Consider the following 64,903-nt stretch of genomic DNA (forward strand, 5'->3'; position numbering starts at 1 on the left):
GGGGGGGGGGAGTCAAGTGGGTTAATAGTTTTGTAATTAGCAGTTGACAAGTCATGACTTGATGACAGATGACAAGTCATGACTTGTCATCTGATCAACATCAGATGACAAGTCGCGTGGTGCAAGATAAGCCTTTACGGAAACGGTGCTGTTCTTTAGATAATACAGGGTGTCACAAAAGAAAATTTACAGGATCTTTTTTACCGCTAAGATGAACTAGGCATCGCCGAACGCTCATTCTCCGCCCAAAGGTAGCGCTAGAGGTCACAACCAGATGCCAAAGTTTCAGCCCGATCCGATAACTTAATCAAAAGGTATAACTGATTTTTTTGAAAATTTCAATGGGAAAATGGCGGCCGACGGAGTTTTCGAATACATGGGGCTCTATGGGCGCCAGAAACCGAAAACGGGCAAAAATGGGCTCCATTTTCCCATTGAAATTTTCAGAAAGTCACTTATAACTGTTGATTAAGTTATCGGACCGGGCTGAAACTTTGGCATCTGGTTGTGACCTTTAACTCTACCTTTGGGCGGAGAATGAGCGTGCGGCGATGCCTATTTATTTTTGCGGTAAAAAAGAGCGTGTAAATTTTCTTGTGACACGTCATATGATTTATTATTTTAGTATATAAAATATGTTCTATGACCTTGCATGAGATGGAGGCTGATAAAATAGGCCCTTAGTTTTTGACATCTTTCTTAGAACCACCTTTGTGAATAGGAACTATATGAGGCGGTCTTCCAGTCGTTTGGCAAGAGACCCACAGATAGCTCATTGAACCGCTGTGACCTAGATATGGCTTCCCCAAACTCGTCTTTGTCTTCATGGTGGGTTATCTTCTGCTCCGAAGTCGACACAAAGAAACCACCTTCCCTCTCCGCTCGGCCAGAAGGAAGAGAGAGTGCGTACCAGAACCATTTACTCTCGAACCGATCTTTCTACAAAAGGTCCGTTGTTCCGAGTCAATCTTCTTCTACGCCCGCTTCCAGTGCTAGAGAACAATTAAGTACTACGAATGTGTGCTGCCTAGCCAGGGCTGGGCAGAAATACTCCAAAAAGTATTCGGGAATACAAATACTGAGATACAAGTGTTTTAAGGCTCAAACACAGATAGTGAGATACATTTGTCACTTATGCTACGGGATATCCCTGAGATACTTTTGCAGAAACAGCGAGAAAGTATTCCGGAATACAGATACTTAAAGGAATACATGTGTTCCCGAACGGTGCTACGTGGGGAGGGTGTAAGTCTGCGGGGACTGCGAGTGGTAATTTATGCTCGTTCTCCTTTTGTGCCAATTTATGCATTATCCCTTGCCTCGAACTCTTTATTTACCGCTGAAGCCGCTAAAAAAACATAACATCCTAGTTGAACCATATAGGCTCCTTGCACTGACGTCACATCGCACACATTTGAACACCAAGTAAAAGGAGGAGAGAGAAGTAGCTTTTGTAAGAATTTTGAGTAACAGGTTAATCTTCTATAATCTTCAAGGGGGGAGAATAGCGACGCCTGTGCAAATCCGGGAGGCACAAAGGAAGATCCTGATAAGAGGGGAGCTCCTTCTTCCCCTCTTCTCTGGAGGGCATCGGAAATGACGTCTTGTGCAAGGAGCCTATAGTAACAACGGTAATGACTGCGTATCATGCTTCACAAAAGGCGTCTGCCCGAAATTAGCCCTGTTTTGCCGTGAGGCCGCGTCTCAAATTGTCGTCTTCTATGCAGACAACAGGATAGGACCTCTTGGTGAATATGTGCTGCCACCTAGACACGCGACTGGGGTCGAGGCTAAGTGGCGAGAAAACAACGCGCGCGCGAGGCCTCTCCCACCCGTTGCACTCCCAAAACGTCAGCTACATCCTGTTGATCCATTGAGACGCTGTGACCTAGATACGGCTCCCCCAAACTAGCCTTTGTCCCCATCGTGCGTAATCTTCCGCCTTGAAGTCGACACAACAAAACCATCTTCCCTCTCCGCTCGGCCAGAAGGAAGAGAGAGAGGGTACTGGAACCAGTTACTCTCGTACCGATGTTGAAGGGCTTTGCGAGAGGAGCTGATTTTGTTATTCTTGCAAGTAGCCTTCTTTAAACCAGTTTTTTTTTTATGTTTTTGACTGAGTTGGGATTATGTTATGAATACATTCGTATTCATCTAGGTAGATAAAGTCTATAATTCTACGTCTGAGTATGCCTCTATGACAGAGGAGTGCATCGGTGGTGATTTAGATTTATCTAATTAGCCGCTTGTACGTCACCCTAAGTTTTTCGGCAGTTCAAGTCAACCTCATTTGGTTGTTTCTTTCACTTAAAATACCCTTAGTAGACCCTAAACATGAAACATGGAACAATGCTGGTTGAAGCGCAAAGAGGGCGGGACGGGGTATTGAATGCGGGGTTTTCAAAACGTGGGTCTAATGACCCGAGGCTTTTGCAACAAGGATTCTGCACGCGAGGCAATCGTGCTACACCCGAAAAAAACATTTAGAACACCTAGCAAATCGAAATCAATTTACTCAAAATCCTCTTTTTCTTTTGTACCAAGATATAATAGTGGTTTATTAGAAAGTATAATATATAGACGCTTTCAGGCAGCTGTGCACGGGCGCCGCCAAAACCAACCTTCAATTTTTGTTCTTATTCCGTTCGCTTTACTTCACTACCACAGCAGGCCAGGTTATTGCCATTTTAGGTGTTACTGTGTCCTGCACAGCATAGGCCTTTGTGGGGACTCAACGCCCGCTTCAGTGGCTCGGCAAGACAAGAGAAGCTCGGCTATGGCGGCTCAATCTGGCGCGTGTTTAAAGCACCCATAGTATTTTGTTTATATGGCTGCGACTAAAGTTTGAACCTTGTCAGATGTGCATTGTAAAATGGCAAGCCTTGTTGCGCCAGTAATACTTCTTACTCTGCATTACCACCTAGTATGCAGTAGTATGCAGAAGAGCATAATAAGTGGCAAGAATGTTTGTTAGTCTGCATTACGCATTCGTGTTCTACGCAGCAACTGCAACAACATTTCCATTTGGCATAAAAATATAGCTGCGTTAAGAGTACCACTACAGAGGGAGGAGATTCCAAGAAACATTTGTTTACAAGTCCAGAAGCAATTCCATGAAATGGCATCTAATGAAATTTTGTCCACTATCAAACAAAGCCAGAACCCACATGCTATTAATGGACCTTTTGTAGAAATATTGGTTGATTTGGTACCCTCGCTCTTTTTTCCTTCTGGCCGAGCAGAGAGGGAAGATGGTTTCTTTGCATCAACTTCGGGGTCGAAGATAACCCATGATGGGAACAAAGGCAAAGTTTGGGGGGAGGGGAAGGGAGGGGCGCCGTATATAGGTCACAGCAACTCAATGGGTAAACATGACATAGCTGACGTTTTGACTATCGAACGGGTGGAAGAGGCCTCACGCGCAGGTTGTTTTCTAGTCACTTAGTCTCAAACCAAGTCGCATGCCTCGCTGGCAGCACATGTTTGGAAAGAGGTGGATTGTCATTCCTCACAGAAACTTGGAACAGAACTCGTTCCCACAAAGCAGCTGCCCTGCCTAACATTGACCTTTACATTTATAAACGAGAAAAAAAAAGAAGAGAAAATAAGAATAATATTTTTTATTCAGAAGTCCAAATGTTTAATGTAGAAGACAAGTTGCGCACTGCAGACTGCATGCAAGTAACAACACGACCTTACGGATGACACCAAAACAAGATCCCCAAAGAATTTAAACCAATAGCAGAACGCGATCGATTATAAATGCACTTCGCTTCACAAATAGCACTGTCATGCAACACTCTTCTAGAATACTTTGCTTGCATTGGAAATTCTGACATCCGAAGGCGGCAGTTCAAGGTGTATTGAAGTAACTGGGTCTTGTATCGATCACACTGCGACAGAGACGTGATGGTACAAAATTACCTAGTGGCCCACAATTCTAGAAAACCTTTTTTAAGGTCCATTTACTGCCTTCTGCAAAAATAAAGATTCAAATTAAAAGTGGACACATCGATGCAGATCCACAAAATGCACAACTCTCCAAAATTACATATTGCTAGACTTGGCTATAAAAATTCACTCACTTCTGTAGTCTTAAGAAACTTACTTCTTCCACAGGAGGACAAGCATGACTCAGTGCAAAAGCCTCAAGATTAAGAAAGGCAAAATGAGGTCATGTAGAAAGAGATCATAGAGTGTCAACAAGCATTTTGCACAAGGACCTACAAAAGACAAAGTAACTTTGCTGAGAGACCTAGCCAAACAAGCTAGGCCTCTTACCTAAATAGCAGAGGCTATTTCAGTACCTCGGCAATAACCTTAGTGTGAAGAGAAAGAACACATCCCATGACATTTTATTGAAGACCAAAACCAGCATCATTGAGCCATTGTTTGGAAGGAAAGAAGGAAGGATGCAAGTTTGCTAAAGTCTTCGTTGAATCTCGACGTAACAGTTTACGAAACAAAATCGAGTTGAACTGTGGGACTTGATTAGAAAAAGTGCCAGCTGAACATTTCACAGGTACTCTTATCATTCTTAAGGGCTACTTCCTGCACATGGTTGCATCTATCTGCGTGACGGTCGGTGACACCATCATGATCTTCCGCCGATACATTGGGTTCTTCTCAATGGGGTTGTTGGCTAAGTAGACTGTTGCCAGTTTGGGGAAGTGCTTCAGAACTTCAATCTCCTCGAAACTCTCGATCTGATTGTCGTTGAACTGCAAGGCAACGTGGCAATGCAAGATCCAATAAAAAAATGATCCCTCTGAACATAGCAGTCGGTGATCCTAGTCGCAATGGTAAGACTTCAAAAACCAACAGTATCATTTTGGTAATAGCTTGCCCAGAAATAGGCTTCGGTAAAATACAAGCAAAGTACATAAAAAAATATAAAAAAGATGACAAGAAGATAAGAGATGATAAGAAGATAAGAGATCAATTTTTATGATAAACAAAATCTTGAAGCTCATAGTACGTTATTGAAGGGAAACCAAGAAGGGGCCTAACTGGAGTAGTTCTGTCACTGAATCGTAAAGACATGAAGAGCGAACAAAGGACGCAGAAGACCAGTGGTCGGCAACCTTTCGGCGCAGCGGGCCGAGTCACTGTGAAGCTAAGTTGGAACGGGCCGGACAGCAAGCAGCGGGAAAGGGAGGGGGGGGGGGGGGGTTAAAATTAAAAAAAAAAGAACACTTGCACGATCTCACACTGACGTACATAAATCGAAAATGAACAGTATCTTTATTTCACGACACACGACATGATATTTAACATTTCCACGAAAACCTAGAGACCCCTCTCAGCGAGACTTCTGGTGTTAAACTGCGCTCGCCAAACTACGGACATCCACATTCAAGCTACTAACTGCGAGTCGCAAAACATTGTGGAGGTTCTCGTCAGTCATTCGTGAAAGCCGGCAACGGGCAGCGAATTAGACAACTTTATATTTGTTTCCTTCTTTTTTAGCTGACCGCGCTGGGGGAGGGTGGGGGGCGTTGAAGGTTAAGGGGCCGCATGATACTGCCTCGCGGGCTGGATTTGGCCCGTGGGCCGCTGGTTGCCGACCACTGCAGAAGACCATTGAAGTTGAAGTGGACACTTCATATTTTTATGGGCAAGTAAACTGCACTGCAGAAGCCAGGTACGTATGGTTTAAATCCCTGTCCCTGCTGGTTTCGATGTGGACTGTACCACTGTGTGGTTGCATGGAACATCGATACGGAGAGTATGGAACCATTACTGCCAGGTCTCAAGGGCTAATTGGCCTTAATTTTTACGAACATTGAGGACATCCAATATTTTTGAAACAACTTCTTTTGAAGTATTACAGACAATGAGTTTCCATTGAACTGTAATTGTACCTCTATGGACACATTTCTGTAACAGCCATAGCCAACTGTTACAGAACTCAATATAAATCAGCTGATAGAACACACTGCTATAAAAAGAAGTTTCCACAGATGAACAGCTACAGACTTGCTGTATACAGCAGAGCAGGAAGCCTTGCCCTTGCTCATTCATGGCGACAGATCTCAGCAGCAAGCCTTACTGCGTGGGCTCGAGGGAAGGGTTTTGGCCACGTGTCAAATGCAATCCAATCGAAAAGAGGAGGGAGAGGTCACAATAAAGAGATGGGTTGGTGAGGAGGAAAGTTTTCTTTCCATGCCCGGACAATAGACTGCACTACCTTCAATATAGAGGGACCTTAATTACTACCTCTTGTTGGGAGTTTCACATTTGCGCGATTGTGGATGAGGGAAGCAAACATTCTGCGTCGGTCTTTGCCCGCCTAGCACCCTGCCACTTTGCTCAATGCCTACCAGCTCCATTTCCCGTTCTTCAACTGCAAAAGGATGAGCGGGGCCAATAGATAAGAAAAGCTTACCCAGAACTCTTCGATGTTGACTAGGTGGTCAATGTTCTTCAGGTGCTTGATCCTGTTGGCTGCTAGGTCTAACGTCTCCAGCTTTGTCTGCAATGCAGGTGGGAGCGGCGTTCATACAAAAGACGCTGTAGGGTACAGCTCGTTGCATGGTACAAAGTTCGATGCAGGCCTGGGCCTGGCCTGCAAATCTGGTACTTCACTGACCCGTCAAGTTCAGCACTCCGCAAGATTAAGTTATAATTTATATTTAGGCAACCTACAAGATGCATGCACTAGGTTATCTATCCAAGTAAGGAAAGGGATATACGAGGAGCCTTTGAACTCTACAAGCCGAACCCTTTTGATTCAACATTGAAAAAATTCTATACTGTACTTCCACCCCTATTCTCCCAAGTATAAGCAATAGACAGTAATTTTCATTACCTCTATATCCAAAGCTCATCACTTTACTCTTGACCTGACACTGAATATAGTGGCCGTGAACTGACCAGAATGGCAATGCAGTCTTAGACGGATCAAATATTTTCTGGCATGAAAACCCCAAGAACTTTGACTTAGGAATGGCCTCAAGGTGATAACAAAAATCAAGTCTAATATTCAGTCAGGAAAAACCATGCAATCAGTGTGAGACACACCTTCTTGAAATGAAAGAAAGCTTGCTGTATATGGCAAAATCAGACCTTATTCTTCTCTTTGTCCTTCAAAACCACCTATCACATTCACAAAAAAGAAAAAAAAAAGAAAAAACTTAAAAAATTGGGAGCTCCCGATTCACATTTCTAGGAAAATAGGAGAAGATAGGAGTTAGTAGACCCACTTCAACTTCTGGGTATAAAAACTGCTGGCAGCCTGCAACACTGCAAACCCAGATTAATAAATGAGAGACCTGGGTAGAAAACTCAAGTTTATTTTAGCACTTTTTATTTTGTTCTTGCTCATATTCTTCTTCTCAGATATTCTACTTTTGCAAGTAAAAAAACACAAACTGAAATTCGGACAAAAGAGGTTTGAAAAATGTGCTTGACTTCTGGTAGCTCGAAAAATCGCAAGTTTACTAGAATGTCGGCCATCTCTGAGAAACTGTGGCTCGGGACAGCAGCGTTTTCTATCCATTTCCAATTTAACTTGCGATAAACAACACAAAATACCGCTGCGTTTGGAACTACCCAGGCAAGCACAAATTTCAAGAAAGGCAACAAGTGATTTCATCTCAAACCGCGCAAGAAACAATAAGGGTCTTTAAATATTTCTGGAAAAAATAAATGGTGGTGCAAAATGTGTGACTAGAACAAAACTGCAAACTAGAACTAGGGAAATTTTTTTTGTTCTCGAGTTTTGGGATTTGAAAGGGTAGAAGGTAGGTCTTGCGATTTTTGCAGTTTTCACTAGTGACACATTTTGGAGTCCCGCAACATTTAGATACTCCTCTTCACAACAATTATAATTTTTTTACTGCTTTAATACTTTATATAGAAAGATTAAAGTCCACTAAAGCCTGCTTTTTTATTTTATAAAATAAAGAATTTTGAATCTTTCACTCCTGACAATAATGGGCCAAGTCTGAATCAAGCTAGTTTTCGATGTACACTTATTTAAGGCACAAGAAACATATCAGATAAAAGCTTGTATCTAATATTTAAAAATTAAAATATTGTTAAATTAAATATGGTCTATATAAAAAAAACACTGTAAACATGACAAGAAAAGCTAGAACAAAATTCAACATTACTTTAAGGAAATACAGTTGAACCTTGATTTTATGAAATCCGATTTTACAAATTTCACGATTTAAGAAATCAGATTTCCTGCACAGCCTATGCCCAAAATATGACTTTCTTGATTTTAAGAAGTAGTGGGTCCTGGTGACTTCGTTAAATCAAGGTTCAACTATACATATTTTAAATTTTTTTCTAACTTTTTTATATGAAAAGCTTCATACATGCTCTTATAAATGCAATAAAATTTCTTTTGGCATATGTAATTCCGTAATATTAAGCAGTGCGTTTGAAAATACATATTTGTAGCTCCATTCTACGACGCAAATCTGCCATTTCGCTTTTCACTTAAATGTTAGTTATTTTTGTAAAATAATAATAGCTTTTATTGGTCCTCAAGTCCCCACACAGTTTGGCAAAACTTATACATTGATAGTATAATAGGGTAAGTTGTTCTTTTGCACGTTCAGATTGCTTTCTTAGTAAACTATAGAAATCAAAACTGTCTTAAATCCTGTTTAAGCGTTGTCATATGAGATTAACAAACATATATAGGATTACGACGAAAATAATCCCTGGAGAAAAGGAACAAGAGGGACAAAGGACAAACACAAATCTCCAAACACAGCTAGGTGACTGGTGAGCAACCGAAAAAATCCGTCTGGTCCGGGTATCGAACCCGGGAGCTCTCCATTACAGCTGGAGCGCTCTACCAACTGAGCTAACCAGGGGTTAGACGTCAGTAGAGCAAACGGGTTTTATCAGCGGCCACCAGTCTAACACCAACAAGGGTGAAGCTTGCAATTTAAGGTTATGAGAGGTCCCGGGTTTGATACCCGGACCAGGCGGATTTTTTCGGTTACTCACCAGTCACCTAGCTGTGTTTGGAGATTCCTGTTTGTCCTTTGTCCCTCTTGTTCCCCTGCTCCAGGGATTATTTTCGTCATTCTTGTCCAGCTCGCTTGTACCATTGCATTTAATTGCATTATAAATATATAGGATTGATTTCGTGGAAAACTGGAGTGTCGTCCCTCCATTATCAACTCACTGAGTGCCTCCTGTAGCCCATCATAATGATTTCAGCTCACAAAGCTCATGGTACAAGTAATGGAACACTGGCCCTGTTCCAGCACCCAAAACGTCTCACACTCACATGCGTATCTTTGCTGACTTCTTTTGGTGTTGGCACAAGTACACTATCCCCCTTTCCTCCAACCTCACGTACGTCATTCTAGAGCAGTCATCCTCATGATAGAAAGCGCCATACGACAGCTTCCTTCCTTAGCAGAATCCCTTTCCCTCCCCTCCCCCACCCCCTCTGGGAAAATGGAATCTCTCACGACTTCTGCCAATCCAGAAGGGATCCCGAAATATCGGTGATAGAAGGCCAGAGCTAGAAAAACGTTTTGTGGGGGTGGCAATAGTTTTGAGGTCCAACGGTGCAACAGCAACCGAGGCCATATTGCATCAGACTAGAATAAAGCATCGTGCTACAAAGTTAGCTAAGCTGAAAAATGGTAACTTTAAAACAAAGTAACATGCTACACCTCGGACTTCAGTTAAGGAGAGTTTGGTCAGTTTAGACCCGAATAGATTCTTTTCAAAAGCCCATAAAGCAGCATTGGCGGATGGCATTTTCTGGGCACGAAGCGCCTAACTGGATCCGAGACCTCGCCGTACGCTGACGCAGCCCTCAAAATGCGCCGTACGCTGACGCAGCCCAATATGTGACCAAAGTACTGTATATATGCGTGTAATGGCCGCACTTGTGTAAAAGCTGCACTCCTAACTTAAAAAAGAAAAGCAGAAAAGAATATATTTAAATATTACCCGTGTATAGGCCGCACCTACAATTTAAAAATGGCTAGAAGCACCATGTAGTTCGTAGTGTAAAAGCAGATGGCGCCCACCCGGCTGCGGCAGCCAACAACATTGAGGCACCCGATCCTGTCTGTTTGCGCCTCTTGCTTTATCTCGAACCCAACGCAGTGCATTTCTTTGTGTTTGCGAGTACCCTCAGTTTCCTGCTGTCATCCACTTCAGGCTTTTGGATGGGCAGGTACGCGAGTTACACAGCCGGCTTTAAACTCAAAGTTGTTACCTTTGCTCAAGACAACGGGTGAAGGTTCGGTGTCGAGGACAAATCTGTGCGCCGGTGGTGCTCTGAAGAAGATGAACTAAGGAAGACCAAGACAACAAAGCGCACTTTCCGAGGCAAGCAAAGCCTGTTTTCCGAAGTTAAAAGATTTGGTCCTTCAATTCGTAACGAGCACCTGGAGCAATGGTTACGCGGTTTCGACAGAGATGCTGCGAATGAAAGCGCTCCACATTGCACGGAGCAAGGAGATACCAGCGACTTTGTTCAAAGCCAAACTACGGACGTCTTCTTAACGAAAAAACGGATTTAGAAAAAAAAAATTTTTGTTTTTCTCCATGCAATGGAGAAAAACTTCTGGTTATCGCATGAATTAATAAAAAAGTTACCTGTGGCCGTTACACGCATATGTACGGTATGTGCCAAAACAATGACCGACTCGGATAATTAGCGTAGCAGCTACTAGAGGGTGCCCACTTTTGAAAAGGGTCTATTGGGTAACACTAGAGCCACTGGCAGCTTTAGCTGCCGGAGTAGAGCCAGGCTTTTTCCCTTGCTACTTCTTGGTCCCCATAGCAACCAACAGAGATGAGCATCGATGGCATACCAGAGTGATCTACTACTTTCACTTCTAAGGCAGCGCAAAGCTAAAATTGTCAATGGGTGTCCCTGCAAGCGTCGAGCATACTGCGAGTGAGGCACACATAACTTCGGATACTTCCGTGCCACTATGCCAACCATGCTTTGATGTGGCTTTAATTCACTTTTAAAAGTATAGGTGGAAATATAGAGTAAGCCATACTGATAAAGAAACCATCAGGCGTCGCCAACAGCATGGTTACCATCAGGGATGGGCAGAAATACTCCAAAAAGTATTCAGGAGTATGAATACAGAGATAAGCATATTTTAAGGCCCAAAATACGGATACTGAGATATATCTGTTTTTTATGCAACAGAATATCCCCGAGGTACTTCTGCAAAACCGGCGAGAAAGTATTCAGGAATACAGATACTTATAGAAATGCATTTGTTCTTCTAAGTCTCCCATAGTGTAGGCAGATTGAACAGGACAATTATTTTTCTTCACTTAACTCCTTTACAGTGTTCTCCCTGCTGAATTGGAAAGAGTGGACAGCTTTGTGAGAGGAGCTGATTTTGTTATTCTTGCCCATAAGCTTTTTTTAAACCAGACTTATTTTTTAATGTTGGTGACTGACATGGATCATGTTATGGGGCGGGTTCATATTACGAATTACGAAGCAACTTGCACCAAACAGATGTTTTAAAAAAGACAACAAATGTAACGAGATACCAAAGTCTGGCAAAGTATGGCAATACAAGTGATACACCTTAAATGAATTTCACCACTGAGATACAAATACATTTTACATACGATACAGAGATACAGATACTCGAAGGTATATCTAAGATACTATCGCAATACATTTTGACTGCAATACTGCCCAGCCCTGGATACCATGGCAACCTCTCTGGCCCAAAATGGAGATTATTATTAGTGCTTCCGATATTCTGCACCCAGGACTTTTCGTGTGGTGTCGATACTCGGGTAGCTAAAGCTGCCGTGTACGGTAGCTCTAGGGAAAACGGCAAGACGGTGGTTGAGTCCCGAGAAGCAGGCACAGGAAGTGCTCTAGGACGCATCAAGAGCAGGTACTGACATTGTTTTCCAGGTTCTCAATCTGCTCAATGCCATTGTGTGAGATGTACAGGTGGCAGAGTTCTCTGTTCTTCTCCAGGCCCTCCAGCTTCACTATCCGGTTGCTCTGTTCGGAGAACACGATGACACAATGTAAGAAACCTTGAGAGATGACATACAACATTAAACCACACAATCTCACAACCCTAGAGCCTCTTACATTCTGTGGTCAGCCGCAGTAAAATTACCTGAAGAGTTATTGGCATTCACCAGACCAGGGGTTCTCAAACTTGTCCATCATGAGGAACCCTTAACTGATTTGAATGGCAGTGGAATAACCCCTCCCGGTCTCGGCATTAATGCAACAAAGCGGTACAGGAAACTATATACCTTGTAAACAATAATGTAGATAGTAGAAAGCGTTTGGTTTAAACTTGGGCACAAATGAGTGGCTATAATCCGCTAGAACGGCGCTTAACCTAGGTGAATACCTTACTTAAAAAACAAGAACGGCTGAAAAAAAAAAAAAAGTGAGACTCGTGGTGGTTACGAGGGCGCTCAAGGAACCCGAGGGTTCTTAGGAAGTCAGTTTAAGAACCTACACTTCAGACGAAAGCAAGGCCGCAAAATACTTTATTTCGTGACTAAAATTTCTAGCGAATTAGGCATTGCATCCAGGCCCCTCAAGTTTCCAAATCTGAGTGGACTTTCAAAGACTCTACTTATGGCTAGGATATATTTTCGTACGTGTGGCGTGCCTCGGGCGTATCTAGGTAACGAGGCAGTAGTGCTGCATTCTCTATGTCAGTTCTCGGAGGCCCACACGGAGGACAGATTGAATGCAAGTGTTGCACTGGCGTTTGTCTGAGACTCGTTCCCTCAGTGACACGAGTTGCAGCCAAATACTGATGCAACACTCGTGCCCAGACCGTACCTTACGCTGGGCTCCACTAGGCTAAGTAGAAAATCCAGCACTATGGCCTCGTTTTAGAAGGTGTCGGTATGGGCGCCCGGGGAAATTCAAAGCACGTAGAAATTAGCGATGGCACCGGTTGAAAACGATCTTGAGATCATGTACAAAACCACGATAGAAGAATTGGGTCTCTACAAGCAATACAAGCACTGGAAAGTTGTTACAAATTAACCAATGACAAAACTATTCTAACAAGCTGAAGGATATGACATTTCTCAGAAGACCAAGGAACAAATAATTGGGGGTTGTGGGGATATTTATACAGCGTGTAGTTGGTCAGCCATTTAAAGTTGCGACGAGTCACACGCTGTAGATGAGCAATTTAGCCAGTGCAGTACAACCGCTAGCCTGGGGTCTTTAACATGCACCACGCAGTAGTGATACACGACCGCACGCCGGTACGATGCTTATCTAGATCGAAACGGGCAGGGGTGGGGCTCGAACCCAGGATCCCTGGGTTCTGCAGCGCGAACTTTCGCTCAACGCGCGTCGAGCTGGGTGTGCGACCAAGGAAGAAGTGATAAAAGCATATGCACAAACACTAAAGTTGTACCACGAGGTTCCGCAATTATTGAGTCTGCAGTACAGTAAATTCACTGTTTATCAAGAAACCCTGCACATAGATGGAACGTATGCAAGCCCTTGTTCCACGCTGGTATAAAGCCGTAGAAGCGGGCGGTATTACGTAAAAACGATCATGTGAACAGAAAAAATGCAGTGACACTCGAAGTGAATTTTATAGATGTCGAAAAAACAGTTTTCGAGACAAATAACTGAGAGGCATTACTTCCTAAGCAGCCCCCATACATTATTATTATAATATCCTCTGGTTTTCGTCTTTAACAACAGTCCCAAGTCTTGATATATAAACTCAATAGCATCTAAGACACCCTTTAGTTCAAGGAAAGACAAGGACAAGGGACAATATATGTATCTCTTTCAAAGAGGAGCACATGTCCTTTCTTGACCCATTTTCTTATTCTTTCTTCATACCCATAGTTCTTCAAGTCTTCCATGACATTTTTATTAACGACCTGATAGTGACAGTACTAATACCCAAAACAGTGGCAATGTTGTTATAATGTAGTAAAGTCTTAAAACCTTCTGATAGCCTTCCCAAGAGTTACCTGGATGCTGAGAAGCTCCAATTTCTCCAACCGCTCTAAGTTCTCAAGCTTGGATATTCGGTTCTTCCCCAGAAACAGGTTCTTCAGGTTCACCAGCGCGTCCAGATTTTCAATGACCTGAGGAAAGACCCAGCATCAGAAGGGGAGTCAGAACATTAGGCGGGCCAGAATCGAAAGTACATTTGCCAACAAACATCTACAATGCTCAAGAGCAGAAGATCTCAAACTTTTCTGTTCTGCCTTCAGCGAACCCACTGCAACCTAAAATATACTAATACATACCTGCAAGTTTGGAGAAACCAAATCCAAGAGAATTAAAGTGCAATTAAAAAAAAAAAAAAAAAAATATTGACAACAAATCACATAGACATATCATTACAGTTATATTTCACTGCTCATGCTAGCAAGATACAGCTGTGCTCCACTATCACTGCAGCCGTTAGTTGCAATGGCAAGAACTCACCACTCAAGTGCGGGGGGGCAATCTAAATTTTCCGTGAAATTTTCCTGCCAATCGTACTACAACCATACAATTTAGTTGAAATTCAAGAGTCTTCCAGGTAATACAGAGACTTGGCAGGTATGCACTATATTAATTAAGGTGGGCTAGTTGGTTCAACATACCAAAAATATAAAGTGCAAAGGGAAAGACAAAGACAGTGCTGTACTCATTGTTGTGAGTATACAGTCTAAGCTCATTATAACAGACCTTGATTTTGACCATGATTTCGGTCTATTGTAGAAGGAGTATGTCGTATGCAGATATGAAGTTTAGTCAATGGTATGTAGAGGAAAACCAACCGAACCTCGCAAATCGGTATGTTATATCCAAATGCCTGTTGTAACCAGGTCTGTTATAATGAGCTTAGACTGTAGCTGTGATCTTGTCTACTTCTTTTCTTCGTCTGTCCCTTTGCACTTTATGTTTTCAGTATGTTGTTGCGGGTAACACACTGTCCTGTCTACTTCTTATTCTTGTCCGTTTCTTTGTGCTTTATATTTTTAGTATGCAACCTAAAAGCCAGGGAACTAATGCCCCAATAAAACTCGGTTATCTTGAAAAAGAAAAGAAAACAGTTTAGAAGTGTATAAGCTTTGTCAGCAATACCAAATGAAGAGAAAAGAGGAGGTGTCTGTTTCATGGGGAACCACCAATGTGTGGCTCAGCAAGAGTCAAAGTATGCGTAATGAACTAGAGCACGAGTTCTCAAACCAGACTCTGGGATACACACATTTAGGGAGAGAACATAAAAGGAAAGACACACATCACTCTCAGTTTGTAGACATGTCGGTCCATCTCTAGGATGTTCTCTCCCTAAACGTGTGAATTGTATGACCAATCTGCTCAACCCGACTTTCATTTTCAAACTCTGGAGAACCCAGCTGAAGAAGCAGAAACACCTCTATATGGTTTTATGTACAGTTGGAAGCTGCCAGCATAGGCAAGAGATGGGCTTGCAATGATCTCCTTTCACTCATCTTTTTTCCACCAGTTCTCCGCCTGTGCTCAATTTGCCTGCTAGTTAAGTGCTTGTAAAAAGGAAAAGCCACGGAGGCAGTTTGAAGGGCAAAAAGTGTGCACCCCGCCCCCCACCCCCTGAAGTGGGTGAAGTGCATGGCTACCCACCCTGATCTTATTGGATCCCAGCTCGAGCATCTCGAGGTTCACCAGCTTCTCCAGATTCTCAATCTTGCTCAACTTGTTGTTGACAAGGAAGAGCTTCTTCAGCTTCACCAGGTTGTGCAGGTTCTCGATCCGACTCAGCCGGTTGAACGAGATGTCCAGGATCCTGGCATGGCGGGGGCGACAAGAAACCACTGCTGCACTTTCTTCACCACTAGGCTGACTTGGTTTCGAAGCTCGGCGGACCGATCAACTGAGTCTTGCACCTCGCCGATCATGCACTTGACCAAACCCACTTGTAGGGAGGGGTCAGGTGATAAAAGGCAAGCAGCTGACTGGTCCCACGAGTGAGAAGCTACCACTACCCCATCACCTTCGAGCTAAACGAAGTATGGTCGTGTCTCAATAATATGAACACAGCCCCCCCCCCCCCCTTCCCCCTCCCCCTCCCTCCCTCTCTCCCTCCCCAGATACAGATATATGACCCTGGTCTTGCTACATGAAAAGCTCGTTCCGTTTTCTCTGCCCTTTGTGCCCTGGCTTTAGACGTCGGATAATGGAACATCCGCTCCACCGCTAACTATCAGACTAAGGAATGCTAGTTGCCATCATTAAAAAATTAAAAAAAATACAACATGTAGCCAAGCATGAGTGTTCTCAATTGCAATGAATTTGCTGCATTTGAACACACAAATAAGCAGTATAGTCTTAGCAGCGAAGCCGACCTGCGGAAACTGTGTTTGGCCGTTCTGAGAACGCGAGAGCGATTTCGATCACTTGTTGAGAAGATACAATGAGAAAAGGGGGAAATCGCATCAAGCCAATCGAAAGTTCATATGATCGGCAGCACTAATAACAAAATTGAACGAAATAATATATGGCATTTTTTGATAAAGTGGGTTCAAAATATCAGCTAATTTCATTTCCAACGATATTTCAAATTTTATATAAAAAATTCTGTTAAAATAAACTAGACTAAACTTATGCCCGTCGATAGCCTATCTATAGGGCTACACCCGCATATTATTTAATAAGTGTCAAATATAATAACTCATGAGTTACAAGGTTCTGAAGATGTCACCGGACTGTCAAAGAGACAATGTTTGACATTTTTTACCTCAATAAACAAAAATACAAAAGTATTTTTCTTTGAACTAAAAAATAGTCAAAATACCATACAAGAGCACAAAATATTACTGTGAGTTTTGTATGCTTCTCGTATTCATACTAGCGTACAGAACTGGGTAGAAAAATCTTGGAGTAAAGAACAGATTTCCACCCTGCTTCACTCAATAATTTTTTGTGAAGCGAAATATTTTTAAAAAATTTTGAAAAGCAGTTTTGTTCTTTCCAAAAATAAGGCAATTACATATATTAAAAAAAAAAAAAAATCGAAAGACCCACACCGACAAGCGTGTTCAATTTCAAATGAAACTACCCATATATATTTCTTCTTTTTATTGTGTGAGGCTGGTTGGGGTTAATCAGCATCTAAGGCTATAATGCACAAAGAGCTGCATCAACTGGCAGGACAAAAAGTTTGCTTACTCCAAGTTGACAAGCGAGTCGAGGTTCTCAATTTTTGTGATCTGATTGTCGTAGAACTCGACCTCCTTCAGGGTGGTCAGCATGCTGATGTTCTCTATCTTCTTGATCAGGTTCTCCCTCAATATTAAAACCTGCAAAGCGGAAAAATCGCTCAATTCACGAAACGAGTCCCTTCAGCTGTCGGATGTCCAGCCGGGTGCCAGGGGCAAGTGCGTACCTCGACACATCTGAGGGTCTCCAGGTTTTCCAGCTTCCCAATGCGGCTGTGATTGAAGTCGACCTCCTGGAATGACATATCACAACGCAGATGCCATGGTTACGTTCTGATCCACCAATAGCATTCTCAAACAGCCGAGCAGTTGCGGTGCCTACGCTAGTGCCAGAGTTGTTTAGAGCAGGGGCTCTCCAACTTTTTAATCTCGAAAAAACTCACATTTACCTTCAATGACAACCAATGAGGCCTTTTATGAACATGGCATCGAAGCAGCAAACCAGAGCAGAAGCTTACAGACCTTGTAAACGGTAATGCACACACTCACAGGTGTGTAGCTCACAGCTATGCATCAATGGGTGAAAAATATGAAGCACAAAGGGACTCAAGCCTGCTAGAATAGTGCTTTCACTGGGAAAACACTTTGCTTAAGGAAGGGAGTGTCAAGTAAATTTGGGAGCTTGCAGAGTTCATAAAGGTACTCTGGGAAACTAGGGTTCCCAGAAACCCAGTTTGAGGACCTACACATTAGAGCAAACTATACAACTAGTGAGAGCATTATGTTCCAGAAGTAAATGAAATGTCTAGTAGTAACTTTGAACAAGCAATGACACGGGTAAATATGGTGATCGTCGTGAGACCAGAAAACAATGGATGCTTCTCATCTCATCATTGGTTTCTATGGTGTAATGTCACAACCAACAAAAGAATAAAAAGGCAAGCAGACTTCACCAAGAACAATAAGCGGTTGGACGCGCATATTTTTTGTTTTGCAGTGCCTAGGCAACGACATGCCTATAGACCGACACACGGGCTTCACGTCACAGAGCTGCGGCGGTGCTGCGATCGCGCCAGAGCCGGGTGGTGCGGGCAGAAGGGCACACGTTTTGCATGGCTGCCATAGCATTCCAGCATGCCGCAAAGCTGTGTAACCTGTGTGTTGATTGCACCGAAATGTACAGCAAAAGTAGCGGAGCGAGCTTCCACAAGTTCACGGCGAACTCTGAAAGGTGCGAATTGTGGATAATATCCGTTGATCGAAAAGAAAGGTCGCCTCACGAGGACAACTGTTTGTGCGGCGAGCACTTTCTTGCAGGGTATCAGAACAAAACGAAAACCAAAAACGAAAAACGAAAAAAACGATATTTTTGGGCGGAACGGAAACGTAATCGAAACGTTATTTATTATTTTGTTCCGGAGTGAAACCGAAAAATTTTCTTATCGGTTTTCGGTTCAAGGGAAAATATCAGGTATTTCAGTAATTCGTTTCGCGCAGCGAAGAGACAGCCGTTGGTTTGTACCATAATTAAAGAGAAGACAAGCAAGCCATCGCCCCCACGTCTTAACTCCGGGCGAACAAGCATAGCAAAAACAAAGACAAAAATACAACGAGAAACAAAAAAACATGACGCAAGGCGCCATTGCTTCCCACCAATGAGAGCGCGGTGGCGCGACGCCTCCACACGCTCGCAACGCTCTCCTTGGCTCTTGCGCCCAGAGCCGTATATATAGAGAGTTTGGTCAATGGGGAGGTGCGGGCAGAGCCAGGGCGTGCGGCAGACTCAGAAAGAGGGCTTGGCATGCTCTCTTGACCAACCAGAAGCCCAAAAAAATCCCCGAGCGGTGGTACCGAGAAACAGTTCTGATCAAAGGTCTATGTTCGTATATGGTTTTAATAAGCGCGTCAGAGTGAAGTGTAGTAACTCTTTATGCTTGAAAATAGGGTGCACGTGTTGTTTTGATCATGATCATGCAGAAAGATGTAAGAAACGAATGCGCCACTCAACTCTGGTTTGCTCGGACAGAGTGTGACCGCTCGGACGGCCGATTCCCGGCCCTCGGCGCTTGGCGTACGGATTATGTCGATCGTTCCGCTAGTCGCACTCCTCCACATCATTTTGGATGAGCGTGATTGAAACATCACGTGTACCATATTTTCAGTCATCGAGAGTTACTCCAATGCAGTTATCAGCTTTGTTTCTCGCGACCACCGCCGGGGTATTATTTCCGGCTTCTGGTTGGTCACATTCGAATTTCTGAAGACGCCCTGGAACACGCCCTGGAACACGCCCAGCCAGCTTTCAGCCAATGGCGCCTCCTCATTTGTCTCCAATACTTCCCAACGAATGGCCAAACTCTCTACATATACGGCTCTGCTTGCGCCCTCTCCCTCCATGCTTTCTTCGGACGACACAGACAGACAACAGATCACGGCAAGCGAGGGAAGTTTGTGACCCGGCGTTGTAGAAGTCCATCTTTTGTTTTTCTACGGATATGGCAGTCTGATACCCTGTTGCAAAAGTGTACTTCTTCATCCCTATGGGCCTTCAGGGCCTTCTCGGCGCTGAAATTTATTTTATCGGACCAGAGGTCTTGCCTTTCACCGAGCACACTTGATGACGTGCTGCTTCTGAGATCATGCTCTGTGCCTTGATTATGATCTCATTCTCAAGGCAATGAACATGATCTCAGAAGCAATGTCGTTTCCGCGGATTCCTCTAAGAGCGCCTGAATTATCTATTTTTGTGTAAAAATAAACGTTACGTTCCTTTTAATTTTTGTTGCGATCTTTTTTTTTTTTTTTTATAGAAAGAAACCGTTACGAACCGTTACGGAGCATTATTTTTTCGTTCCGGAGCGGAAACCGAACGGAACTTTTTTGTATGGAACGAAAATGAAAACGGAACGAAAAACATTTCGTTCCAACACCCTGCTTTCTTGAAGGCAGGTGTGGCTCGCTTATGTGCAGGAAAACCGTCGTCGGATCAAGACCACCCGGATTTTGTTCCCTTGGTGTTCGCGCACAAAGTACGGGCCAAATACTCGTCGGTGGCTCGCTACGCCCACAATACCAAGCGGAAGGAGATCGACTTGATGAAAAACAGTGCAAAACACAAGGACACAGAGGAGAGAAATACATATAGGACAAGGCACTGTCTTGTTTTCAGCACCTTGTCCTGTGTGTAATTCTCTCCTCTGTGTCCTTGTGCTTCACGCTGTTTTTTATCATAAACGTTGACCAACTAGCCCAACTGTCCGTTCATGTTAGGAGATCGGCGGCAGAACAGACAAAGCATGGCCTTTTGTCATACATTGTGGTCATGAGGGTAAGAAAAGTATTGTACCTTGACTGAAGGACACTGTGTGCATTTAATCAATTAATAAATACACTTCCTCAGACCCACAGTCTGCCGATCCCGCCGGCAGGGCAGAAACCGGCTCCAAATAATCGTAGGCCTCGAGAGACTTGTACACTAGAGCACAGCACGGGCTGGAATTTCTAGGCCCAGCCCAGCCCGACCCGGCCCGCTAGAGGCACAGCCCGGGCCTGGCCCAAGCCCGATAGAATATTTAATTTCTAGGCCCGGCCCGGAAGAAACACTGCCAGGGCCCAGTCCAGGACCAGCAGAATTTTTGGACAGAAGCTTGAGCCCGGCCGGAGCCCAACAAAATTTTTTTTAAATACAAGCCTTAGCCCGACCCGAGCTTGACAGATTATACACATGAGCCCGAAAAAGTTTGCAGGCCTTAACCTAAGAACTGTCTGAGCATAGAGCGAGCATATTTAATTTAAATTTTTTTTAAAACTTGGACCAAGCTTTTTGGCACGATAATGATGTATCCCAACTTAAAGGGGCGGTGCAACGATTTTATGATTAAAAGAATTTGCATCTCGTCACTTTTACGTTGTTCATCGTGTCCCAGAGGATAGAAAAAACACTTCCTTCATTAAAAATGTCGCGATTCCGCTGCATAATCGCAAAGCAAATGTCGAGCTTTTTCCCCCACCTGCAGCCCCAAGTGGCAGCCGAAGGAACTACGATGGAAAGATTACGTGACCTCGCTCGGCTCTAAGCTGCAGCCTAATGCCCGCTAATGTCAGCAGAGAGAGGGAGAGGAAGCATCCTCCGAGATAGCACACGGGAAGCTACACGGCACTCCGAATGACGTCACTAGTAGTGCGACTAGGTGTGACCCTGAAGACTGGAAGTGAGTTGAGGGGTGCCCAAATGCCAATCTTTATCTTTTTTTTACGCAAAAACTAGGACATGCAGGCGAAATCGGTTTTCTGTTCTTTACTTCAGAAGTGTCAGGGGGCAACTTCCAGAAATCTTTGAACGAAGTCCGAAAATCGTTGCACCGCCCCTTTAAACGATGTAGCATTTTCAAAATATGGGCGAAATATGCACTTCATAAATGATTATGAGAAAGAAAAAGAAAAAAAGTGGGCAATACTTTTTTTATGCATTTCTTGAGGAGATATTGGACTTCTTGTCAATCGATTCATTTCACAGAGAACTTTCCTCTTTACATGTTTCTGTAAAGAAACAATCAGAGTCACGCTACTGTATCTTCAAAAGGCTGTATAAGCATTAAATTTTCTATGGTACTTTGCTTATCTTTGGTGGCACAAAGTGCAAGCCACATTTTTGTTTTTCTTATTTTTAGTTTGAAAGGCAGAGGAAAAAGACACTCATGTTGCACCATCCAACTGGAGTGCCCTCGTTTTCGAGACTGGACTTTCCTAGTATGCTGGTGGGATCCACACGTTTCCTTTTATTCACGTGAAGACTTTCCAAAAAAAATATGTTTTTTTTTTGTTTGTTTTTTTAATGGCACCATAGCGTTTCTATTGATCCTAAAAGATCAATGAGCACACTTTTTGTTATTAACAATTTAGAATTTGCGGCACACGACTGTCCAGCCACGGCCCAAAAAATATTTTGTTAAAGCCTGAGCCCGGCCTGGGCTTGAGAAAATGTGTGCTACTCGGCCTGAGCCCGGCCCGCGGGCCGGGCCGGGCTCGAGCTGGCGGGGCCCGTGCATTGTATGCCCGTCACCTGCGCAGTGTTGGCCGTGAACTGGCTGGCTAAAAAACTAAACGACGACGTGAGCCATCAACGTCGGTGGCAGCAACTTCATGTTGGAACTCTAGCAGGCCATGTTTACGGCGTACGGATCGCCTAAGGCAGTGGTTCTCAGCCATTGATGTTTCGCGGACCCCTTGTGGATCGTCGGAGATGAAGGAGGACCGTATTTGTGGTGTGGGGAAGGGAAAGTATAGGTTAATTACGATAGTGATTTAATAAATGGAAATAACTAAGGGCTAGTGTGAAGTAAACTTCTTTTATTGACATTTACACGAGGAAACGCACCCGAAAATTGGAATGTTTCTTCTCAATCTGAGAAAAGACAACTTTTATTTCCGGGCTTGGCTGATGTGGCTAGGCTTCGCGGACCCCTAGAATGACTTCACGGACCCCAAAGGGTCCGCAGATCCCCATTTGAGAACCACTGGTCTAAGGTAACACCGTGCATGCACAGTTTGTCTCGATACCGCTGCCGTTCAGGCTCAAGTAGGCAGTTCAAATAGTCAGACATAAGATACGACATATGTTGGCACGAAATATGACGCACAAATAAAGCTAGAAGTGTCTCTACAACATCAACAGCAAGCGCACGCCACACAGTGCAATGGCAAAAACACTGAGTGCCTGGCCGCTTCTGCCCACATAGCTTATACGCATGCGCAAACTTCTGGCCGTGTTGGTAAATAGAGCCACGCCACGTGTCGGTCTATACCCCATTCACCCTTAAGTTAAGCTGAGATTGCAGCCAAAGCTACAAGTGCAAACCCACGCTCCTGGCTTTGAGACATGCATTTTTAGCGCAAACGCTCGTTCTGCTGAAGAATGCTTCAAAGCAGCAATCTTAATCTCTCGTGCTCTTGGCACTGGCTGCAATCTCAGCTTAAAGGGACACTGACAGCGTATTTATGCTCGCCAAGGTTTTTAGTTGTACGTGACATACGAGAGCCCAACTACCCAGAACAGAAATTGCGGCTCGAAATTTGTTTTTTTTTTGCCTGAAAACCGCCGATCGAGAACTGGCTTGTATGAGTCGCGCTCACTTCCTTTCCCGTGGTCACGGACCGTTTTCTAAGGTTTCAATGCAACCACCAAATATAATCAAAGTCGTGGGTCATTGAAGGCACACAGTCAATATTAAAAAATAGAAAAAAATATGAAACCCATTTTTTGTGGCTTCCAAAAAGCTGCAAATACGTTGATTAAAAAAAAGGTTGCACAGACAACCGGCAGCATTCTGTGCGTTTACTGCACAATTCTCAACATGGCGTCGTTTCGCGTATTGTGGGACTAGCGGATTACAGCAGACAAAGGGCATGGGACCTCTACGGCGAATTCCGTCTTTCTTCGAAAGAGAAATTTTGGACCGATCAAAAGAATGGATATTCATCCCGTACGACACGACCGACTAGCAAGCCGATTGCATGAATACGTCGCCGAGCCGCCGTCCCATCGCTCTCGCTCAAACATCAAGCACAAAGAGCGTACTTCAAGTTGAATACGCACACTTTTTTTTTTTTTTGCTATGTGCGAATGTGGCCAATGCGTGGTGCTGCCCGACTTCAAGCCGGGAGTGCATGTGCGGGAGATATCGGCAGCAAACCTTCCGACATACGGTTGACCCGGTGTATTACTACGAACGAAACAGTTCCTTTAGTAGCTCAGTGGAAAGATGTCCGCTTCACACGCAGCAGGCACGGGTTCAATCCCCAATGTGGGCGTACCATTTTTTTTTTTTTTTGCGATGTTTACATTTTTTTTTTACAATTATCACTGAAAAAAAAATTACTCTTTGTGGACGATACGTCGCTGAACTAAATTGTATGGGATTCCATTTTTGACACCTCTGCCGCATAATGCCACTTTCAGATGTGAGACAGCTCTTCACGCAACATCTTGGGAATATTCTTTTCGGAGCCGATCACGGGAATTCCCCACGGGCACTCACTACTAATTGCTAACACTTAAATGTGGAAAACAACTCATCTTGAAGCACAGAACAGCGAGCGGAACAAACATAACTGCAAAGGAATCGCACGGCAAACGGATTCCAAACGCATTTTGTCTGCTGCACCCAGAAAAAAAAAAAAAAAAAGCAATCGCACGGTTGGGTGCAGCTACGTGACTTCCGCCACTCACTCTCTCCTCTCTACATCTCCGTGCAGTGCGTGGGTTTCGGTTTCAGTTTCAAGCAGTTGCGTTTTCTGGCTTTATTAAAAAAATATGTGACTCTGTAGCAAAATATTAATTGGGTAGTATTCTGACACCATAATGAATCGCCTGGCAAAAAATGAAAAAAATATTTTGGGGGGGGTGTCAGTGTCCCTTTAAAGGACACATGCAAAGGAAAAAAACATTTTTTTTAGACAGCTTAGATGGAAAAAGGATGTCATAAAACGATTTTACAACGAAGAAAAAAAATTTTTAGAGCTATATTTACGGCGCTATACGAATTTGTAGTTGGCGCTCGCGGGAGCCGCCGCTAATCACGTGGTAGGCCCGCGCGCCGCCGCGCTGCGTCGCCGCCGCACGCTGAGCGTTCTGCGAACGCCGCTTCAACGCGTTTCTCCACGCCGCCGTCGCCGCCGCCGCACAAGTTCGTCTGCTTCGGGGCGCCGCCGCCGTCGTCTGGCCGGCGCACAGGTCTATCACGTCTGCTTGCGCTTTTTCAGGAGTTTCCTTTGGGCTTTAAAAGATACTTATTCTTCTTAGTTTTTTGTTATACTTCAAACAAAGATGAATAAGTTACTTTTAGAGGCCATAGGAAGCTTCCGAAAGAACGCAAGCACCACGTGATAAATAAAGACCAGTCACGTGATAAATACAGACCACTTTTCCGCGGTGCCCGCGGGCGCCAACTACAAATTCGTTTTGCGCCGTAAATATAGCTCTAAGAATTTTTTTTCTTCGTTGTTAAATCGTTTTATGGCGTCCTTTTTCCATCTAAGCCGTTTAAAAAAAATGTTTTTCTCCTTTGCATGTGTCCTTTAAGGGGGAACGGACCACAGGCAAAGGGACTGAGAGGCCATGGCCAACTCACAGTGGCGTCGGGCTCCAGGTCTGCTGCCGAGATTTCCGTTAGCTCCGGACCCTTGTCTTCCTTCGGTTTATCTTAGGGGGAGAACAAGGTTTCAATGTATTTGGTCACCAGGTGGGAAAACACTGCAGGCTTCCTCTACAAAATAGAGAAAGTGCATGTAGGAACTGGGTACGCACAAGGTTCCCAGAAATTTTTCATTTCAAAATTCAAGGGCTCTCAATGATATGGTGATTTTTTTAAGGGTTTAAATACCAAAGCCTCAATATATTAAAGGGCCTCTGGCACCCCAAAAAAAGATGTACCGTAAAATACCGGGCAAGCGCCCACTCAATATCTAAAGATAACCGCGAAAAAATAGGGAATGGACGCTTGTCCGGTCATCAATTTGACATATCAATGTACTGCTCATATTTTCTCAGATCTTAAAACTTTGGGAAAGGGCGCTTAGTGTGGAATGGGCGGGTCGCGGCATCCTATGGTATATTTTTTTGTGTGCGAAGTGCTAGCATATAATAGCAACATACTAGCATCTTTACATTTTACTAGTATTTGCTAGAAAAAAAAAAAATAAACAAGGTCCAGGGGAAGCCAAAGAACCAGTACATAGGAATGGGATGTCAGACACTCCAAAACTCGCATATCCTGTCCCAGTCCCCGCAGCTTTGAGTTTGAGTTTTTTTCTTCTTAATTAACCTACTCGTGGTGTTCTACTTGTCATAAAGTTATGTTTCATGGATCCTACTATGAAGATATGCCAAATATGACTTAAAACCAAAATATTCCAAATTCTGTCATTGCACGTGGCTGCAGAAAGTGAAGGGCAGTCAATACTTGACCAGAAACTTTTTCTGAGTACAAAAATACATTTTTTCATGACAGTCGGGCCTTTGCAGGCTGTGTTCTGGTGAAGTTTTACGCATGTAGGAATGCCTTTTCAGGGTACTTGAGGCTGCAACATGCCTTTTTTTGAGACTCAGAACAGTGGGTCGCTGCCATGTTTGGCCAAACTTTTAGTAAAAATAAAGGCCACACACGATGCTGTTTTTTCATTTTTTAGGATGTTTAGGCCATATGCACTGGGGTAGTAGCATAAGTAGACAAAGTCAAAATCTACTGGGCCTCTGTAACATAACCACAAAGAAACCGAATCTTGGATGTCGATCTGTTCTTAAGCCTCTCGTCTTCGACAAGCACGAGGGACACGAAAGGAAAGGAGAAGCCTGACAAGGAAGATCACACAACCTTCCAAGAAGGGCAGTAAGAGGGCACAAGACAGGCATACCCAGTAGCACTGAAATGCGTTTGTGCACGCAGAAGTCAGACTCACCACCTTCGACGGACGCGTCGACTGCTGGCATGACGTGAATGGAATGGGGCTTGTGAGAGTTGGCACAGGACGGTTCAGTCTTGAGGCACGACTTCACTCCCTCACTCTTGGTCCCTGCGCCAAGAGCGACCCCTCCGTCACTCAAAGCACACGCCGCATCGGTCTTCCAGTGACTGCTCATTCTGGGGGCTTACATTCCCTGGCTCTTTCGAATGATTACGGCATTAAATGCATACACGGGAACTACGGCGAAACGTCTTCTGGGCGATACGCGAAAGTCAACGAAACCTGCCCCCTCCGCTGCTACACCTGCTGTCAGCCCAGTGACAAACCGCCTTTTGAGTCAACCGCCCGCTGCGCGACCTTCGGAGATGCTAATCCTCGAAAAGTCGACAATCGCGGAAGTGGCTGGGGAATCTGTAATTTTAATACAACAATATGAACTGTGGCATGTGAGCGAGAGATTCGTTGCAGCTATCCTAACCGAGGCTCGCTACATGGAAATACTGTTTGGTGAATACCAGAGTGTCAAGACATCACTGCCAAACATATACGCTTACATGATCGCAGCAGATTAGCCCCGCTAAGTGTGCATCTCACCGAGCATCTGTGCGCCCAATAACACTAACCCGTTGCGTTGAACACTTGGAAGAGTATGAATATCGCGGATCACTTCAAAGTCAATATTTGAACAACAAATTATTGGAAACTACTTTTAAAGGGACCATGAAATGATTTTAAAATCGAGTTTCATCCACCGCACGTCGTAAAAGGTGTGAAAAGAAACACAAAAACACAAAAATAGGGAGCCAAGAAAAATTATTTGCTATAGAACTTTTAAAAGAAAACTGGACTCTTTTGCGCCTTCCTTCCTTTGCCTGTTCACTACGATGCATCCGCGGAAATGGAGCACGTCAGCCAAATCCAGGTCGCCTATTGGGTAAGAGCCTACCTCACCAGCAGCGCGATCGTAAACAATAAATAGCCGGCGAATGTTTCCTAAAAGTTTTGTTAAATAATATTCAGATCCACATTTTGTAGCATAATTAGAGATGTGTGGTGAAAATTGCCAAATTTGATAATGCTGAGAGCCAAGCGCCATCTATCGTGTGGTAAACGAAGCAACTACTGCGCGTGCGCAGTAGGGCAGGGCCGACAGTTACTTGGGTGACGGCGACCGACGAACATTTATTTTCTTTGTTTTCCTTCCTCTCAAAACTCTGACTGACTGAACGTTTATTTTTCTACGTGTTCTTCCCGCGCGTGCCGACTTCAAGCAGCAAGAAAACAGTACTTGAAACAGACCACGACGAACAAGAACGCTGGATCCACCGACTCCGACGAAGCGAGCTGCTCAGAATATAGGCCTAGCAGGCATTCCGACTCGGCGCTGCGTTGCTTCGTCGCAAGACCGTCTGCCTACGACCGGCTGGCGTGCTAAATGGAATATGCCCGCGCAACCCTTGTGGACCCTTCCCGTATTATAGTTTGATCACTGACCTCAATTCTAGATTAAGAGGTGAGGTCAATCTCTTCCCCTTGTTTTCCGAGGCAGTGTTGACGAACACTCGTCGAAAAGGGACTCTCGTCGATTCTATCTTCTTGTTTTGTGTGATATAGAGCTGAAATAAACGCCGTATGGATTACCTTCGTAACACGGTATGTACACTTTGTAATTGGTATGCCATTTTTATTCTGACAGACTGCACGTCACTGTCGAGCTATAACAGTTCGTGGGAGGTATACGTACAACCCCGGTCCAACCTTTCTTTGCCGAGTGTCGCGTCAGTATCGAGTTGCAATCGTAAAAGAACGGTCCCGAAGCGCTTACAAACAGCGCGAATACAGCACTTCCATCAAGCGCGCGCGTCCGCTCCGAGTGTAAACAGGTATTTACGTGGCTCTTGCTGACACTCGTAGTTCAAACGTATCTTTTTTAACGTCGGCTCGCTCCTGCATCTCCGAGGCCGCGAAAAACGCCATCTACGTCGCTTTGCAAACGACTGACATGGGCCGGCCCTTCTGCCAACAATGACAGGGTGGTTGACTTCTGGAGTCTTCACCAGAAGACTCGCTGCACTTCCCAACAGGCATACCGGCGTATGGGACTAGTCCCATGCTGTCGCTGTAGCGCAACATATCTCATTGAATTTCGCTCAGCTGCGATGCGGCGATGAGAGGCGCCGATTCAGGAAATACGTCGGTGACATCAGCGCAGTAAAACCTACCGGCGCACCCCAACTCGTTGCCACTAACACTCCCATTCTCCTACTGCCGAGAGAACTTCCGGTTCCGGAAACGGCCTACGTCACGGCTTGTTTTGCGGTCAGTTGGAGAGAATGAAAAAGTCGATATTTCAATAATTTTTTGTGTAGAAGTTAATAAACCGAGACGAAAACGGATGCCTGTTCGGCATTCAGTGAACATTGACGGTTTAATGTAAAAGTTATCTGGAAAAAGTAAAAAGGTCATTTCATGGTCCCTTTAAGAAATTTTAATGTTTGCAAAACATTAGTATTTATACTTTTTTGTTTTTGTAAGTACAAGTCACTAACACTTTGTGTAACTGCTTGTTCAGGCTGCTTTCTCATACATGAGGTTACGGTACTAATTAGAACTTACAAATATTTAATCCGATTTCAGTTTTCTAGGCTGTTTGTTGTATACTGCCATGCATCCTCATCTATGATACAGCCTGTCAGATCTCACACACAGTGAGGGCAATACAAGATTAATGCCTCCAAATTGTTTATTTTTCACAAATAATGCATGCTAATGATATTAACGCGAATTATTGCTGAATGGTTTACATATACTTAGTAACGTCTCAATAAACTCCATAATTATTTATGCTTAGATACTTGGTGCTATTAGTATATGTCGCTATTCCAGGGATAGAACTGGGCAGAAAAAACTACAGTTTGGAGCAGGTTGGGAGCAGCAAAGACGAGGTCTTTAAGCAAGTTGGGAGCAGAATACCAGTTTTAAGAATTAAAATGGATGCTAAATGTCACCTGGTTTTCATAACTCAAGGAAATATGGCATGTAGATAACTCAATGTGAACTTAACAGTAGTTCTAATTAACATTTTATTCAAAACATTTTTCACGAAATTACATGAAAATTAGATAAATCATATAAAGCAAAACTGCACGACTGTGTGACACGTGATGGAACCAACCTGCAAAGAGGTAAATGTAAACAAACAGGAAGAAATAGCCTTCAGCTCGTGCCTTGTTCCATCACTGCTCGCTTGCCTTTGTTATATTCCCAAGTTTTCTGCGTGGGGCCTCGGGCAGGCCAACATGGGCTGCAAGCTTGCAATACACCTTTCCATAAAAACGTATTAGAGCGCATTCAATACTGTGTTTGTGTGTTATGCATGCGCAGTTTCTGGCTGGCTGCAATTGCAAGTGAGTGCTGGCTGAACTGTGATTTTGCACGGGCAGACTGTGACTTTTGTAAACAGTGGAAACGTCTATATCCAAGAGAGAGGTGTGCCAACTTAAATCGATTTGAGTTTACTGCAATATGGCGATGCAGTTGCTCTGCTATTCAGATGAAATTACTCCTGCATTTCAGAAAAGCACACAGTAACGGCAGCAGACGCAGCCGATGCTACAAGTGCCAGCATGTGGCCTTGAACAGTGCCTGCACTGCATGAACGTGCGTTCTTGGCAGGGACATTGAAATTCCGGAGCTCTCGCTTGTAGCATCATCTGCGTTAAACTTAGATGAAGCAGGGCGACAGCAGTGAATGGCTTCAAAGAGGTCTGGCAGTAGAAGCATCGCAATGAGAATGCTGTAACAACTGTTTTAAGCTGAAACAAAGTATAACCATGACAGTGACATTTGGATACAGAGCTTCGAATTCGGATCCACTAACGTTCCCATTGGGCCGGAATGTGTGATGTCAATGTTGCCAACAAAATCTGCGAGACGGCAAATTTCGACGAGGCTCGTTTATAATTCCAGATTGGGCACACCTTGGAGCAATTGTTATTATTTATACTTTTGTATCAGTGTGGCGCATGAAAATTCATTAAGCGCGCAATGGCGCAGCAGTTCCATCCCTACTATTCTAGTGCCCACCTTAGGAACACTCCATCCGACTTACCTCCACAGCTGTTTTTTGGTGGCCAGGGGGTTCCGTGGCATGCAAAATCATGATACCACTGTAGTACCTATTTTCACAGCTTAGATCTTTCCTATCTTAGTCTTGACCTAGCTTTACACTTAAGCTCAAAACATGTATGTATATGCCAACATTTAGTTCATTCTGCCTAAAACAATCACATCAGCTGGTGACCAAATCATCTAACCGAGAGAGCGGGTTGTGAACAGAGTTTAGTCCTGTAACCAACACCAACTAGGCTTTGCTTGAAATATGATGGTATCCCCTTTATATATAAAAAAAAAATGCAACTATGTGCAGTGCATTAAGTAAGCTCTTCAGTTGATTCAAGTACCCCAGTGTTACCTGGTGGTGACTTGTCGATTCCAATTGTGGTTGGCAAAGCTTTGAGGTCCCCTGGAATGGGTTTCACCTCTTCCTCAGGAACTAAAATGGCAGCGTTGAAAAACTTGCATTAGAATTCACACATATTTAACCCTTTCATGCCCATTGCAGCACAAGGTGCACACCAAAAAGCAGCTTTTCCTTGCAAATTGCACATGATTACCATATTGATGAAACCAACAAAACGTCTGCTGCCTTCTTTAATTTTAGCAGAAAGCAGGCGGCCCACCTAATAAAGGGGTCGTGCCACATCAAACAAAATCAAAATTAAATGTCCTTTTTTTTTTTTTTTAATAGGTGTTTGTTACTGGGTTAGTGAGGGGGTTAGAGCTGCAGTCTCGAAAAACACCCAAATGGCGTGCTATTCCCCGAAGCAGAAGAACGTCCATTACCACCTCAATATTTACTGGCAATCTGGGAACTTCTGCCAGGTTTAAGAAGCGTGGTTGATTGATTTAGGTAATCACATTTGATTCGGGTAAATCACAATTTGAAACGCCACAATCGCATTGAGCTGTCAGATGCAAAGCCAAAATGACCGACTAGACTGTCCATTCTGTCAGTCCGTCAGTACTTTTCCCAAACACCGCGTAACAATGTAATTTCATTTCAAGGAAGGACAAATTACTTAATCGTACAAGAAAGGCTTTGCAAGTGCTACTTCTCATATATCACCGCAAGAACGAAGGAGGTTACGGCTTAACGCGAACAAAGGGTTCCTAATTAATTTAGCTGCGCCTTTACAGTCTGAGTTCGCGATCCTTTAGCATGACGGTTGGGAAAGCGATGCAAGAAGCTACCCGACTTTTGAACGAAAAAAGAACGCCTTAACCAACTGGAGATTTTCGTCAAACAAGAGACCAAAGATGCAGCGGAGTACGCAAGCGACAGGCCCAAACGTCACGTCTACGGTGTTAATCGACCCACAAAAGTCATTTTGTTTGCCAGGCGTAATATTTGCTCACGCACGGCGTTTTCGTCCACTCAAATTGTTGAAACGCAGCGAGAGAAGCTAGAAACGACGCAACACATACCGGGATTGCTGCTCATCTTCGGAAAGTCAGAAAAGTCGCTCCAGTCGCTCTCTCGCAAAGATGCCGACGCTGTGCAGATGGTGGCGCCCCTGGTGCAACTTTCAACAATTTAGTTTTACTTCCATAAAGCCCTGCTGGCCCTAGAGCACTATATAGCTCCTTCGGAGCAGAGTAGCGCAATCTAGAACGCCGCCTCTCGGCGACTAGCGGCGAACGCCAGGAGGTTCCAACTGCGGTCAGAAATGCATAGAGAACGTGAGAAAATCGTTGTTTCTTCAGTGTTGTGGGAACGTACGGCATCGCAATCATTTTTGACATAATAATGGAACACTTTAGAATAATTTGCGCTAAGTTTTGTGCCCCGCAAGGACCTGACTTTTTTTAAAAAATTGCCTGAGCGGCATCATGCAGCAGACGACACGGCGACGTCACACCATTCACGTGACCCGCTCCGGCCAACCCGAAAAGCCCATCTCCGCTGCGAGCAAAAATCGTCTGCTTCAAACGCCATTGCCTTGGAAATTGCCTTCTCAAAATTTGCACACGTATCCGATATTGTTAAAACTTTGATAAGGTGTTTAGTGCTTTACTAACTTCACGACAGACTAGTTTTGAAAAGTGTGAACTCGCCGTTCATTTTTTAATCAGCCGTGTTGTGTCGATCTCCATGTATTCTCCCATAGGGCGGGCCGCCTCCTGGAACCCTGAGTACCACGTGACTCGCGCCGAGCCGCTCTGTCGGCCATGTTGTCGGCAAAACACGGAGTTCAAAGGATTGCGCTACTCTGCTCCGTAGGAGCAGAGTAGCGCTAGCTGGCCCTGCATGCAACACGGCGCGCGTTGCACTCTGGGAACTAGTTGGCTAGTGAGGAGTGGCATGGTTTCGGTTTCGATCGACACGTCGACAAGAGATATCTCATGTTTTCTGGTCCCGAGAGCGTCATTTGTGGTCTCTAAACTAACCTAAATGGCCAGACCTCGAAGCTTTAGCACGAGCCCGAGTCGTATAGCTTGTCTTAATACATGCTTGTTGTATTTTTGTACTTGAGCCGTTCTGTTAGCGTTCCAATCGAGGTATGTGGACGAGCCAGTGCTGGGAATCTCGACGCTGCGGAGCTCGGGGATGTTGCTTATGTACGAATCAACAAGCTGTAGCAACCAAAAAGTATGCACACATCGAGCTCGCGCCTTTACATTAGTGTTGTTGATCAGGAAGTTTGTTTGTTTCGTGCGTCCATAGACGAAATATTAATTTTTGCAATTACTGTATTCTTAATACGCCTGTGTACGCGAGGTAAAACTCGGAGGCGCCATTGAAAAGCTCAATTATAACTAGGGCTCCGTGTTTTCGGATAAATCCGAAAAACTCCGAATTGTTATGTGCCCCACAGCAATATATATATATATATATATATATATATATATATATATATATATATATATTGCTTAAAAATATTTAAAATATATATATATATATATATATATATATATATATATATATATATATATATATATATATATATATATATTTTTTTTTTTTACAATGAGCAGCGCAGGAAGAATGGTCCTGAGAAAATAACACCATAATTATCTTTCAAGCCTCGGACCGTTGTCAAAAGGGGGTCTTACGCGTGTTCAGTCTGGAACCCACCAACTGCTGTTGATAGAAATAAACTTGAAAAAGTTCAAAACTCAGCGGCTAGATATATTTCCGGGAATTATAACAGGCGACTCAGCATGGCAAGTCTGAAGGAATTCTTAGGTTGGGAATCTCTTGAAAAAAGAAGGAAAAAACTACGGCTAAAATTATTTCATAACATTTACCACTGCAGAATTGGTATACAGCGCGAGAACTACATTTTCCCCCCGCATTATATCTCTCATCGTGTCGATCACGAACGAAAGGTGCGCTAATATAAATGTAACACAAGCCAGTTTAAATCTTCGTTTTTCCCTAAATCTATTAGCGAATGGAATCAATTGTCTTCGGAGGTTGTTGACATTTTGGACAATGACGCTTTCTTTGCTGCATTATGAGAAGAGCTTTCTTTTTTGTTTAACATAAACTGGGTATGCATGTGCGCGTTCTGTTATGCTCCTCTGTATTGCTTAAATGTATTACATTGATGAAAATTTTCCCCCCGCTGTAATGCCATCCTGGCGCTGTGGGAAAGTGAATAAATAAAAGGAAGCAGGTCATCGTACCATTCGTGTCACGAGAAAAGTCACTCTTTTGGTTTCTAGTTTGGGCCATGGGATTTGGGATTTAGAGAAAAGAGAGGGTATGTTTCTGGGAGTACCAGTGAAAGCTATGGACCATAGAGATTGTATAAAATAGGGAAGAGGGGCAGTTGAAACTTCTCAATTACATCCTTAACCACTCCACCTCGCGCGGTCGCGGGATAGATGGATGGGATGATTACGAGCTTCCTTGCGGCTACCTCCGGCAGTTTATTGCTTTTAAAGGGATACTACAACGAAATTTCGGCGCTCATTTTGTGGTCTATATGTGTTCAAAAGAGCAGTACCACATGGAACATACCGATATCTTGTTAAAAAAGTCTCGAAAAGGAATTTTAAAACGAATTAAACGATTAGCAAAGAGCACCTGGTGGATGTCGCTAACGCCTCGTTTGTAATGCTCGTCTAGGAACCTTGACAGCTAGTGACGGAGGTTGTCTCGTCTCCGGCCACGACGAGAGAAGGGGGGAAGGATGAACTCCCCTCCTCCCGAGAATCCCTTTTGTGTGTCGCAGGAGTCGCTATTGTCCCCCTAGAAGATTATAGAAGATTGACCCGTCACTCAAAATTTGTACAAAAGCAGCCGCTTCGGTGGCTGGAACGACTAGGCCATCCTCTCGACGTCAGCCTCGCCGTAGCTTTGCTCGTCTTGAGACGACCTACGCCACGATTGCGTTGGATGTCACGTGCTCTAAGCTGGACCTTCTCCGAGCGCTTTCCAGAGTGGGCCGTTTATAACGAAAAATACAGCCACGAGGATCAAAATACAAACGTGCGATTGTCATTTACGGATATTGTGGATCATATTCAACCTATTTTTGAACACGACGGGAATATTTCAAATTTCGTTGAAGTATCCCTTTATGGTGTCGACGTTTATCGAAGCCACACTTGTGTGCGACTTTTGTCGTGGGACAAACTAGTATTGCCAATGACACCAACGCCAAATTCAACTGAAGAAATCTTAATTGATACGAGCGCGTTTTATTTTTTATCTAGCATACGTTTGCATCCGGTTATTATTTATTATATTTTAATAAGAAACACTGTGAAAGTAATCTCCGAATTTCGGAGAATTGGGGATTTACGAAAAATAAACTCCAATAAACACCGAATTTTCGCTAACAAGTAAACTCCGAAAAACACTCTTCGAATTTCACGAAATATAAACTCCGAAAACACGGAGCCCTAATTATAACACACCTCTTATCTCTTATCTGTACTGACCCTCAGCACTGCACGAAGCGAAAGGCCCCACTTGCATTTCACTAATACTCAACATCGTGTATGCGCGTAAAGTTAAACCGTTTTAAAGGGCAACTCCGCTCAATTCCGAAAAATTTAGGCTTACATGTGATTTCATTTCATAAAGCACTACTAAACAGCTCTACGTCCTCGGATTCGCGAAATGTGGAATATTATTTGTGTAATCTTAATTTAAACATCAGCTGATACCGAAACCGAAACCTCGGTTGCGTCAGGCAACATTGGTCTCGTGCCGTCAGAGTCATGGCTATGTCACGTCGAACCACGTGGTCTTGTGACGTTCGCGGGGGCGAGGGACAGGACACGCGACGCGGGCATGTCGCTTCGCACGGCGTGGACGGTGATGGCCCAGGGGAGAGGGGGAGGGGGAGAAGACGAAAGAGGAGAGGGCAAGCGGAGAAACAGACCGATAAGCGCGCAGGGCAGCGCAAACTAGCGCATCCGCGTTACGGTGATCACCTGGACGCCGTTCAGCCAACACCGCGAGAAACTCATGACGTCATCGTTCAATTTCGCTTTGAGAAGTAAAAACAAACAAAACGTGAGAGTGACGTAGTCATGCTTCTGACGTAGTTGCTCAACGTTGGCCGCTCCAACTCCGTCGCATTGGCTTCGCTGATGATTACGCCTCACGTCGCACGCTGGAGTTGGCAGATTTCGGCGACTTGGCTGATTTGAAAATTTGCTGGCCAGTTTATTAAATATATGGACGGAATTAGACCGTAATATTTGACATGGGGTCTTCCTATATGATACTGAGGAAGGCTACATAGTTTTCTAAATATCAAAAATCAAGCGGAGTTGCGGGCAACTCCGCTTTATTTTTGCTTTGCTTTCTTCCTGCCTGAATATGCCGAGATAATTTCAGACACAACGTTCAGGCACAGCTCTTGGGCGTCAGTAAAAGCTCGTCCAAAAAGGCTTAGCGAGGAGTAGGGGACGCTTGTTAGGACCTCCGTCGTAGCTAGCCGATCTCAGCATTTGCGAAAACTTAATCTTTTATCAGCATAAAATTTGAGTGGGAGATATATGATGACACGAGGAAGACATTATAGTAACTATAGTGAGGTCAAATTTATAGTGAGGATGCAGCTTGCTTTTCGCCCAATGAAGTAACAAGAAGCGGACGTTTGGCAAACAAAATACATGTACTGCTCCAGGTGACCGAATTTCACTTGTAGTTCACTGCTACTAGACGGGATTACTGACACGAGCTCAAAGATGCACTCGTGGGGTGAGGTGACTAAGCCACGTCTTACTACGTTTGCATACGCACTCATAATATCCGGTGTTTCGGGAACCAAGGAAAGTGCCCCGGTCTTCGTTTTTGTATCGCTCGAGAATGAGTGTATTGTCAGTCTTGGGTAGTAACGCGTTACTGTAACTTCGTTACTTTTTTGGTAACTTGTAACTGTAACGAGTTACTTTTTAAAAATGTAACTTGTAACTGTAGTTCTATTACTTTTTTCTGAGGTAACGATGAAAGTAACGTTACTTTTGTCATTACTTTCCAGTGTTTTATGAATAATATATCACTGAACGAGTGCAATTTAGCCATTCCTTGCACTTTCCAAATCGTCTATGCCGACATTTCGAGTGTCAAGTTGGCCTTGCACAAAGTTTTGACTACGTTCTTTCTCGCGAGTCACGACCCGAATATAGCCACGTGTAGATTTTATAAAAAAAAAAATCTAGTTATCTTTAAGCATGCGCATGTACTTTGTGACGGAACACTTACATCTTAGTGTCTTGAAGCACTATCTATGTTTTGGTTTTTCTTTTCTCTGTGCAAACGCCCTTTAATCGGGTGAATCAACCATGAAACAACAATACACGTGGAGGGCACTGCGCATGTCTCGTATTTTGATTAGCGCCACTACTCCGTACTGCGCATGTTTCGTATTTTGATTTGCGCCACTACTCTGGCATGGAAACTTTCAAACACTAAATTCGAGAAGCAACCGCTGCTAAGTTACAACATGAACTAAAAAGCATACTTTTTAATTTTATGCAATAAAACGTTGTGAGGGGCGTTTTCTAGTTTCTTTCTAATTTTTTTGTGTTATAGAAAAGTAACAGAAAAGTAACGTCGTTACTTTTTAAAAGTAACTGTAACTGTAACGAGTTACTCTTTTGTTGCGGTAACTGTAACGGTAACTTTGCTACTTTTTTTTTCTGAGAGTAACTGTAACTGTAACGAATTACTTTTTAAAAGTAACTTACCCAAGACTGTGTATTGTACATTCGTAAAAAAGTCAAATAATCGAAAACGCAAGCAGTGCGTACGGTCGCGGCATGATAGCACGAGATGAACCTGCACAGTCGAAACCGAAACTGAGTGGCCAACTAGTTCCCAGAGTGCACTGCGTGGTATTTCGCCGCAATGGGGAGCGTCGGTTTTGGAAGCAGTCCATTGTGGGAAAAACCAAGAACTAAAATTAATCGATAAGACTAAATACTAATATTTGCAACAAGACACACACACACACACGTAACTATAAAAAAGAACGAATTTTTCAGTAGTGATTTTACTTTTATTCAAGGTTGCTTCCGCTACGACAGGGAGCCGAGAACACTTCCGGTTCGGGTTTTGTTCGTGCGTTTGGCAATTAAATCGGTCTTTTGTTATGTTTTCCGCGTCCACTGGCTTCTTGAAGTGCTGTGTTGCTTTGCAATTGATTGCGCAACTTTGCTGTTGCAGATCTCCGCGAAATAAAAGACGCAGCGAACCACGGCCGTCGAGCGCGAACAGTCTGTCACGCGCGCGTCGATTTCAGCGTCAACACAAGGATCGCTTAATTTTGAGATAAAAGATGCACACATATCCGACTCTTCCGGACAGCGAAGATGTACTTAATTAATCGAACGAATCACCCCCCCCCCCCCCCCACTTGAGTTCTTATGCAAATAAAGGTTTATTAAAATATAACTTTCTTTATTTTTGCCTGAATGCAGGTTTTTATACTTCAATACATAAAATATTTTTCCCTTTAAATTTGGAGCTAAACAAACTCCAGCAAAACCCCACGGACGAACTAAAAACAAAATATGTAAAAACATGTAATTTTCAGAGTTTGTGTCAGCAGCGAACGGCGCCATTTGAGCGAACTGACGTTTGTTTTAGCGAATAACGGGGACGCGTGTTTGACACCCCTGGTATAAAGGAATGAAAGGGCACCATGAAAGATTGTTAAAGTATTTGTAGTTTACTTTAAAAGTACATTGTATTTAGAGTACTTTAACTCAAGTACAGTGTGCCCGGCAGGCACGTAGCCAAGGGGGGAAGGAGGGCATGGGGCCCGGACCCCCCCCCCCCCCCAAAAAAAAAAAAATAAAAATTTTACAATATGCTGGGGCCTCCTCCCCCTCATACAGCATTTTGTTATGGGCGGAGGCCCCCCCCTTAAACAAAATCATGGCTAAGTGCCTGGTGTACTTACTCAAGCAACACACCTGTCCTATGAACGTCCACAGGACATCCTAAAACAACCCCAGGGCTAGATGTGCTACTAAAGTACTACAGTAAAACCTCGTTATAACAAAACAGGATATAACAAACTAATGGATATAACAAAGCAATCATAATTCCCCTTGCTTGCTAATAGTGGGAAGAAATGGACATTGGCTATAACAAACTAATCGTTATAACGAAATAATTACGACCGCTCCTTCAACTTTGTTATAACGAGGTTTTACTGTACTTGAAGTACACAACCTCTCACTTATTTCGTACTTTACTTCCAGTACTTTTCAAATGTACTTTACCCAAAATCGGTAGACCTCAAGGAATCTAGCATTGAGGTTCACCTACCCACTATCCTTCTAATCGAAACCAATCAGAACTCGGCGTCGTTCTGACGTCACCGAAACCCCTGCGCAAGTAGACGACTTGCTCTCTGCATAGCTTTATTAAAACCACAGCCTCTGCTGAGACTTGTGTGGGCTACCATACACCTGGTTACACAGATCTTCTTATCCACTTCGAGATTTTCTCTTTCTTCTTTTACGTCCTCTGTGACAAGAGAGCACCTAGAATTTTTTTTTGAGTCCAGCTGGATGTTTTTATTACATATAGCTTTTGTCTGACAAGCTCCAGAGTGTGGATTCTCTTCAGATGCTTTGAGCCCACAAGCAGTAATCCAAGTTCTTCTGTCTACATTGGTAAGACGAAAAAAGAAAAAATCTTTCTAGAAATTTAAAAATGGTGTCTATGTGTATCATGTTTTTGTCGGTGCACCTTTTTGGTCACACATAAGCCATCAGTAGTATGTCATGGCCAACTGAAAATAGAACCATTTTGTCCATCCCCTCATTGCTACTGGGCAGGAACAAGTAAAATGCATGTATGGTAACACCAGGAACACAGATCAGTGTACTCTACACATTCACACTATTGTAAAACCCTTAATGTTCGTCAGCCCTTAATTTTGGGAATTTCGAGAATTAAAAAATTTATGAAATTTCGGGGCACGCAAAAATTTTGGTTCTCAAAGGGATGCTAAACCAAAATCTGGATTCCACGAAACACGCGGCAAAAGCGTGCAACAGGTGCTACAAACACCAAAACATCACTCATACAGCGATATCTCAAACGGATGACCGTATTTTTCAAAAAAAGGAGGCACATTTGACAGAAATGTTCACGTCATGTTTCTCCAAGGAGGAGAAGGAACGGCCTCGCGTCTTCTCCGCCTCGCGGCCTCGAGGGAGTGAAGCGAAGAGAGGAGGCAACTAGGTATATTCACGTCACGCGCCACGTCGGCCTGGTTCAATCTCGACCTCTTTTTCCGAAAATACGGCCGTTCATTCGAGATATTGCCTTACGAGTAGTGTTGTAGGGATTGTAGCGTCCCGCCTACATCTCCTGCATTGTTTTTCTGAAATCCAAATTTACGAAATTTAGCAGCCACCATTATGTCCTCTGTGACCGGTTCGCAAAAAATAGAGGCTGCGAAAATAAAGGGTTTTACAGTATGTGATGCGTGCTGACGAGGGAGAAAGAAAGAATTTCTGAACTCTGTTTTCTCTCGTCGGCTACTACACCTTACTAGCAAGTTGCATAAAAGGCACCTCACACAAATAAAGACATCCTCTTTCAGTTCTTTGAGCCCCAACCATCAGCAGTCATCACAAATAGAAGCGCCGCACACCGCCAGACCTCGACGAACAACTCCCCACCAGAAACTGTACAAAATCAATAACACAGCCGCACTTCAAAGAAATAGCAGCGATGCCGCTACAAATCCCACCTCCGCTCAGGGTAAGAAGGCCGCCACGCTCCTCGCGATGGGCGCTCTGCAAACGGGACACGTGTCCCTGACCTGCTCTGCGCAGTCCGTGCACACGCAGACGTGCCCGCACTCAAGCATCATCACTTCCACCGGGTTGCTGAGGCAAATGACGCAGTTGGGGTACTCAGACGCCACGGCGGCATCCCGCGTCTGCTTTCTGCGCTCCTTCTTGGCCTCCTCCCTCCTCGTCGCGTCCTTCATCTCCTGGATGCGCCGCTGCCGCCTCTGCCACCAGGACAGCAGGATGTAGACGGACAGGCCGGCCGCCGTGAAGCCAAAGACGAAGCAGGCCACCCGGAGGACATCCACCTCCGACTTCAGCTTGGACACGAGTGCCGGGTGGCTGAGGTGGGTGAGGTAGTAGCAGGAGCCGTCTGCCGGCGGCATCAGCCGGACGGCATCCGTGCCCTTCTCGGTGGCAAGCGTACCAAAGCCCGTGAGCGTGGCGCCCTCTTCGAGGAGCATCTCCTGCTCCTCGATGCCCTTTGTCTGCTCGCCACGCAGCCAGCCGAACAGGACGCCACTCAAGCCCTCGCGGTTCGGAATGAAGTTCTCGTAGACACACTGAACCGGGACGTCCTCACACTCGAGGGGGTCGACGACCTCGACCGTGGCCCCGCTGTGGCGGGAGGCCAATGCGAAGGGGACATAGTTGATGACGCGTTGGATCTCGCGCTGGGTGTGTGACCTGGAGGTGGGGAATAAGGAAAAGAAATGGGGCCAGCAGTTAGCCACTCAGTTTGCAGGTGGAGAGGTTTGCCAAATTCCACAGAATTAGGCGATAGAGGTGCTTCTCCTAATGCATACAATAGGCCCATTACTTGCCAAAATGGGACACACCCAATGATCGTGGTTCACGAGTCTGTAATAGCAATAACATGGGCTGTACCAGAAAAGTGAAAAGTTAATGGGGCTGGCATCGCCGTATAATAAAAAGTGTGGCAATAGAGACCTCAAGTATTAGTGGCTGTGGTGTAGACCGGCGAACGCGGCCGGAAGGCCGCAGAACAAGAACTGACACGAGGCAGGCACTGGACGCTGACTGATCTTTATGCCGATGGTGATGCTCTTATATACAATTGGTAATGCATGAGTTCAGCGCCCTCTATACACAACATATTTCCCCCCTTTAAATAAACAAAACCCCAGTAACTAGAACACAATAATTACAGTTATTCACATAGCTCTGGAACCACTATAACAGATCATTCTAGTGTAAAACATAATCGTTGTATTTTCCGGGCATTCTTCTTTGTCGCTGAGGCCTGCTGTACGACGGTGCCGTGGTCAACAACTCCTGTTGGCCGGAGATGTCCTGCGCTTCGACTTGCTCTGGTGCCGGCGCCGACTCTGCTGGTGTCGACAAGATTTCAGTCTCCTGAAGTGTAGAGTCTGGAAGTGTCTCAGCACCCCGTGCAGCTCCCGCTCCGTGCGTAGCGACGGTAGCGCTGTCGTCGCCTGGCGATAATGTCTCTGGGGTTCTGGCAGTTGCGACGTCCCGTGGTGATGGTAGTTGTGATGCCCCCTCTTCAGTGGGCAAATCCAGGTCGCCTAACTGGTCTCTTACCGCTCCACGTCGTTCCATAACTTTTTCTACCAAGTTCCGGGCACCTGGTGCTCCTCCTTTGGCCACTACTGTCAATTTGGCAGCGTTCCATTTCTTCCCATTGTCTAAAAGGAAGGAATTTTTTCCCACGCGTTTTTTTACTTCTATTGGCAAAGAAAACCTCTGCTGTCCTTTTGGTCCTCCCCACCTCTTTATTTTTACGAAGTCGCCGGGTTCAATGATGGAGTGCCTGGCACCCCGTCTTTCATCGGTGTATTTCTTTGTCCTCTGCTGTCGCTCTTTGACACGGCGTTGCAGTTCGGCGACGTGAGGCCGCGGTTCATCGAAAAACCCTCTCTCCGGTAGTCCCACGACGTCCAGTCTTGTTCGTGGCCGCCTTCCGTGTAGCAAAAACGCCGGAGACATGCCGGTGGTCGCATGGGGAGTTGCCCTGTAAATACTCAGGTATTCCAGAATTGCCTCCTTAAGTGGTCTGCGCTCCAGTGCCGCCACCTGAATATACTCTTTTAAGACGCGGTTAAATCGTTCTATTTGACCGTTGCACTGCGGGTAGTACAGCGAGGCCACACAGTGTTCAATTCCTCTGTCTTGTAGGAACCCTTCAAACTGTGTCGACATAAATTGTCTGCCATTGTCAGTGACAACACTCTTTGGGTATCCTTCCCTCGCAAATAGCTCCAGTAACACTTTCGTCACCGACTGAGAAGTTATCGACGACACAAAAAAAACCTCCGGCCACTTACTGTGATAATCAATCACAGTTACTGCAAATCTGCACTCTGGAGGGGCTCGTTCCATCGGGCCCACAATATCCATGCCCAGCTTTTCCCAGGGCTTTTCGGGCCATTGCACTGGTTGTAGAGGGGCCACCGCGGTCTTTGCAGACTTGTCTGATGCCTTGCACACAGCGCAGCTTCTAATGCAGTTTTCCACGTCTTCGTCCATCCCAGGCCACCAATACTGCTCCCGGAGTCGCTGCTTTGTCCTGACGATGCCCGGATGCGATTCGTGGGCCATCATGATGAATCTGGACACCAATGTCGATGGAGGCACCACCCGCTCTGCACGAAACAGCACCCCCTCCAGAACAGAAAGCTCTTCTTGAATCCGCCAAAATGATAGTAGCTTTCCTGACAGACATTTCTTTTCTGGCCACCTAGATGTGACATACTGCATCACCTCCCGTAACACGCCATCCTTCTCTGTCTCCACTTGCAATTGGTTCTTTGTTACCACGCTTGACACCACAGCAATGACCTCCTCTACTGGGTCGCACTCTGTGGACAGCAAGGGCAACCGGGAGAGTGCGTCAGCGACTACATTATCTTCTCCTTTCGTGTATTGTACAGTAAAATTGTACCTCATCAGCCTTGCACACCACCGCTCTATCCGAAGTGGCCGCCTTCCGGTGCCATTAGTAGAGAGCAATGTTACCAATGCCTGGTGGTCCGTTCGCAGCACAAAATTTCTGCCCCACAAGTACACATGCCAGTGCTCGCAAGCCCACAGACATGCCAGGGCTTCTCGTTCTCCCGTAGAGTATTTGCGTTCCTGTGGCGTCAACGTCCTTGATGCAAATGCTATCGTACGCGTCTCACCGTCGATCACCTGTTGCAGTACCGCTCCCAGCCCATATGCCGATGCATCAGTTGTTACCTGTACAGGTAAGGACCGGTCAAACATGGATACTGCGCTGCACGACGCTAGTAGGTTCTTAGCCTTGCCGAAGCTTTCCTCAGCGTTCTGGTCCCAGATGAACTCCTGGCCCTTGCGAAGAAAGCGCCGCAGTGGCTCCACCACTTCTGCATAATGAGGGAGGAAATGAGAGTAGTATCCCATGAGCCCAAGAAAAGAACGCAATCCCACCAAATCCGTTGGCGTCTGTGCATTGATAATCGCGTCCACTTTTGATTTGAGGGGTGCGAGACCCCTTGCGCTCACATGGTGACCCAAGAACGACAATTCCTCTACCCCGAAGACACATTTCGTGTTCAATTGCAGGCCAGCGGCCGCTATTCGCTGCAAGACCTCGCGCAGATGACTGTTGTGTTCTTTCTTATTTTTGCCAAAGACAATAATATCGTCAATATACAATAGGACGCCCTTGCAACCTTTCAATATTTCTTCCATCATCCGCTGAAACGCGGCGGGCGCCGAAGCAAGGCCAAAACAGACTCTACGGAACTGAAACAGTCCCTCATGTGTGGCAAACGTCGTCAGTGCCCGGCTGTCTTCTGACAACTCGACCTGGTGATAGGCTGACGCCAGGTCCAGTTTAGAGAACCATGCTGCTCCGTTCAAAGCGTGCAAAAGCTCCTCCGTGTGCGGCAACGGGAAGCCGTCAACGACAATGGCCTTGTTTGGCTCCCGTAAATCTACGCAGAGTCGGATGCTCCCGTCTTTTTTTTTTACCACCACTATTGGAGACACCCACTCAGAAGCGTTTACCCGTTCGATAATGCTTTCACGCTCTAATCTTAACAACTCAGCAGAGACTTGTTCTCGCAACATCAACGGTAATCGCCTAGCTTTTGCTGATACTGGTTTGACGTTGGGGCGCAGTTTAACTTCGTGTACCACGTTTTTAGCAAGTCCCAGTTTCCCCGCAAAGAGGAATGAAAACTCACTAAGTTCAGGAGGCAGAGGTTGTGGCCCCGCCGTTGTCTGTAGGCACGCCAGCGATGCGCCGTCGATATGCAGTCGTAGTTGTTGCACCGCATCCAGTCCCAGCAACGCCATGCCCCTTGACACCACATAGAAGCGAATGTTTGACGACACGCCTCCACGTGCCGCTTGAGCCACAAAACATCCCAAGACTGGAATTCTTTGCTGTGAAAAGTCCCGCAGAGTCACCGTTGCTGGAGCCAAGGCGAACCGTCTTGCAAATTTTTCTTGATAGATGTTTGCTGGCAAGATAGACACTGACGAGCCTGTGTCCACGACAAGCTGAATCACTTCGCCCTCGACGCAAACGTCGACTATCAGAGTGGTTCGCTCGTTCCGTGTGACTGTTAGGACACCCAACTCTTCGTTTCCGTCCGTGTCCTGAACCGCTTGCACCCGCGCTTGCCCGGTACTTCTACATACCGCTTGAAAATGTCCCACCTTGTGACACCTCGAACACCGCTTATCTCGCGCTCTGCATTCCCGTGCACTGGCTAGGTGTCCTGAAGCACCGCATCTGTAACACCTGCGGTCCGGAACTGTTGAAGAACCGCTGACTCCTGTTCCTGAACGATTTCTTGCCCTCTCGACTTGCTGAACCATGGCAGCGTCACGCCCCTCCTCGTAGACACGGGCACCTTCCGCTGCCTGCTCGAACGTCTGTAGGATGTCCATGGCCTGGCCCAACGTGAGCTGTGAACCTTTCATGAGCAGCTTCTGTCTTAGCTCCACGCTCCGTACTCCGTCGACGACTTTATCCCGCAGCGCTGCCTCAAGAAAGTCCCCGAAGTCGCAAGTACTCGCGAGCTGTCGCAGGGCACTGACGTACGCGCGTATCGGTTCCTCCTGACGCTGTCGTCGCAACATGAATCGCCGTCGTTCGACAAGCACATTCAGAGTGTTCGTGAAATGTCGTTCCAACAACCGAAGTGCATCGGTGTAGTCGTCCGGCTCACCCCCTTTTGATGTGGTCTTCTCCGGCGCACTTCCGGTTGCAGCAGCAGTTATCGGTGGTGCAGGTGCAGCCGCAGGCTCTGGAACCAACGTGCGAAACACTCTTCGACCTTCCACCCCCAAACACTGTAGAAGTATCGCCTTTCGTTGTGCTGGCGGTTTCGCGTCCATTTCCGTCGCCTGCAGAAAGATCTCGAAGTCCTCTCGCCATTGCCGCCATGGCACTGCCGGGTCTCCCGGCGCCTCCAAAAACGGGGCTAACGATGGCAGCCCGAGCGTATTCATCTTTGCGTTAATGGGTAACGCCCCTCGCGTACTAGTTGCGAAGAACGGCTGTCATCTTGACTGCTGCCGAGGTTGTGCTTTTGTCGACTGCGCCAATGTGGTGTAGACCGGCGAACGCGGCCGGAAGGCCGCAGAACAAGAACTGACACGAGGCAGGCACTGGACGCTGACTGATCTTTATGCCGATGGTGATGCTCTTATATACAATTGGTAATGCATGAGTTCAGCGCCCTCTATACACAACAGTGGCTATAGTCACTGACTGAATGGTGGGGAAGGGTTTCAATTGTTCCACCTTTTGCGCAAACTTCCTAACTTGGATAGCGCATGGGCGTCTGGTGAGTATCGAGCATGCACACTCGGCCAAAGCACGGTGAAAGGCAACGGGCGAGTACTAGGGGCCGGGCATTTAAGATATGCTCCGTTGTTCTTGTCGGTGACTATTGGTGGCGTGCGCGAACTACAGGGGGTGCTTCTCAAGTTATCAATACGATCATTTGTGAAATAGGTCTATAGACTAGTGTCGCTCTACGCATTCTGGATTATCTGCTGTGTATCATTCGCCCCGAAGTTTGTACAAAGAAGCTTCTTAGCTCTTCCTTCCTTGTGGCCCTCAAATTTTTATGCCAATGCATTCTGATCCAGGCTTCCGACAAGGGCAGCAGTTAATTAAAAAAAGACGTCCACTCACATTGATTAAAAATTGCACTGATCAAAGAAGCACCCAGCGAAGGCGTGCTGCGCAGTACGAGAAGCAAACTTAGTTCTCGTTTCCTGGTCCTGGACTTTAGTACTGGAAAGTTCCCTTGCTAATCCTCCACAGTACAGATTGTGACATGCCCAATTGGGGGGGCACCCTCTTGCTGGCTTATCTCCATTCACCTGCTCGCACAATGAACCTCCCCTCCCACCATCCGAATGGTGCACGCAAACTCATGCCCGACTTCTTTAGTTTCCTCTTTCCTTCCTTCGCTTCCCTGGCTCGAAGACGTGAGAGAAGGAAAGCCTTGCAGAATATCGGGTTTGGTCGTCAGGTTTTAACCTGATCGAGAAGAAACTGAGGAAGGAATAGCTCATCAAGCTGTAAACGGGCAAGTCAAACTCGAAAATCTATCACGTGTACAGTAAATACTTCAATAAATGCGACTTTGTGTTCCCCGTTCATTCCACTGCGTTCCACGAGTGTCGGTTTCTTATTAGTTCAAGTATGTTTAATTTTTCAATCTTGAAAACCAATAGGGCATATTCACTTGAGGCCATAGCGAACTGCGCAACTCCTCAGCATGTGCCGACGGCGAGCTTCCCACATTGTTCCTGCAACATTCATTTCATTCCATCAAGACAACCGGTCCTGGGAGCCAATATGTGTGAGCTTGTTATGAGCACACCCAGTGAACAGTGCATTATAATATGGTGCCCAGAGAATACCCCCTACAAGCATGTTTCCCCAAAACAACTGGCTGGAAGAGGTGGTAGCCGACTCCCGGAGTCTTTTCTTTGCCCGTTCGACTCAGAACTCGCAAAATCACCCCTGCAATCGTCTAGTGAGTTGGAAAAAAAAAAAAAAAGCTATACACCCGTTATAGTTCATGAACGTTTGTATGTTTGTTTTTTTGCGGACCCAAAGAATATTTGCGCAGAATATGTGGTGCGCTTCTCAGTGAAAATTTTTAATTTGTAATCCATCCCTAAAAACAAGCTGTAGAGGATCTTGAAGAAAAAAACAAGTTAGAGGTGAATCCAGCTTGTTTTTGTCCTGTCAATTTGAATTTCACAAGCGTGAGCATTTGAGCCGAACGTATCAATAAACGTAAGAAAAATCGAAAAACCAACCGCTGGGCGTGACATCACACCCAGAGGTTTCAACCGCCTTGCGCGTGCCGCCTGTCAGGGAATGCGTGCAGTGTCTTTGACTGTTCGGGTAAGGCTTGCGGAAGGTGCAGAAATGTTGAGATTTCTGTATATTACGTCACAATTTTCTCCTCCCACTGAACGCGCCGGGAGGGAGGAGCTTCACTTCTATTTTGAAGAGTGCTTTTATGGACACTTGGGATATTAATCTGAAATATAATTTTGATGTCCGTTATCCTAAAAGTCAAACAAAAACAATTTAATTTTTTTTTTTTGTTTCAATTACAAAATTGGTCCAGTTTTTATTTAAAAAGACCCTGAAAAGAAAATTTGTTTAAACAGCCTAAGTGGGACACGCGTGTCAAAATATAAATTTTATGCGGAAAAAATTAACTTTTAGAGCAATATTGACGGCAAGAAATTTATTTTAAATTCTGCGCGCAAAGTCCATGACATCACGGGCCATTCCGGAATGTCCATCTCGCGCATTCACTCTTTCCTCCTAAATGTGAAGATGAAGCCGATCCCCATCTCCTCCAAGCGCCCGAAATGCCGACAGAGAAAACAAGTGGAAAGGAGGTGACTGCCGACTAAATCGCGTCTCGTGCCGTCATTATTGCTCGAAACATTTTTTTTGCCTGCAATAAATTTTTTGACATCCAGATTGTTAAAAATAACATATTTTTTCTTTTAAGGGGCTTTTTAACAACAAATTTAGAAAACCAATTAACCAGTTGCCCTAAAATGGTGAGCTAAGCCTGGCAATTAAAAAAAAAAAGGTATTGGAATTCCAGCATCCCCGTTGAGCACAAGTCGCAATGTCGCAAGTTCCTTTGCCACACATTAAACTTAACAAAGAAAAGAAAACAGCTAGGCTTGGTTTGCATAGTATCATACAAATATGCGCCAGCTACTCTTAAATCACGACGGAAGAATCGGTAGCGGCAAGCTCCATATTAGCCAAAATGTACACTGCGCCACGCAACACGGCAGGACGCACGTTCGCAGTTAAGACGACAGCACGTCCTACGCTCGGGTGAAGGCAAAACAATTTTTTTGACAGTAGCCTTCACAGATCCAACAAAAAAAGAATCAGAGATGCTGTGACACATGCCGTGCAAGGTGCCATGCAAGCACCAGGCTTGCTTCGGAGCATTTTAAAGATTGCATCTTTTAAGAGTGGCTCGAAGATACTAGTTCATTAGGAAAAAAAAAAACAACTCCTAGACACATCATACACGCTATTTAAAACAGGTTAAGAGTTATCAATGGACAACATAACAACTTCGTGCAAATTACTTGGCATGTCATCTGCTCAAGTCACACTCGCTACATCACAGGAGGCTCCCACAAGGTGGTGCCACTGAAGCATCTCGTCGCCAATAGCGGCTATTCTCCGTTTGTGTTTTGCTCACTATAAAACTAACCATCTGTGCTCACTCGCGCCTTCTCTTTTCCTGACCTGCACCACTTGACAGCAGGGGCAGATTTATGGGTCAGGCCAGGGAAGGGTGGTAGGCTGGTGGGGTGGGGGGGGGGGGGGGGGGGGGGAAGGGGGATGGCGGTCTGCTGAGATGTAACGTTACAGTCGAAACGTTGCCTAGATCCATTTTGTTGACCCAACACCTGTTATGTCACCAAAAACTAAACTTTTGGCTGGTGAATATCAATGATGTTATTAAAACAAAGTTGATCTTGAGGAGCTCAGGGGGGGTGGTTGCACCCCCCCCCCCACCCCCTAAATTTGCCCCTGCTTGACAGTCGTAGAGTAGTGATTCAACCTTGCCAGTTGGCAACTGGTTTGTTTACCTTTTCCACAAACATTGTGCTTCTTTCTTCAAGGGAAATGTGCTGCCAACAGATATTTGCTGTCACCAGATGGTAAGTACTCCAGACAATAAATCTCTCTTGCTAATCGGACGGTTAGCAATTATGGCGTTTATCATTGGTGTCTGTTCGAGACGATGGATATGTCGCTCTATTTTTGTGTCATGACAAAAGCCAATCTCAATATGTGACCATGCCGGATATTAGACTAGCCTTTTACTGGAAAGGGGCAGTGTTTTAGTAACAGTGGACATAGTGTACAACCGTTTTGTGAATAGCATTACTCACACGTACAGTGGAAACAAACATCGTAACAAGATACGCACATATCTTGCAATACTTAGAGAAGTGCAAACGAAGCATAGTACAATATATGACCTGTGCTAGTTATGGAAGGGAAAATATTTGTACAGTATGTTAAATAGCTGGTAGACACAGTTAAATACTGGAAAGACACAAATGCCACTAGACAGTTAATGGAACCAAACCTATTCTCTTAAATATCAATATACAAACTAAACTTTTTGCGGATATTACTGCAATACTCTAAGAGATAGCCCATCTAACATAAAAAGAAATGAGGGTGAAAATGAGGAATGGGGCTAACTTTCGGAGTGCAATAAAAGAAAGTGAAAAAATTACTGTTTTACATTTTGTGGCCCGTGAAACTTGACATTGATCGCAGCGAGGGTTGATGAAGCAAAAATGATTGTGCTTTCAAGTGAGCAACATTCACTTATCTCCCATTGTAGCTAAGTGACACTGAATCTGCCAAGGCCACCACTGGCCTCGGCAGAGGGACCTTTAAGACAAACATTTTTCTGTGTTTTTTAAAAAGTAGAAAATCATGCCAAAAAGTAGGGGTGGGACATCTCTTGGGATACTATGGTTAACGGACACGGTAAACACAGCAGTTAGAGACGCCTTTGAGACCCCAATGTCCCCTTACCAGAAGCGTGAGAAGGGGCTCCACTGGATCTTGTGCTCAGTGAGGACGCACTCCTGAATGACAGCCTTGGCACTGCGGATGTGCCTGCTCTTCAGGGTGTCTCCGAGCGACTTCACCTGACCCCTGACGACGGCGTGCACTGCCTTGCCATCTGGGTACTCCTCCCGCAGCTTTTGCACCAGATGCGAGTCGATGTCGAACTGCCGTGCCGTCTGCGAGAAAACATGAGTTTCAAATTGTCAAGACTAAGACGGGGAGAAACAAGTGATCAGGAATGAACACGGAGAAAAGCATGAACGAAAGAGTTTTCGAGAGGAATGTGTGCAACTCCATATTGCACCCCCTCCCCCTCCTCCCTCCCCCCAAAAGGAACAATGAAACATGGCACATTGTACAGGTACTTTCCGCAGAAGCCTCAAGGTGTGTTTCAGCAATGTGCTAGAAACTTCATAAATCCCCTTGGCATCTGGATACGACTTCGTGCCTGTTTTGGTTGTGACGATGTCTTTCTTGAATGTTTATGATTGCTAAAGCGGAACACTGACAAAATGGTTGTGGATGTATGCACAAGCATATGTTGCAAGAGTAAAGCTATATGCACTCCGGAGTGCGCTTCGGACGGAAATGGCTATACGCACTCCTCGGAAAGCTCATGCCGTTCGGGCCACCCTTTTCGGACGACGCGTGTATCACTGGGGGGCTCGTTAACCCAGCCCCCCGCCTGCGTTCACGCCGCTTCGCGGCGACAGTATGCGGCTGCTAATTACAAAACTTAACCAGTACACGCCGCTTCGCGGCGTCCAGCCGGCAACCCAAGCCCCGCTGCCCCGATCGCACCGCCGGAAAGGGGTCCCATACCATTTAGTTCCACGAAGTTTCGTCGACAACGAAATTTTTAGTGTTCATCGCAAAAAAGAAATTTAAATATCGCCCAATGCCTCGACAAAACAAAATGTTCGAGAAAACGGAACAAAAAAAAAAGTCGGCCGACAGCGGATCGAACTCGTGTCCACATGCGGACGAAGCAGATACCATAACCACTATGCTATGCCACCGCGGAGAAAACTGCTAGTGACCATTCTTTTTATACGAGATTAGCGGAGTGTGTATAGCCATTTCCGTCCGAAGCGCACTCCGGAGTGCGTATAGCTTTACTCATGTTGCAATGCAGGCTGCAGTCAAGAATGCAAGCGACCCACCAACTGTTGCTATGATATAAGTGGTGATGGCGGGGCCTAAACCATTGGTGGAATGTGATAGCATGTGGTTCATTATCCACACACAGATGAATCTCCGCCTTCCCTAGGTTCACGGGGGAGAGAGAGAGGAGGGCCCGAGGTGGGGCGGGGGGGGGGGGGGGGTGGAGGAGGAGGGTTAAGTTTACGCGTTTCAGTGCTCCGTCAGAGAGTAACACTAGCCACAACTATCTAAAAAAAAAAGTGCACACGCAAGATCCCCACAGTGTAGACACCCCATCTGGATCCAGTCTGCCCTTTGGCCCAACAATGCGATTCGGGTAGATTTATCGATGTAAAAATTCGCTCAGACGACAAATGTCAACGAATGGAAAGGTGATTTAGAAGAGGAAGAAACATGCAACTAAATTCAGAAAGTTCAGGGTCACAGGAAAACTGCGGAATGATGCAGACGGGTGCCAATCGGCCGAGGCATTGTGCGGACTGGACAGCGTGCTGCAGCAACACGCCACCTTTGCCGATGTGCGCGATTACAGGTAACAAGAAATAGTGGAAGTGACGCACAGTATCACACCAACGACCGTCCGGCATACCTGCACAGCCTCGAAGTTCTTCGTCTTTGACCGGTAGATCTTGTAGATCAAGCCCAAAGTAATGGCATTGACTCCTAGGCACACATTGTCCACCGTGACGTATTCCGAAAACCAGTCGGGCGACATTCTGATACAGTTGTCCCTTTTAATATATGCTTACCGCGACCTAAAACACCGTACTGCCGGATATACTAAACCAACTAAACTCATAAAACAAGCAATCTCGGCATGCATGGATCAATGTGAAGCTACAGAGGCTGTAGTGAAGCAGTCACCGTAACCCTTTAGGTAGACGCATGGATGCATACGCTGATCTATCTAATTGGACGGCTGTTTGCGCCACCTAGCCAGTGTTCCTGACTAACTTTGACAGCAAACTTATCTAAAGTTTTCTGGTCCCTCCATTTTCTAGTGGCGTAGGCAGAAAGGGGGGAGGGGGGGGGGGGAGGGGGGGGGGTTAGGGGTCGGAATTTTCCTTGAAATGCCAAAGCAACACCCCCGTGCCAGCATTGGGCCCGCTCTCAACCCTGCTCACGCAGTCGGTCTTGCACAGGGCACGGAGCAGAGGGGAAGCGCGCACTAGGAGGAATGTTTGTGGGGTAGAAAATGTTCAAACAAATAATAGAGTAAATATTTCTTCATTCATGCTTTTTTGATAAGATGCGGTGCGGTCAGCCAGTGCTGGACAAAATACTCTACGAAAGTATTTAAGTTAATTGTTACTAAATACCTGGGTCATAAAGTATTTAAAATACTACTCAAGTTACTTTCACTGTAAAGTATGTTGAGTAGAGTACAAATACTTAGAAATGTATTTCAGTTACTTTTGAAGATACTTCCGCATTGCTTAATTTGTATAGACGTCATTGACAAGCAGCTACGCAAATGTTACCAGAAGGGTTGATTAGCACGCAACAACACAAAACGGGGGGGGGGGGGGGGGGGGGAGTATCGTAGGGCTATTTTATGCAGTCCGACTATAAAGAGCAAAATATTGTCACGAATGATAAATGATGAGGCGGCGAATAACTGAAGAAACTAAACGTTAATGAGGTGAACTTGTTCCCAAAACAAAAGAGAGAAAGGCTGGCGTGGCAGGCGTCGTTGTCGGCGAAACAGCAGGATCGACCACTAGGGCGAGGCTGACTCTGGACCGCCACTCGGAGCACCTTTTGTACCCGCGTGTGTTTCTGCAACATTCGGCGTAGAAAGTTCGGCGCGTAGAACATTCATAACTCGATCAGACAAAATTCTCCAACTTACCAGAATGTCAAGATGAAGAAATAAATAAAAGAGAAGTCCGCTTTCTGGTATCGAACCCGGAGACTCCGCGCGAGAGCCAGGCGCGGTAACCATTCGGCCACGCGCTCGCTGGACAACACACGTGGAAATATCACTGATATGTTACAAAACATTTCTGAGACAACAAGAAAGAGGTGACGAAAATAATCCCTGAAGAAGGGGAACAAGAGGGACAAAGGACAAACACAAATCTCCAAACACAGCTTTTCGGTCGCGCACCAGTCACCTAGCTGTGTTTGGAGAACGTCATTCTTGTCCAGCTCGCTTGCACCTTTGCATTTAATTGAATTATAAACAAGAAAGAAATCGCTTTAGCTATTAGGGAGGATGGATGGATGGATGAATACGGCTGAGCCCTTTGGATCGGGCGGTAGCTTACGCCACCTAGCCATTTTGTTTTACCATTTAAGCTTAGAATATTTAAATGTGAAATCTATATTCACTCCGCAGTGCAAAGAAAGTGAGGCTATGAAACCCCCTTGCCATCAGTGGATAAGAAAATACCTAGTTTTCTCTCGATTTCTGCCACCATTCACTTAATCTTTGCTTGGTAATCTCTACAGTCTTGAAATCCACTCTCCCTTCGCTGTCTCTAAAACCCAATGACTTTATTAAATCTATGTTGTCTTCGGTAGGCATAGGGTGAAGCCCTTTACAGTAGAGTATCAAGTGCTCAGCCGTCTCGTCCTCCTCTCCACAAGCAGTGCACACTGTATCAATTTCCTGGTACTTCACTCTGTATGTTCTGGTTCGCAGAACACCCGTTCTTGCCTCAAACAGCAATGAGCTTCCCCTAGAATTGTCATAAATGCTTTCTTTGGCAATAACTCTTTTGTTTAATCTATAGCTTTCCAGAGCCGTCTTTGTCTGCATTCCCTCTAGCCACCAATCTCTTTCTGTGGCCTTAACTTTCTTCTTAACTGAGACTTGCTCTTCCGTATCTTCGCTATAGCCCAAAAACTTTCCTCTTAATTTCCTAGTGCGCTGTCTCCACTTTGTGTCTACACTCCTCATGTATAAATAGCTGAAAACCTTTCGTGCCCATTGCTCCCCGTCCATTTGCCTCAACCTATCCTCAAATTCTACCTTGCTCACCGCTTCCCTGCTCTCAAATGATGCCCATCCCATGCCTCCTTGTACTCCCTGGTTTGGCGTTTTGCAATGTGCCCCCAAAGCCAGTCTACCTACTCCGCGCTGTTTTATTTCTAGTCTCGCATGCACTTCGGATTTCATGCATAGCACTGCGTTTCCAAAAGTCAAGCCAGGCACCATGACCCCTTTCCAAATCTCTCTCACCACCTCATACCTGTTGTAATTCCAAAGTGCTCTATTTTTCATTACAGCTGCATTTCTGTTGCCCTTACCTATTATATACTTTTCATGGTCTCTGAGATATTCTGCACCATCACATATCCATACTCCTAGATACTTGTATTTACTAGCTCTCTCAACTGTAATATTCTGTATCTTCAGCCTCTCAACTTCATCCTCGTTAAAAATCATGACTGCCGATTTTTCGCTACTGAATTCTAAACCTAATTCCTCTCCTTCCCTACCACAGATGCTCATTAATTCCTGCAACTCTGTCCTGTTGTTAGCCATTAGTACAATATCATCCGCATACATCAATCCCGGTAAGGATTGCTGAATTTTTTGGCCTAGCTTACTGTAAGAAAGGTTGAACCCAAGCCCACTCTTCTCTAGTCTATCCTCCAATCCTCTCAGATACAACATAAACAGCAAAGGCGATAACGGGCACCCCTGCCTAAGGCCTCGTCTTATCTCTATTTTCCCTGTCGCCTTTCCTTCCCATGTTATAATCATGGGAAGGGAGGAGATCATACCGTGGCGCCCCAAGCGGTTAACTTTAGAATTAGATGAATGGGGACAACAAATACAATGGCTCAGCGCTCGGCTGACTTAACCGAACGCGGCGTCAACGTTCGGCTGGAGTTCGTGTTTTCCGGTGAGGTTGAGGAGGGGCTCTTTTGTTATCACTCCGACCCGCACGAACAATGCAGCATGCACCCTGCCCAGCTCAGCACAAAAGCCCAAGTGAGTCAAGTTCGCATCCTCTGACGACTGCTTTCGGGGGAGATCCGGCACTTAACGTCACTTCACTAATTGTTGGTATTAGGGAGCCTTCATGTGCGCGAAGCGCACATGAAGGCACTCTAGTTGGTATTTTTTCATTACACTATGCCCCGCGCTCTAGTAAAAAAGATGACACGAACATGCCCCCAAGGCCTGTGGGCATCTGCAGAGGCCTTGCGTTGGGTAAACACCGAGGTGTGGGGGTTACAAACGGGTCAGGGCGCTTCGCCAATAGTGACATTGCTGAATATCACGTCCTGCGGCGCACCTTAGACGCATCGTTTAACTACAATCCATATAAACGAACTTGGGGCACGGATATGAGTGAATGAATAACAAAGAGAACCTACATAATAGCCACGGCAGTGGTCGCACCTTCTTCAAGTAGGTTGTGTTCAGAAAAGCACTCCACGTTGGGGGACACTTTGTTGGCATTTTGAGAGGTCAGCTTCGGTCCGAGCGCGGCCGATGTTATGAGCCGAAGGGCCAATCAAACAGCGAAGGAGCCACAACGTCAAGGCGTGCCCTCTGCAGTTGATAGGACCAGCCGGTATTCGCCGTCTCTCTCTGCGCGCTCCTCCGTCGGCTAGTCTTATCAAGCGCAGAGAGCACGCCATGACGCTGCGCTTTTTGCGCTGTTTGATTGGCCCTTCGGCTCATAACATCAGCCGTGCTCGGACCGAAGCTGAAACGAAGTATAGTTCGTTTCCTGTACTGTTCTCTGCTTATCAATGTTCGCTTACAGACAGTGTTCGGGAGAGCAATAAGTGCCGGACTGACAACACACACAAAAAAAAACCTTGATGTTTTGCTTTAGCGGGGTCAAATATGCAAAAAGCAAAACAAAAATGTCTACTTTTTGTGTGTCCACTTCTCATTTTTTTTCTATTTGTTATTTCTTGACACTTAAGTCTGCATTGTTCTCGTAGGTCGTTTCCCGGTCTGCTTGCGCCTCAGGGTGGCATCTTTACTTCCGTAAAACCATACCTTTAATTTAAAGATTTTTTTGGGTTAAACTTTATCGAATCAAAAGGCGCCTTTGGGAAGGCGAGGGGAGAACTTTCATTGTACGAACTTAGGGCTGAAATATGAGTCACAGTCCGCAAAAAAAAAAAAAAAAAAAAAAAAGCGATATTTTTACGAGCTCAGTTAAAGTCACCGTAGCTAATCGGAGCTAGCAACAGGATTCGATTGCTCGAAAGAATGTTCACGTTTGCCCGTGCCACGCCACCCCACTTCATACCGAAAAACTCGGAAGATGGCGGAATGTCAAAAATGTATTTAAGATAATGAGTACAAGATACTAGGAATCGTAATTAAATTAGAGTATTAAATACTCTCCATCAAAGGTATTTGTAAGATACCAAGATACTCCAAAAAGTATTTAAGATACAGTATCTTGAGTACAGTATTTGAGATAGGCACAAGTCTGCGGTCAGCACACCTTGTATACTGATCAGAAATACGTGCTTTCGTCTTTCGAGGCTCTCTTGATCATTTCATTTATACCAAGCGCCTATATAAAATGCAGCCGCCTGCGTTCACGGCAAAAAATATCCAGGATGCTCACCGCTTGAACTTCAGCCCTTTAGTGTCGCAGAGAACATTCAAAAGCACCTGTGGCACTAGTCCGAGCAATCAGTCATTCGAAGTGGTCGCTCTCAGGTATGTTTTCAACCGTCGTAGTGAAGAGAACGAGCGCTCAGCTTCTGCCGTTTGTTACGCGCAGAGTCGCTAGGATCTTGAGAAGACGATAGGCGTTTGTGAATAGGGCCTCCGGACAGAGGGCGACCGCCTGTAGCGCAGACGTGACGGGCGTTTCACCTTTCTCCCACTTTCATAGGACGCCTAAACTTTCCCTATTTTTGGCGAAGTTTCCCTCACTTTGTAAAATTTTGAGACGCCCGTCTCAGTGGTCGCTCATGGATACGATGAAGTCCGTCTTGGCCTTCTGGTTTGCATGTTGAGGCGGCATCTAATGCAAATCGTGATTAAATTAATGTTTTCTTTGCACGGATCATCAAAAACTCCAAAGAGCCTTCATATTCTCACTACGCATAGGCGCAAAGGTATTCAAGTTAGTTTCCACGTTCGGCGTGTGGTTTGCGTGTTTGTGTGTGGTGTGAGATGTCATTCCTTCGAGAGACAAAACGACACGTTCGGATTGACGACTTCTCATCGCCCCGAGGATATGCCGCTGCTGCCTTTGAACCACACACTGCAAGATAAAGCGGCCTAGCAAAAATAAGACTCTTTCCTTCGGCATCTTGTTCTGTAGCACGAATTTGTTAAACCCTTAATACTGTGGTTCTCAACGATTTATGTTTCGCGGACCCCTTGTGGATCGACGGAGGTGATGAAGGACCCCGTTCGCGGTGAGGGGAAGGAAATGGTATAGCTTAATTATGATAATGATTCATTGAGTGGATATAACTGAGGGCTAGTGTGAAGTATGCTTCTCTCATTAATATACAGACGAGAAAACTCACCCGAAAGATGGAACATTTTCTCTCAATCTGAAAGAAAGACAACTTTTTTTTGCCGGGTTTGACTGATGAGGCAGGGCTTCACGGACCCCTAGAATGCCTTCGCGGACCGCAAGGGGGACCGCGGAGCCCCATTTGAGAACCACCACTTTAATATATAATACATCTTTGTTTTGTGATTGTTGAGAATTACCCTCGCCCCTAGTGTTTGTGCGAGGACGGTTGCTCTAATTTTTCAGCGTCGAGATTTTTTTTTTTGTACTCTCGCCTCTAAAATTACTCTCGCCCCTAAAATAAAATCCTGGCTACGCCACTGCTTTCACCCATGTAGTTACTAGGGAGTTGTAGTAGATCGTTTTTCTCCTCCGCTACGGTATCCGTGAAGAAAGCGCGCCGCAGCTGCGCATGCGCGCTGTCAGCCTTGTCTGCATAGTTCAAGGTCTTGTGGCGGATTACGGAGCGCTATCCAGGTACTTAGTAGGCTGCGGAAACGGTCTACTATAATGGACCTTTTCCGAGAAGCGTTCAGCGCACGCGCGAACGCCCGATGCCAAGCGGCGGAAGTCGGTACGAAAAATCGAGGAAATTCGGAAGGAGGCTGTTGATCAGCGTGTAGAACACGTAATTGCAGCATATATATAATTGTGTTTCACAAAAAAAGAAAGTGGGCGGAAAGAAAAAGCACGACGTTTGGGTCGTGTTTTTCTGTCCCCTTTTTAAAGTCGCGTTGGGCACGCGTTGCAGCTCAGAGAGCGAAGAAACTGGTAGCGCAGTTCCCATTATCGATTGGTAGCGCAGGTAGGTCACTTCCTAAATTTTTAGTTCGTGCAGCCACCGCCTGGTGCCGTCGGTATGTGGAAAAGGTCCATTCTTTATTATAACGTACGTTCTATCTAGACGCTTTCAGCGCGCGCCATATTGAGCCGCCATAGCCGACCTTCTCTTGCCTTACCGAGATGCCAAGCCACTGAAGCGAGCGTTGACGAGTCTTCACAAAGGCCTATGCTAAGGAGAAGGACACGGTAACACTTAAAATGGCAAGAACCTGTCCTGCTGTGGTAATGATGAAGTGGAGCGACCGGAATAAGAGAACAAAAACTGAAGGTCGGTTGTGGTGGCGCCCATTCACAGCTGCCTGAAAGTCATATTGAATGGGTTAAGACAGCGCAAAAAAGACGAAGGACCAGTAAAAGGAAACACACAGACACAGCGCTTCATCAACCAACTCGCCCAACTTTACACCTTGTTGCCTGAAAGTATCTATAATACCTCTATGCTTCCATCCCCGCAAAAAAACATCAATAAAAAAAATCGTATGCTTACGATTTTAATAGCAGTCGCCCAGTGGTTGAGAAGATAGCACAATGCAGTTGACTGCACAGCTTTGCATTTTGCAGATATCCGCGCGAGGCGGAGAAATGGCGACCGCGGCCATCGAGAGGTCAGTCGGTCTCACGCGCGTCGATTTTTCACCGGGGACTACAAATCATCGCTTTATTATGACGCTTTGAGATACTTCAGACAGGCACGTAGCCAGGATTTTGTTTCCCTATGACGAAATGCTGTATGAGGGGGGGAAAAGCCGGGCCCCATGCCTCCCCCCCCCCCCCCCCCCCCGGGCTACGTGCCTGACTTCAGATGTAGACTTCATAGAAGGAGCAGACTTAGTTCTTGTGCAAATTAAGGTTGACTAAAATATATATATATACAGACTTGTACGTAATCCGTTACAAGTAACGAAATTACTTGTAATCCCTTACATTTATCAGTGATTTTTGTAACGGAATAATTACATATTTTCTAGAGTAATTTTAAACTAATTCCCTTACACAGAGCCCCCCCCCCCCCCCCCCCCCCCCCCCCCCCCCGCCCCCCCGCCGTCATTCCAAATAAAGGTTTTTTTTCTTTTTCATTTTTGTAAAGTCGATCGCAGTGACACTGTCACGCGAATCGACCAGCGCAAAGGGAGGCTTGGCAATCTTCAGTGCCGCAAAGCCTTTTTTTGCAACACCGAGCCCCTGAATCTATCATTTTTTTAGACTCTAACATCAATTTCAAAAAATCCAAATAAACAATTCACGAGAAAGAAAAAAAAAAAAGGGGGGGGGGGGCACCAAGTGATTGTGCGCCTTTTTGAGAAGCTCGAGGCGGTAAGTGCACAGACAAGAATTAACAATAGACAGTTTTAGTATAGCGTTGCTGGACCTTACGTAGGCAATCCGCAACAGTATAGCGTAATGCTGTATGAGGGGGGGAAAAGCCGGGCCCCATGCCTCCCCCCCCCCCCCCCCCCCCCGGGCTACGTGCCTGACTTCAGATGTAGACTTCATAGAAGGAGCAGACTTAGTTCTTGTGCAAATTAAGGTTGACTAAAAATATATATATATACAGACTTGTACGTAATCCGTTACAAGTAACGAAATTACTTGTAATCCCTTACATTTATCAGTGATTTTGTAACGAATAATTACATATTTTCTAGAGTAATTTTAAACTAATTCCCTTACACAGAGCCCCCCCCCCCCCCCCCCCCCCCGCCCCCCCGCCGTCATTTCCAAATAAAGGTTTTTTTCTTTTTTCATTTTTGTAAAGTCGATCGCACTGACACTGTCACGCGAATCGACCAGCGCACAGGGAGGCTTGGCAATCTTCAGTGCCGCAAAGCCTTTTTTTGCAACACCGAGCCCCTGAATCTATCATTTTTTTTAGACTCTAACATCAATTTCAAAAAATCCAAATAAACAATTCACGAGAAAGAAAAAAAAAAAAAAGGGGGGGGGGGCACCAAGTGATTGTGCGCCTTTTTGAGAAGCTCGAGGCGGTAAGTGCACAGACAAGAATTAACAATAGACAGTTTTAGTATAGCGTTGCTGGACCTTACGTAGGCAATCCGCAACAGTATAGCGTAATGCTGTATGAGGGGGGGAAAAGCCGGGCCCCATGCCTCCCCCCCCCCCCCCCCCCCCGGGCTACGTGCCTGACTTCAGATGTAGACTTCATAGAAGGAGCAGACTTAGTTCTTGTGCAAATTAAGGTTGACTAAAATATATATATATACAGACTTGTACGTAATCCGTTACAAGTAACGAAGATTACTTGTAATCCCCTTACATTTATCAGTGATTTTGTAACGGAATAATTACATATTTTCTAGAGTAATTTTAAACTAATTCCCTTACACAGAGACCCCCCCCCCCCCCCCCCCCCCCGCCCCCCCGCCGTCATTCCAAATAAAGGTTTTTTTCTTTTTCATTTTTGTAAAGTCGATCGCAGTGACACTGTCACGCGAATCGACCAGCGCAAAGGGAGGCTTGGCAATCTTCAGTGCCGCAAAGCCTTTTTTTGCAACACCGAGCCCCTGAATCTATCACTTTTTAAAGTCTAACATCAATTTCAAAAAATCCAAATAAACAATTCACGAGAAAGAAAAAAAAAAAAAAGGGGGGGGGGGGCACCAAGTGATTGTGCGCCTTTTTGAGAAGCTCGAGGCGGTAAGTGCACAGACAAGAATTAACAGTAGACAGTTTTAGTATAGCGTTGCTGGACCTTACGTAGGCAATCCGCAACAGTATAGCGTAATGCTGTATGAGGGGGGGAAAAGCCGGGCCCCATGCCTCCCCCCCCCCCCCCCCCCCCCCCCCGGGCTACGTGCCTGACTTCAGATGTAGACTTCATAGAAGGAGCAGACTTAGTTCTTGTGCAAATTAAGGTTGACTAAAATATATATATATACAGACTTGTACGTAATCCGTTACAAGTAACGAAATTACTTGTAATCCCTTACATTTATCAGTGATTTTGTAACGGAATAATTAACATATTTTCTAGAGTAATTTTAAACTAATTCCCTTACATTTTTGACGTAACGGATTCCTTGTAAACCGTTACATTTTTTTTGTCAGAGCCCCCCCCCCCCCCCCCCCCCCCCCCGCCCCCCGCCGTCATTCCAAATAAAGGTTTTTTTCTTTTTCATTTTTGTAAAGTCGATCGCAGTGACACTGTCACGCGAATCGACCAGCGCAAAGGGAGGCTTGGCAATCTTCAGTGCCCGCAAAGCCTTTTTTTGCAACACCGAGCCCCTGAATCTATCACTTTTTAAAGGTCTAACATCAATTTCAAAAAATCCAAATAAACAATTCACGAGAAAGAAAAAAAAAAAAGGGGGGGGGGGGGGCACCAAGTGATTGTGCGCCTTTTTGAGAAGCTCGAGGCGGTAAGTGCACAGACAAGAATTAACAATAGACAGTTTTAGTATAGCGTTGCTGGACCTTACGTAGGCAATCCGCAACAGTAATAGCGTAATGCTGTATGAGGGGGGGGAAAAAGCCGGGCCCCATGCCCTCCCCCCCCCCCCCCCCCCCCCCCCGGGCTACGTGCCTGACTTCAGATGTAGACTTCATAGAAGGAGCAGACTTAGTTCTTGTGCAAATTAAGGTTGACTAAAATATATATATATACAGACTTGTACGTAATCCGTTACAAGTAACGAAATTACTTGTAATCCCCTTACATTTATCAGTGATTTTGTAACGGAATAATTACATATTTTCTAGAGTAATTTTAAAACTAATTCCCTTACATTTTTGACGTAACGGATTCCTTGTAAACCGTTACATTTTTTTTGTCAGAGCCCCCCCCCCCCCCCCCCCCCCGCCCCCCCGCCGTCATTCCAAATAAAGGTTTTTTTTCTTTTTCATTTTGTAAAGTCGATCGCAGTGACACTGTCACGCGAATCGACCAGCGCAAAGGGGCTAGGCAATCTTCAGTGCCGCAAAGCCTTTTTTTTGCAACACCGAGCCCCTGAATCTATCACTTTTTAAAGTCTAACATCAATTTCAAAAAATCCAAATAAACAATTCACGAGAAAGAAAAAAAAAAAGGGGGGGGGGGGGGGCACCAAGTGAATTGTGCGCCTTTTTGAGAAGCTCGAGGCGGTAAGTGCACAGACAAGAATTAACAATAGACAGTTTTAGTATAGCGTTGCTGGAACTTACGTAGGCAATCCGCAACAGTATAGCGTAATGCTGTATGAGGGGGGGAAAAGCCGGGCCCCATGCCCTCCCCCCCCCCCCCCCCCCCCCCCCGGGCTACGTGCCCTGACTTCAGATGTAGACTTCATAGAAGGAGCAGACTTAGTTCTTGTGCAAATTAAGGTTGACTAAAATATATATATATACAGACTTGTACGTAATCCGTTACAAGTAACGAAATTACTTGTAATCCCTTACATTTATCAGTGATTTTGTAACGGAATAATTACATATTTTCTAGAGTAATTTTAAACTAATTCCCCTTACATTTTTGACGTAACGGATTCCTTGTAAACCGTTACATTTTTTTTGTCAGAGCCCCCCCCCCCCCCCCCCCCCCCCCCCCCCCGCCCCCCGCCGTCATTCCAAATAAAGGTTTTTTTCTTTTTCATTTTTGTAAAGTCGATCGCAGTGACACTGTCACGCGAAATCGACCAGCGCAAAGGGAGGCTTGGCAATCTTCAGTGCCGCAAAGCCTTTTTTTGCAACACCCGAGCCCCTGAATCTATCACTTTTTAAAGTCTAACATCAATTTCAAAAAATCCAAATTAAACAATTCACGAGAAAGAAAAAAAAAAAAAGGGGGGGGGGGGGGGGCACCAAGTGATTGTGCGCCTTTTTGGGAAGCTCGAGGCGGTAAGTGCACAGACAAGAATTAACAATAGACAGTTTTAGTATAGCGTTGCTGGACCTTACGTAGGCAATCCGCAACAGTATAAGCGTACGCTAAAAATGACCTGCTCGGACCGAATTTAGTTGTGCGTTACGTTTTCGAGTAAACAGCGCGCGTGATCTTGGTTAAATTTGCTAGAGCTGTAGAATTCCGCGTGCTTATAGTGCAACCATGCTCCTGGAAAGAAATATTGAAAAAGAAAAAGTGTCCAATCATTTTATTTCAGATTAAACCAAGCCACAGCAGCCTCGTCAAGCGCGCTTTTCTGCGGGGTACGGAGGCTACGAGTACGAGTGCGTAGCCAAATTCGATCACAGAGCCTCCGTCAGTCGTCCAGTGGAAACGGCAACCTTTTATCAATGCTATCGCGGAATGAAATTCATGACCGTGATGTCCCAGTGCATAGCGAGAACTTCGGCGATTTCTTTTAGAGTCGTTCGTCCGTCGGCGATGAACTGTGGGAATAGGCTTAGCGTTGGGCAGATCGCAGCGTCGACGCACACTGCG

General features: G+C 45.3%; 3 protein-coding genes across 5 annotated transcripts; all 3 read right to left on the reverse strand.

The window, feature by feature from the left end:
- Positions 1–3,605: 3,605 nt before the first annotated feature.
- Positions 3,606–32,200, reverse strand: LOC8031207 (protein phosphatase 1 regulatory subunit 7). Of its 3 annotated transcripts, XM_040498581.2 has the most exons (12): positions 32,128–32,192; positions 31,055–31,135; positions 29,808–29,903; positions 26,575–26,688; positions 25,248–25,318; positions 17,346–17,411; positions 17,129–17,259; positions 15,584–15,746; positions 13,957–14,073; positions 11,879–11,983; positions 6,389–6,475; positions 3,606–4,721 (listed from the first exon to the last, which is right to left on the reverse strand). In XM_040498581.2, the coding sequence occupies exons 1-12, from the start codon at positions 32,141–32,143 to the stop codon at positions 4,545–4,547; spliced, it is 1,224 nt and encodes a 407-aa protein (XP_040354515.1). In that variant the 5' UTR covers positions 32,144–32,192; the 3' UTR covers positions 3,606–4,544. The 3 variants fall into 3 exon arrangements, with proteins under 3 accessions (XP_040354515.1, XP_040078731.1, XP_040078732.1); XM_040222797.3 differs by lacking the exon at positions 29,808–29,903 and having other exon boundaries at positions 32,128–32,200; XM_040222798.3 differs by lacking the exons at positions 29,808–29,903; positions 32,128–32,192 and adding an exon at positions 32,063–32,121.
- Positions 32,201–38,146: 5,946 nt separating this feature from the next.
- On the reverse strand, positions 38,147–53,087 carry LOC115322409 (mitochondrial ubiquitin ligase activator of NFKB 1). Its single transcript, XM_040222800.3, has 3 exons — positions 52,812–53,087; positions 51,023–51,234; positions 38,147–41,613 (listed from the first exon to the last, which is right to left on the reverse strand). Exons 1-3 carry the CDS (start codon positions 52,935–52,937, stop codon positions 40,890–40,892), a joined length of 1,062 nt encoding a protein of 353 aa, XP_040078734.1. The 5' UTR covers positions 52,938–53,087; the 3' UTR covers positions 38,147–40,889.
- On the reverse strand, positions 41,905–46,633 carry LOC120850335. Its single transcript, XM_040222799.3, has 2 exons — positions 45,120–46,633; positions 41,905–44,294 (listed from the first exon to the last, which is right to left on the reverse strand). The coding sequence occupies exons 1-2, from the start codon at positions 46,393–46,395 to the stop codon at positions 42,136–42,138; spliced, it is 3,435 nt and encodes a 1,144-aa protein (XP_040078733.1). The 5' UTR covers positions 46,396–46,633; the 3' UTR covers positions 41,905–42,135.
- Positions 53,088–64,903: the final 11,816 nt, after the last annotated feature.

This window comes from Ixodes scapularis, unplaced genomic scaffold (assembly GCF_016920785.2).
Source record: "Ixodes scapularis isolate PalLabHiFi unplaced genomic scaffold, ASM1692078v2 PGA_scaffold1__304_contigs__length_218370807, whole genome shotgun sequence".
NCBI classification, from domain to species: Eukaryota; Metazoa; Arthropoda; class Arachnida; order Ixodida; family Ixodidae; genus Ixodes; species Ixodes scapularis.

Excerpts from the sequence above, each read along its gene's own strand:
- LOC115322409 (XM_040222800.3), bottom strand. The coding sequence starts at position 52,937 with ATGTCGCCCGACTGGTTTTCGGAATACGTCACGGTGGACAATGTGTGC. Across the intron at positions 51,235-52,811 it reads AGAACTTCGAGGCTGTGCAG|ACGGCACGGCAGTTCGACAT; the intron begins GTATGCCGGACG and ends GTTTTCTCGCAG. Across the intron at positions 41,614-51,022 it reads AGCCCCTTCTCACGCTTCTG|GTCACACACCCAGCGCGAGA; the intron begins GTAAGGGGACAT and ends CCCCACCTCCAG.
- LOC120850335 (XM_040222799.3), bottom strand. The coding sequence starts at position 46,395 with ATGAATACGCTCGGGCTGCCATCGTTAGCCCCGTTTTTGGAGGCGCCG. Across the intron at positions 44,295-45,119 it reads ACCTCTGCCTCCTGAACTTA|AAGTGGTGGAGCCACTGCGG; the intron begins GTGAGTTTTCAT and ends CTCATTATGCAG.
- LOC8031207 (XM_040498581.2), bottom strand. Across the intron at positions 17,260-17,345 it reads AGACCCTCAGATGTGTCGAG|GTTTTAATATTGAGGGAGAA; the intron begins GTACGCACTTGC and ends TCCGCTTTGCAG. Across the intron at positions 11,984-13,956 it reads TGGAGCTTCTCAGCATCCAG|AGCAACCGGATAGTGAAGCT; the intron begins GTAACTCTTGGG and ends TTCTCCGAACAG.